Below are 71,754 nucleotides of genomic sequence, written 5' to 3'. Positions count from 1 at the left end.
TTTCAGGGCTATTATTGAGCCGGTCCGCAACAAAAAACGTGGCCTTTGAGATGGCAGGGATCAAATGTCGTATTGTAGGGAGGGCACGGACCAATGGTGTTGCTCCAAACCGCCGTTTGATTAAGAGAAGTTAAGCTTTTGCAAAGGTTGTTGCCTTTGCCCAACTGCACCCAGTCATCAGTGGCATTACTGTACGAAAACGTTGTATTTTCAGCAGTGTACAGAGAAACTATCTAAGTAACACAATAATGTATTAAATCACAGCCTGAACAAAGAAAGATTCAGAATAGTTTCGGCTTTAGATGGTTTTTACACAACAATAAGTAAATAGTCTTTTACATTTCAAAATCCTAATTTCATCTCTTGCATAATCCAACACCATAACAACATTATAACGTACCTGATGGGCGCCCAATGGGATCCGTACGTGAATAGCATTATTCTAACTCTCTTGTATTTGGTGCAAATTTACGTTCTTGAACAGATGTCGCCATTTGGTAAAGCGGTATTACAAAATGTCCGTGCCGAAGCCCAAGTCAGATTAGCAGAATTCCGGTAGAAATAGAGGAAGTTGTTGCTACCTTGTATTACGTTAAATGTTAATTATTCTGAATTATTCTGCTACTCTACTTTGGCGAAACAGTTTTTGAGGGGTCATTTGAGGTCCAAGCCAAATTCAAACTTCAACAAGTTATTTCATTGTTTATTTCTTCACGCCTATAAACTTGCGTAATCCATCAATTTATTGTTCTAACAAAACTGTAAAAGGTACATTAATGCACACCTGACAGGAAAAAAGCCTTCCATGAAACGGCAACAGTTGTAAAATTCCATCCGGTCGCTTGATCAGTTCTTATAAGTTCACCTTCAAACGAGAGAGCCTTGATTTTGTAAACATCCAACTCAAACGTAAGTGATGAACTTGCGGCTGGAACCGCCTGAAATTTAAAACCCCCGTGTTAATTTTGCCTGGTTGATATTTGTCACTCAAAATGTATCACAATTGTTTTAGATTAATTATATCTGTTTTTAACCACATCGGGATTTGAACCCACGCTATCTTGCTCACAAATCTTGATTTCCTATCAAGCATTGTAAGCTTCCATTAGTTCCATCGTTGTGCCGAAATATGCCAGAGACCTAAAAAGCAAAGCCTATAAACATATTCCTACAGTGAGACAAATGTCCCTTACTTAAAAATTCCAAACTCTCAGTTTAGTGCAGAGGTATAAAAATTAACTTCAGTTTAATTTGCATACAGTGTGTTTTATTTTGTAAAGTTTCTAAATTTCCTCGAAAAAAGGATTTGCGTTAGAGTTGACAAAAACAAACATAATAAAACGTCGCAAATTGTAAGCGGAAATTAAATCAAAATTCATTTTATCTTTCCAAAATCATGAATTAATACATGAAAGTTCACCTCAACGTCAATGGTAGAGGCGGAATGCTGAAACACATTTCGTACACAACTGTTATGTTGAGTTTGGAGGTCGAAGAAAACGTGTCCAACGTGAAAGCTCCATGGTAAATTCTTGCTGTGAAACATTAAAGATGTTACATCGTGATCTTATTTTTGCAATCTCGCCCACAGAGCTATTGGACCCAATCTGTGACGTACTCAATAAAATGGAATTTTAATGCAATGCAATCAGTACAAACAACGTTCGTGGCCCCCGAAAAAAACCCCGCTGGGCATTTTATCCTTGAGAAACTCTTTTTTACATAAGTAGCCGAATTTGACCAATCACAAAATATGAGTACATTTAGTGCCAAGTTTGCCAACTGTGACTACACACAATATTAAACAATGACCTAATTCCTATAATGCTCCTCATATTTAGTGCAAACGTTTTTGTAAGTTAAACTACGGTTATAGATCATGCATATTTTACCTTGGCTGAAAAGCAAGAAAGAAGAAAGTGCCAGCAATAGCATTGGTGCAATATTTTTCATCTTTCTTCTTTCACCTTAGTCACTATCTTTAAAGTTAGTGAAAGCTGTTGGAAATATTGGCAACGTTGACAGTATCAGCTGAAGTCCCCAAGCTTAAATTTCCTGACATTAGGATAGTTGATAATACAGATCGGTGTTTCAACAAAAAGCTACAAATCTGCAACTGTCCACATCCTTGTCCATTTTATCAGTTCTTTACAATTTAAGCAGATACATGAATCGTGCGGTATAGCATCGACAAACTATAGGCAAACTTCATTACCCCAACAAATCATGTGTCTTATGGCCAACAAAAATCCACGCCACCTTCACAGCTATGAGGTAAATGTTCTTTAGTGTTTTTACCCTTATTCTTGGTAGCCCCAATACATGTGTATTTTCATGCCGTGTGCCAGAATTTGCCTTAGAGACAGCAGAGCCTCAATCCAACACTGGGTTTATTTTACTTCAACCTCGTCACATGTATAAATTCCTAATGAAATACATCATCCGCAGCCATCAACTATACGCACTTAATTATTGCGACATGGTCTATATAGCCTACTTTTCGTTATTATTCATTCTTCTAAGCTGTTAATTGTCAACATAACATATTCCCTGTTGATTGTTTGTCACTTAACACAATATTGTATATAATGCCTACAGATGGTTATGAAACAAAAATGGAAGTAGTTATTATGGATTTCCGTCATGTCGCTTATTACAATCAATCTTCATCCTGTACCAACTGAAGTTTTGACGTTTGTGTTAAATCTCTGTTCCGTTTGGTTTAGTCCCAAAGCAAGCAGCACTTATTAGTCAATGGTTCTAAACCTTTTTGCTACTACGGACCCTATCAAGTTTCAAAACAACTAACAGCTGGCAACCCTTTCAATCTGAGCTAAAATGTTATAAATAGAAAACAATGAAATGCAAACTACTATTTATTAAGGAGAAAGAAGGCACCTCGGGCCAGCGTTTAAATACACGGGGTTTTGAGCGTTGTATAAGATAGCAGGGAATTTGCGTAGATTATTTACACCACTTCAAACACAGAAGGACAGGACATTGCTCATACGGCCAAACAGGGTAGACTCTACTTAAAGACAACACTAATATAGAGGATGTAGAAACAGTTACGCCGAAAACGAACATGTCCTAATACTTTTCATCAATTTATGCAATTAGAATAATTGGCCTGTACATATTTATACGTAACATGTGAGTACATAATTGTCAATAATTTAGGCCTGCAAAATTTCATGCAATTTAAAGTTACAGAACACAAACAAAAAATGGGCGTTAAATGCGAAACATTCTTCATTTTTACAAAAACTAACAAAAAACAGTAAAATCATTTTCAGCACAGGGGTAATTGAAGTACTATGTACATTCAGGGTTTAGCTTATAGTCCACAGGAATGTTCGTTTTAAATAACATTTTGTCTTGTAGAAGAATTTTCGTTCATTTCTTCCCCTCCTGCCTTCTGCTCTTCGTCACTGTTGTGTTTAGGGTAAAATTCCGCCATTCTTTCATGACCACGAAGGAAATCGTAGCAATGAATAAGAATCTGAGGAATGGGTTCAATGAATAGGTTGAAAAACTCTTGCTTGTCTGCCATCTTTAAAATTTCTTGTTCTTTTACCGAAAGCTTCTTTTCGTGAGTAAGCTGTACGAACAAAGAAATAATGATGAGCTGCACGGGAGACAAAATAGAGAGTTTACCACGTGGAGCAGGGGTTCTTAAACTGGGTATATTTTGTCGTGTTAATTTTTTGTTACTGTTTTTTTTGGAAAAAAAAAAGTTCAATAAACAGAGGCCACCGGTCCTAATTGCCAAGATTGTACTACAAACAATTTTTTTAAATAACCATAAGGGCGACACGAATTCGAATATTCGGAAATATCAAACTATTGTGTAAAAAACGTGTTTTTAGTTTCGCCTTGAATCTTTGAAGCATTCAACAGAAAGTAAATGAAAATAATCTAACAAATTTTCAATGATGTTTTTTATTGCATTTTGTCTCAATTTTTTGACGATTCGTGATTTGTTGGATTCTAGAATGTTTTTGTACTTGGTAATACTCCAGTTCACACCTTATTACGCATTTTGCGAATGATGTCTTCGATTCCGCGGCAAGTTTTGTCACCCCAACTTTTGGTTAACTTTGTCGGTAATTCGTAATTTTCCATGTCGAACTTTGCTTTCTGAGGTTCGTCAGAATATTGTTTGTCCTCCAGGTATTCTTTGTTATATTCATTGAAAGCTTCCTTGGTTATTTTGCCAGATTTTATATCTTTGTCAACAACTTCATGAACTTCCTGAAAACGACAGCTAATTTATATGAGATATCCCTCAATATTAGTCCATCAATGAGTTGATTACACTTGTTAGTAATGTTCGTATCACTTTTCCTGGCAGTAATGTTCAACCTCAGCTTTGTAGCAATTTTTAGTGTGTTCACAAACGATGCCTCAGTGGAGTTAATGGTACTTTACAACTGTTTATTATTGACCATAAGCCAGTTAACGATAAACGGGTATTTCTGTCTCCGCCTATGCCACACGCAGTTTACCTCAAAAAAATTGTTTTTTCTTTGAATTTCCCACAGTGCTGGATGTTTTTCAGCTTCCTCCAAAGTTGGTCGTTTTTCCACATCATAAGATACCATTTTTTTGACCAAGTCGCAGGCTGTAATTCTTTGTTCCGCTGTAATATGTACAGTCTGTGTGTTTTCAGAACCAAGTAAATACTTGAAAGTTGGTGGTTCCTTGGTTCGAATATTTGCCTCGTGTAGGAAAGGTTCATCTCCAAACATATATTTACCAGGAGTGAAAACATAATGAATGTAACCACCCAGTGCAAATATATCGCTCCAAAATTTCTGAAAAAACTTAGAATTTATAAATTACGTTTTCATGAAAAGTTTGAACATACGGGCTCGATGTTGTCGCCGTAACATTCCGGGGCCATGTAAGACGCGGTTCCCGCCGCTTTCGTACAATTCTTCGATTGATCGTGACTCCGTTTTCGACTCAACCCAAAATCTGTGACCTTGATCCAAACTTTTCCTCTTATATCCTTTTTAAGGAGGAAATTTCCTGGTTTGATATCACGATGGACTGTAATGTTTTAATACAGTTACATATGTAACGCAGGTAAAAATGATCATCAGAAAATCAGAAATACAACCTATGCCCATTCCGTGAAGATGCTTTAAACCAGTAATCGACTGTCGAATAATTTCGTGTGCAGTGACATCAAAATACTCCAAGTAATTGACTTCCATTTTTAAACCATTCTCCACATTTATCGGGTTTTCTGTTTTTCCACATTGGCAGGACACCCACTAAATAAATTTTAATTTAAGGAACAATACACACACATTTTAACAAATAGAAAATACTTTTTCAACATCTCCCTCGCATAGTTCTATGACAAAATACAGACAAATACCCTGAAAAAAAGAATATGGTTTACAACGAACGCTAATTGTTAACTTTTAACTTTTTTTACCTTTTCAAAGGAACCAAAATATCTAACAATGTTTTGATTGTCGCACATGTTCAGAACTTTTTGTTCTTCATACGGTTTTCCACATATGTTTCGATCAACGCATTTTGCGGCACAATATTTGTTGTCCTTTGTTCGAATGCATCTACAAAAATAATGCTTGACGCAAGGTCAACGTTTTACTAATCCACTTGAAGAACAAGTCATTAACTTATTTGCCGTTTTGTGTTTTTAAGTTGAAAATACTATGACATGTTTTTTGATGTTTTCAGGCTAAGTTTACCCCGAAAATTCTACAATGTTTTCAGAAACATTAGACTCTTTGGCAATTCATACGTTTTCATATTGCAATATGGATCGCGTCAATTAAATTGTTCTTTTTAATAAAAACAATCCAAATAAATATCCATACAAAAATATTTTGGACCCATCTGCTCCTTCTCCGATCACTGCTGTATCTTTCAATGTATATTCCACAGCCGTTTTACTTTCTGCAATCATGTAAGTTTATTTTGTTAAAACAAAATGTAAATGGTAAAAAACACATACCTCCGTAATTATAAATGTTGAAAGTAGGCTGAAAGACATAAAATATTAGTAATGTTTCAAAAGCTGTACATTTTGGGGCAAGTGAAACGCAGTTGTAGCAATGTTATGTAGTCCGTATTGCCAAAACAGGCACCTTAACTCAAGAATACCAAACATTGCCACAACAAGAAAGCTTGCAAATCTCGTATTTGATTTGAGCTCACACAAAAAAGTATGAACAATAGAGCCAATTATGTATCAGGATTGTTAAAATGCACAACCTTACGTGATAAATAGGGGAGTCATTAATAAAAACACCATCAACATTCGTAAGTCTACTTTCACTTTCGTCCATGATAGAAATTTCTTGGGGGTTGCTCTACAAAAAAATAATTGTCAGGCTACCTCACGATTTCTCTATGAAACGACCACATGAATGAGCCTGTGCAGTTCAGTGTTGACCATGGGCTTTTACTTTTCAGCTACTACGTCACTGCCCTTACTTCCTTCTTCATCTCTTTTGCGTGTTAAACACAGTGTTTTTACGCAGTTGTAAGTTTGCCCTCGGTCCGTGAATATTTTGTCGTTGTTTCTATCACCCTATTTACTTTGAATGTCTGGCAAGAAACTAACGGTGGCCATAGGCAAAATTGTCATTGAAAGGATCATACACTGGCGCTGATTGTCTGTTACTCTTTTTTATTTTTGTATAAAAAAAAAGTTGCACTGATGGGATTTTACAAGATGTAGACAAGATTTTGCTTCGGCAAAGATACATTTTGCTGCTTACATTGCAAATGCATAGGTTATTGGCTGATTTTGTTTATGTTTAACTGATTATGTTTAATAGGACTTTAACAATCAATCACTGCGAAAAACACGCGAATAGTTTTTTTTTTGCTTTTTGTCAGTATATTTTAATTGTCATGGATAACGATATTAATGCCATGTCTGTTTTTAAGTATTTGTATTTAAATACATTCAAATATTTGGCCTTGCTGGGCTAAAAACTGTTAGAAATACTGTTCAAAATAATACTTCGAAATGTTTGCAAATATCAAATGTCAAAAAATGCATTTCATGGTCTATATTTCCTAAAGGTTTTGAAGTAGCTTTAGTTGACAACTTATATCACTTTTGCTATAGATGCAAAAAAAATAACGGTTTGTAAATTGTTATAAACAAGTCCAGAAACACTTACCATCAAATCTTTTATGCTTTTTGTGAGTTGTGCAGTTGAAGTTGCAACAGAAAAAAGGCCAACGGCATCCGATTCAGCTGATGACGATCCTGTGCATTCTTCCATGTCTAACTATTTTTCAGTAGATTAAATTTGACAAACGTCTTTCACAAGAATATTTCTTTATCTTTTCGTTAATTTTGTTATAACACTATCCGTTATATTTAAAAATTTTCTGCGGAGTACGTAGGCAGAAAACTGAAGGGGTCTGGCCAATTTATCAGTTACAGATATTACAACAGATATTACTCTGTTTGTTTGCGTAAATAAGAAACCCAAGAAATTTTAGTTACATCATTTGTGTCGGTGCATTGGTTAATGGCCAAAAAGCCGCAGTTTAAATACAGCCATGTGGAATTTGAACAGCTTATAGCATGGTTTTACCTACATCAGAACACAAACCTTTTTTTGCGATATCATTGAAGTTACTTTTGATTCACATTTATATTATAACAAAAGCTTGCCCGGCTATTATATTAATATACGTAATGACACTATTTACTCTCGCATACAAGTTCTACGGGAAATTAAATTGGGCCTGAATTCACTGTGCTGTCACAATAGCAATGGAGTTTTGTTGTGTATATTTTAAACATAGTGTACGGTACTTACTGATTCACTGGAATCGTTGTCTAACTCTTCGTTTTTCAGTGGTTGGGCGACCTATTTTCAACAAAAATTTTGTAAAAATTTCTCTTCGACTTCATGAAATCACAAAAACCAGAGTTTTTGCATAATAGGTTATTGAGCATTCAGGCTTCGCAACTCAGGCATTGCAGCCTAGCTGGATCTGTTACTTTTCCTTACACGCCGGAGCGAGATATGAAACATCAAATTCCTATAGCTCAGTCGATAGAGAGTTGGACCAAGTCGACCTAGGATTGTGAGTTCAAACTTCACCGGTAGCTTGATTTATTCTGATCGCGTTCCGACTTGTCAGGAAATAGCGGTTGATTCAGCTAGGCTGCAATGCTCACGACCCTGGGCAAACCAGGCCCAACGTTCTACCAACTGAGCTACAGGAGCTCAGTGGTTTCGCGGGATATATTGTGGTCACGATGCAATGGTGCGCAAGCGCACAACTTGACAACCTTATGTACGTAGAGGGTTCTCTACCCCTATAATCAGCTCCAAAATGTCAGGAAAAAGTGTCAAATCCAGGTAGGCTGCAATGCCTGGGCTGCAAAGAGCCTAGTGATCTCGATACGATAGCTGTGAACGCAAGCATGGACCTTCGCATTGTGGCGATCCTGCCTATCATGCAATATAATGAAATATTGCTGTGTTGACCATTCCTGTTTGACTTAATTTTGCCTGTTCTTTAGTGACTGCGATTTCATGGGAAACGAGAGAAACTATTTCTAGAGTAAGGTCAGGCAAGAAACTAGTTGAAATTCCTGTTGCTGCCAGGCATATTGCAATTTAAAAATGTATTTCAGCACGTATAATTTATGTCAGAAGAGCAGTACATTTTGAAAAAACTAGTTATTCTAAAGCTGCAGACAGGGTGTGTACACGCACTGTTTCGACCTGTAATGTCTCATCAGTGCAGCTGTGGAGTGACACTGTGCTAGCTTTCACACTAGCAGGCACACTAGTCTCCACTTTGTGGTACCTTGTGGTATGAGACCTTGCAGGTCGAAACAGTGCGTGTACACACCCTGTCTGCAGCTTTGCAATATTATGGCTTTTTTTGCACATATAGTTATTCTAAATTCGAAAAACAAGATATTTTTTGTGGCGTAAACATTTAATAGGCGGCGAGATGAAGTTGTTATCTTCAAGAATAATAGGATTTATTTTTGTCTATTCCTGTTTAAGCTTTCAATCTTTTGTATGGCGAAGTTACTTTTCATGTAATGATAAAATATTTTCCGAATTGGCGTTTTTAATCTTTGTTTCGTGTTTTTTTTTACAAAAATAATGGTTTTGCAAAACTGAATTGCAAAATCATGTGGTAAGTCTGAATGGAGTTGTGATCAGTATTTGGTCGAAACATGTCACATACCTTAGGAGGGAAATCATTCTTAACACAAAAGTGACTGTCTTATTGTAACTCGCTTACTTTAGTGCCCTCACCGAAGCTGATAGCTGATGAAGGGCAAAATTAAAATAAATCTCCTTTACACAACATTGCTCCCAACATTTGACCAAAATAACGGTTTGTGAATTGTCATGAACAAGTCAAGAAATACTTACCATATCTATTGGTTGCGGTGCAGTTGAAGGTAAAACGGGTAAAACGCCATCTGCATCCGGTTCAACTGGTGACAATCTTGTGTTTTCTTCCATATATTTTTCAGTTTAACTGTTTTTCAGTAGATTAAATGACAAACGTCTTTTACACCTTTCTCTGTGGAGCATAAAGGTAGGAAATACTTTAGGGGTCTTGCCAATAATCAGTTTTTCAAACAAACCGAACTGTTACTACACTCCGTGTGTGCCTAAATTCAGTGGTAACATACAAACAATCTTCGACGTAAACCAGCACCTTCACGCGCATGCACCAGACTTTGGCTTTCAAGTGTAACATAACATCAATTGTCCCAAAGCATTGTACAGAATAATTACGTCATCTACAGGATTTTTCAGGCGTAAAAAAACAACCTTCACCCTGAACTAAAGCAAACGTAACTCATGTATCAGTCTTTCTCAATATGTAGCAAGACATGTCACACAATTGTGCATTTATTAGTGGCAATTTTAGAGGTACCGTAGCGCCCAGTTTATGTTAAGGCGCTACAAGCTCCAGTAGGACATAATTATTATCATATAAACCATTGTGTAAACTTAATACAGCCATGCTACTATTGTCTTTCATGTAAATAAAATTAAGATTCATAACAAATATATATATATGACCGTCTTAAACCAAATCAAAAGTCACCGCGCTATTCCAGGCAAGGGCGGTTAAGTGCATAAAGCAAGATCAAGATTTGTTTCAACAAAACCAAACTACCATCACCGTTTTGCCACAGAATTCATGTTTTGAATTTACTTGCGCTGTTGTAACATAGCAATTCCGACCATTTTTTTTATTTTAGAATATCTTCCTCACAACAAAATCACAAATATGCTATCAGTACTTTTTGACTCTGTACTTTTTATCTAGGCCCACCTCACCAGGCAACAACCATGCTGTCGCGGCACCTTAAGCATCACTAACAATAGTTCAGGTCTCGTGATCGCGAGAACTTACGCTCCAATGAGCATCAAACGTTTAGTCAACTGTCAATGTTTTTTAGCGCATACGAAAAATATACGAGTAAGATTTTTATGTTCGTTGATGAAACATTATGCCTACAGCAAACATTAATACTATTTCTGCACAAATAAATAAACATGTTGCTATATCGGTTGAGCAGTGAGGCAGTGGTTCTCATATATATAGTGCCACGGTATTCTTGGATCCGGATTGGTTTGCACCTATTTTTCAGCCAGTGAAATAACAGTGGGGTCGATGTTCTTCTCAATTTTATTTCAGTATGGCAATAAATTGCGATGATTCGGTGCTGAAGGTGTAATAAGGGCATCCTTTATTTTTCCTTGTCTAACACTGACAGTCCCGAATGTTGTTTGTTTTTAAACTATAAAAAAAACCTCGATTATGGAAATGTTTGCAGTGATAACCTACAATACCTATATCGTGCTTACGTTTGTTTAAAAACACTTGTCGTGAACCTCACTTTATAGAGTTCAATTTTATTCTTACCAGGCGTCAATATTAGGTCATAAGTCGAATTGCACACTGGCATACCACGCCACCTAGTGACTTGATCAAATATGCTGAGGTTTTTGTAGAGGTTGCCTGAATGCGTAAAGGGATGCAACATCGTTTAACTGCCTACTCATTTGCATTTTTGTGTAAGTCCCAACTCTTCTCTGGTAATGGCATCAAATTTAGTTGCTGAAAAAGTGTCAAAGCACCACCCAGGGCTGGGTATACCCCCCTGTTGGTCATAAAATCTTTCAAGGGGCTGTATTACCGTGCATAAAATAAAAACCTGACCCGAAATCGAGACAATAGATGATGCACGTATTATTTCTAGTATCATGTGATGCTGTTATGTAATAATATTCATAAAAAAGCTTAAAACCATGATTCACAAAATTTCATCGTACTTGTCACCAATGCCCTCTATGTCCCATACACAACCCCATGAAATTATAAGGTGTGCCGTTTCTTAAAAATACGTGCTACGAATACCTAACTTTTTTATAGATACTATACAAGGCCTTAGCTAAAGGATTACCAATTTTATTTGCAAATTGTTCACCAAATGAATGGTATTTTTTACATATTTAGATGTAGCTTATCAAGCACTTTTACGTTTCCTTCCGGTGTGCTTGCTGTGTCAATCAAAAAATTGCTATAGCGACATCTACCGGCTTTAAAATTTTATGTAGATCAGGGCAAAGGGGGACTTTGGGCTTTAAAGGTAAAAAAAAATTGAAAAAGCAGAAACCTTTCTTGTATGGGTCTTTAAAGTCATGGGGTCACCGGTGACCCCTGGGGCTCTAAAGGGTTAAATCAAAAGTGAGGCTTGTTTAGTTTGCTGGATTCCTACTAAATTTAAGGTAATCAAAAGTAAATGCGCAGCGATAATTCAGAGTCGTGCACTTGGCACATCTACCAAAGCTGAACTTGCGCGTCACGTTTTGATAGTACGGGCCCAGTAACTGTAAGGTTGTTTCCTGGTTGGCGGTACGCCATCGGTTCTATTTGTATCACGCATATTTCTCTGCATTCATGTTTGAAGTTACACTGGGCTTGGTAGTTAACTGGCCTCTTTCTAACAGACCGAAGGCAGAGTTTTTGTTTTAAACCACACAAACGTAAAAGCTACCAACAAAAAGCACATTGGACAACGAGGAAGGAATCAAACCGGATATAAAACGTCGTGTAGTGATGTATTTGGAAAAATTCATGCAAAGAGTTGCTTCAATCACAGTATATGGAACATGTTTCTTATTACATATTATTATCACAGAATTTGCCTATTATTTCAACGCAAAATTTCTTGTCTTGTTCGTATGTACAGTTGCATCATTAAAAGGTGAAAAGTATTTTAAGTTATATAAACACTGGCACAAAAAAATATTCTCTTCTACTTGCTGGTATAATACCGACGGCACAGAATTAAAGAAATTTGTACTTTTTACAGTAAGCAATTTATTACGTCAATGTTTATTTCGGATTCTGTTTTTGAAATAATATTAACATTGAATAAGGCAGTTTTGGTAAATGGAGAAACTGATGATGCCGTTTTTAGGCGAAATATATTTTTCTCTAAATAAATCGATCTGAGCTGTCTGAAGATCGCTGTGTTTGGATTTTAATACATTATTATTGATACGGTGTGCGATCGACAGCCTGCCAGGGGCCTTTGGTTTTTTTGATCCAGATTTGATTTACTAATCACATTAATATTAACATTATATATAATGTATTACAATAATTTCCCATGTAACTCCTCCATTGTTAGGTCTGCATTAAACGAAAGCACATGTTATATCCAATGTGACGATGTGGTAGAGTTAAAGTAAACTGCTCTTAAAGTAAATTGTTCCTTGCAGAAGAGTTTACAGAATATCGTATTCTTTTTCATATGTTTGAAAATTAAGTTCCTCTTAAAAACCATCTAATAAAATTTATACAGTATAATGTGGCCTTTCAGGGCTATTATTGAGCCGGTCCGCAACAAAAAACGTGGCCTTTGAGATGGCAGGGATTAAATGTTGTATTGTAGGGAGGGCACGGACCAGTGGTGTTGCTCCAAATCGCCGTTTGATTAAGAGATGTTAAGTTTTTGCAGAGGTTGTTGCCTTTGCCCAACTGCACCCAGTCATCAGTGGCATTACTGTACGAAAACGTTGTATTTTCAGCAGTGTACAAAGAAACTAACTAAGTTACACAATAATGCATTACATCACAGCCTGAACAAAGAAAGATTCAGAATAGTTTAGGCTTTAGATGGTTTTTACACAACAATAAGTAAATAGTCGTTTTTAGGAACACACAACTCACGGGTTTTCTCATAATTCAGAGTATAAAGAGACTGACCCATATTGTTATTAACACTGTCATGTTAAACGTCGTTTTTACATTTCAAAGACCTAATTTCATATCTTGCATAATCCAACACCATAACAACATTATAACGTACCTAATGGGCGCCCAATGGGATCCGTACGTGAATAGCATTATTCTGACTCTGTTGTATTTGGTGCAAATTTGCGTGCTCGAGCAGATGTCGGCATTTGTTACAGTGGTATTGCAGAATTTCCGTGCCGAAGCCCAAGTCAGATTAGCAGAATTCCTGTAGAAATAAAGGAAGTTGTTGCTACCTTGTAATACGTTAAATGTGTAAATTATTCTGAATTATAGGCTACTCTACGTTGGCGAAACAGTTTTTAAGGGATTGTTTGAGTTCCAAGCTAAATTCAAACTTCAACAAGTTATTTCATTTATTATATTTTCATAAACTTGCGTAATCCATAAACTTATTGTTATGACAACATTGTAAAAGTACATTAATGCACACCTGACAGGAAAAAGCGTTCCATGAAACGGTAACAGTTGTGAAATTCCATCCGGTCGATTGATCAGTTCTTATAAGTTCACCTTCAAACGAGAGAGCCTTGATTTTGTAAACATCCAACTCAAACGTAAGTGATGAACTTGCGACTGGAACCGCCTGAAATTTAAAACCCCTGTGTTAATTTCGGCCGGTTGATATTTGTCACTCAAAATGTATCACAACTGTTTTGGATTGATTATGTCTGTTTTTAAACACACCGGGACTTGAACCTGCGCTATCTTGCTCACAAATCTTGATTTCCTATCAAACGTTATAAGCTTCTATTAGTTCCATCGTTGTGCCGAATTATGCCAGAGACCTAAATAGCAAAGCCCAAACATTTCCCTACAGTGAGACAAACGTCCCTTACTTAAAAATCCCTATCTCTCAGTTTAGTGCAGAGGTATAAAAAATAACTGCAGTTTAATTTGCATACTGTGTGTTTTATTTTGTAGTTTCTAAATTTCCTAGAAAATAGGATTTGCGCAAGAGTTGACAAAAAAACATAATAAAACGTCGCAAATTGTAAGCGGAAATTAAATCAAAATTCATTTTATCTTCCCAAATTCATGAATTAATAAATATAAGTTTTACCTCAACGTCAACGTGAAGAGGCGGAATGCTGAAACACATTTCGTACACAACTGTTATGTTAAGTTTGGAGGTCGAAGAAAACGTGTCCAGCGTGAAAGCTCCATGGTAAATTCTTGCTGTGAAACATTAAAGATGTTACATCGCGGTATTATTTTTGCAATGTCGCCCACAGAGCTATTGGCCCGATCTGTGTGTATTCAATAGAAACGAATTTTAATTCAATGCAGTCAGTACAAACAACGTTCGTGGCCCCCGAAAAACCCCGCTGGGCATTTTATCCTTGAGAAACTCTGGGTTACATATAGTAGCCGAATTTGACCAATCACAAAATATGAGTATATTTAGTGCCAAGTTTGCCCACTGTGACTACACTCACTATTAAACAATGACCTAATTCCTATAATGCTCCTCATATTTAGTGCAAACGTTTTTGTAATTTAAACTAAGAAAAAGTGACTAAAAGCAGGTATCAATTTTACCTTGGCTGAAAAGCAAGAAAGAATAAAGTGCCAGCAATAGCATTGGTGCAATATTTTTCATCTTTATTCTCTCACCTTAGTCACTATCTTTAAAGTTAGTGAAAGCTATTGGAAATATTGGCAACGTTGACAGTATCAGCTTAAGTAACCAAGGTTAAATTTCCTGACATCACAGGATAGTTGATAATACAGATCGGTGTTTCAACAAAACGCTACAAATCTGCAACTGTCCACACCCTTGTCTATTTTTATCAGTTCTTTACAATTTAAGCAGATACATGAATCGGTTGGTATAGCATCGGCAAACTGGGCAAACTTCTTTACGCAAACAAAGCATGTGTCTCATGGCCAACCAAAATCCACGCCACCTTCACAGCTTTATGAGGTAAATGTTCTGTAGTGTTTTTACCCTTATTCTTGGTAGCCGCAATACATGTGTATTTCTATGCCGCGTGTCAGAATTTGCTTTAGAGACAGCAGAGCCTTAATCTAACACTGGGTTTATTTTCACTTCAACCGCGTCACATGTATAAATTCCTAATCAAAACATCATCCGCAGCCATCAACTACGCACTTAATTATAGGGACGTGGTCTATTTGTAGTAAATTATGAAATAAGCAGCCTACTTTTTGTTATTATTCATTCTTCTATAAGCTGTTGATTGCCAACATAACATATTCCCTGTTGATTGATTGTCGCTTAACACAATATAGTATATAACGCCTACAGATAGTTATAAAACAAACGTGGAAGTTGTTGTGGATTTCCGTCATGTCGCTTACAACAATCAACCTTCATCCGCTACCAACTGAAGGTTTGACGTTTGTGTTGAATCTCTGTTCCGTTTGGTTTAATCCCAAAGCAAGCAGCACTTACTCGTCAATGGTTCTAAGCCTTTTTGCTACTACGGACCATATCAAGTTTCAAAACAACTAACAGCTTGCAACCCTTTAAATCTGAGCTAAAATGTTATAAACAGAAAACATAAAATGCAAACTACTATTTATTAAGGAGAAAGAAGGCACATTGGGCCAGCGTTTAAAAACACGGGGTTTTGAGCGTTGTATAAGATAGCAGGGAATTTGCGTAGCTTATTTACATCGATTCAAACACAGGACAGAAAACAGTTACGCCGAAAACGAACATGTCCTTATACTTTTTGTCAGTTTGTGCAATTAGAATAATGGGCCTGCACAAATTTATACGTAACAAATGTGAGTAAATAATTGCCAATAATTTAAGCTCTGTTTACAAGTAATTAAACTTCATGCAATTAAAGGTTACAGAACACAAACAGAAAATTGGGCGTTACACGCGAAACATTCTTCATTTCTACCAAAACTAACAAAAAGCAGTAAAATCATTTTCAGCAAGGGGTAATTGAAGTACTATATACATTTAGGGTTTAGCTTATAGTCCCCAGGAATGTTCGTTTTAAATAACATTTTGTGTTGTAGAAGAATTTTCGTTCATTTCTGCCCCTCCTGCCTTCTGCTCTTCGTCACTGTTGTGTTTTGGGTAAAATTCCGCCATTCTTTCATTACCACGAAGGAAATCGTAGCAATGGATAAGAACCTGGGGAATGGGTTCAATGAACAGGTTGAAAAACTCTTGCTTGTCTGCCATCTTTAAAATTTCTTGTTCTTTTACCGAAAGCTTCTTTTCGTGAGTAAGCTGTACGAACAAAGAAATAATGATAAGCTGCACGGGAGACAAAATAGAGAGTTTACCACGTGGAGCAGAGGTTCTTAAACTAGGTATATTTTGTCGTGTTAATTTTTTGTTTCTGTTTTTTTTGTGAAAAAAAAACGTTCAATAAACAGAGGCCACCGGTCCTAATTGCCAAGATTGTACTACAAACAATTTTTTTAAATAGCCATAAGGACGACACGAATTCGAATATTCGGAAATATCAAACTATTGTGTAAAAAACGTGTTGTTAGTTTCGCCTTGGAACTTTGAAACATTCAACAGAAAGTAAATGAAAATAATCTAACAAATTTTCAGTGAAGTTTTAATTGCATTTTGTCTCAATTTTTTGACGATTCGTGATTTGTTGGATTCTAGAATGTTTTTGTACTTAGTAATACTCCAGTTCACACCTTATTACGCATTTTGCGAATGATGTCTTCGATTCCGCGGCAAGTTTTGTCACCCCAACTTTTGGTTAACTTTGTCGGTAATTCGTAATTTTCCATGTCGAACTTTGCTTTCTTAGGTTCGTCAGAATATTGTTTATCCTCCAGGTATTCTTTGTTATATTCATTGAAAGCTTCCTTGGTTATTTTGCCAGATTTTATATCTTTGTCAACAACTTCATGAACTTCCTGAAAACGACGGCTAATTTATATGAGATATCCCTCAATATTAGTCCATCAATGAGTTGATTACACTTGTTAGTAATGTTCGTATCACTTGTCCTGGCAGTAATGTTCAACCTCAGCTTTGTAGCAATTTTTAGTGTGTTTACAAACGATGCCTCAGTGGAGTTAATGGTACTTTACACCTGTTTATTATTGACCATAAGCCAGTTAACGATAAACGGGTATTTCTGTCTCCGCCTATGCCACACGCAGTTTACCTCAAAAAAATTGTTTTTTCTTTGAATTTCCCACAGTGCTGGATGTTTTTCAGCTTCCTCCAAAGTTGGTCGTTTTTCCACATCATAAGATACCATTTTTTTGACCAAGTCGCAGGCTGTAATTCTTTGTTCCGCTGTAATATGTACAGTCTGTGTGCTTTGCTGGGAACCAAGTAAATACTTGAAAGTTGGTGGATGCTTCTTTCGAATATTTGTCTCGTGCTCGAAAGGTTCATCTCCAAACATATATTTGCCATGAGTGAAAACATAATGAATGTAACCACCCAGTGCAAATATATCGCTGCTAAATTTCTGAAAAAACTTAGAATTTATAAATTACGTTTTCATGAAAAGTTTGAACATACGGGCTCAATGTTGTCGCCGTAACATTCCGGGGCCATGTAAGACGCGGTTCCCGCCGCTTTCGTAAAATTCTTCGATTGATCGTGACTCTGTTTTCGACTCAACCCAAAATCTGCGACCTTTATCCAAACTTTTCCTGTATTTTCCTTTTTAAGGAGGAAATTTCCTGGTTTGATATCACGATGGACTGTAATGTTTTAATACAGTTACATATGTAACGCAGGTAAAAATGATCATCAGAAAATCAGAAATACAACCTATGCCCATTCCGTGAAGATGCTTTAAACCAGTAATCGACTGTCGAATAATTTCGTGTGCAGTGACATCAAAATACTCCAAGTACTTGACTTCCATTTTTGAACCATTCTCCACATATATCGGTTTTTCTGTTTTTCCACATTGGCTGGACACCCACTAAATAAATGTTAATTTAGGTAACAATACACACACATTTTAACAAACAGAAAATACTTTTTCAACATCTCCCCCGCATAGTTCCATGACAAAATACAGACAAATACCCTGGAAAAAAAGTTGCTTTACAGCGAACGCTAATTGTTAACTTTTAACTTTTTTTACCTTTTCAAAGGAACCAAAATATCTAACAATGTTTTGATTGTCGCACATGTTCAGAACTTTTTGTTCCTCACCCGGTTTTCTACATATGTTTCGATCAACGCATTTTGCGGCACAATATTTGTTGTCCTTTGTTCGAATGCATCTACAAAAATAATGCTTGACGCAAGGTCAACGTTTTACTAATCCACAAGACCAAGTCATTAACTTATTTGCCGTTTTGTGTTTTTAAGTTGAAAATACTATGACATGTTTTTTGATGTTTTCAGGCTTAGTTTACCCCGAAAATTCTACAATGTTTTCAGAAACATTAGACTCTTTGGCAATTCATACGTTTTCATATTGCAATATGGATCGCGTCAATTAAATTGTTCTTTTTAATAAAAACAATCCAAACAAATATCCATACAAAAATATTTTGGACCCATCTGCTCCTTCTCCGATCACTGCTGTTTCTTTCAATGTATATTCCACAGCCGTTTTACTTTCTGCAATCATGTAAGTTTATTTTGTTCAAACAAAATGTAAATGGTAAAAAACACATACCTCCGTAATTATAAATGTTGAAAGTAGGCTGAAAGACATAAAATATTAGTAATGTTTCAAAAGCTGTACATTTTGGGGCAAGTGAAACGCAGTTGTAGCAATGTTATGTAGTCCGTATTGCCAAAACAGGCACCTTAACTCAAGAATACCAAACATTGCCACAACAAGAAAGCTTGCAAATCTCGTATTTGATTTGAGCTCACACAAAAAAGTATGAACAATAGAGCCAATTATGTATCAGGATTGTTAAAATGCACAACCTTACGTGATAAATAGGGGAGTCATTAATAAAAACACCATCAACATTCGTAAGTCTACTTTCACTTTCGTCCATGATAGAAATTTCTTGGGGGAAGCTCTACAAAAAAATAATTGTCAGGCTACCTCACGATTTCTCTATGAAACGACCACATGAATGAGCCTGTGCAGTTCAGTGTTGACCATGGGCTTTTACTTTTCAGCTACTACGTCACTGCCCTTACTTCCTTCTTCATCTCTTTTGCGTGTTAAACACAGTGTTTTTACGCAGTTGTAAGTTTGCCCTCGGTCCGTGAATATTTTGTCTTTTTTTCTATCACCCTATTTACTTTGAACGTCTGGCAAGAAACCAACGATGGCCATAGGCAAAATTGTCATTGAAAGGATCATACACTGGCGCTGATTGTCTGTTACTCTTTTTTATTTTTGTATAAAAAAAAAGTTGCACTGATGGGATTTTACAAGATGTAGACAAGATTTTGCTTCGGCAAAGAGACATTTTGCTGCTTACATTGCAAATGCATAGGTTATTGGCTGATTTTGTTTATGTTTAACTGATTATGTTTAATAGGACTTTAACAATCAATCACTGCGAAAAACACGCAAATATATTTTTTTTTGCTTTTTTTCAGTATATTTTAATTGTCATGAATAACAATATTAATACCATGTCTGTTTTTAAGTATTTGTGTTTAAATACATTCAAATATTTGGCCTTGCTGGGCTTAAAACTGTTAGAAATACTGTTTAAAATAATACTTCGAAATGTTTGCAAATACCAAATGTCAAAAAATGCATTTCATGGTCTATATTTCCTAAAGGTTTTGAAGTAGCTTTAGTTGACAACGTATATCACTTTTGCTATAGATGTAAAAAAACAAAATAACGGTTTGTGAATTGTTATAAACAAGTCAAGAAACACTTACCATCAAATCTTGTGTGCTTTTTGTGATTTGTGTAGTTGAAGCTGCAACAGAATAAAAACCAACGACACCCGATTCAGCTGATGACGATCCTGTGCTTACTTCCATGTTTAACTATTTTTCAGTAGATTAAATTTGAAAAACGTCTTTCACAACTTTATCTTTTCGTTAATTTTGTTATAACACTATCCGTTACATTTAAAAATTTTCTGCGAAGTACGTAGGCAAAAAACTGAAGGGGTCTGGCCAATTTATCAGTTTTTCAAACAAACCGAACAGATATTACTATGTTTTTTGGCGTAAATAAGAAACCCAAGAAATTTTAGTTACATCATTTTTGTCGGTGCATTGGTTAATGGCCAAAAAGCCGTGGTTTAAATACAGCCATGTGGAATTTGCACAGCTTATAGTATGGTTTTACCTACATCAGAACACAAACCTTTTTGCCGATATCATTGAAGTTACTTTTGATTCACATTTATATTATAACAAAAGCTTGCCCGGCTATTATATTAATATACGTAATGACACTATTTACTCTCGCATACAAGTTCTACGGGAAATTAAATTGGGCCTAAATTCACTGTGCTGTCACAATAGCAATGGAATTTTGTTGTGTATATTTTAAACATAGTGTACGGTACTTACTGATTCCCTGGAATCGTTGTCTGACTCTTCGTTTTTCAGTGGTTGGGCGACCTATTTTCAACAAAAATTTTGTAAAAAGTTCTCTTCGACTTCATGAAATCACAAAAACCAGAGTTTTTGCATAATAGGTTATTGAGTATTCAGGCTTCGCGACTCAGGCATTGCAGCCTAGCTGGATCTGTTACTTTTCCTTACACGCCGGAGCGAGATATGAAACATCAAATTCCTATAGCTCAGTCGATAGAGAGTTGGACCAGGTCGACCAAGGATTGTGAGTTCAAACTTCACCGGTAGCTTGATTTATTCTGATCGCGTTCCGACTTGTCAGGAAATAGCGGCTGATTCAGCTAGGCTGCAATGCTCACGACCCTGGGCAAACCAGGCCCAACGTTCTACCAACTGAGCTACAGGAGCTCAGTGGTTTCGCGGGATATATTGTGGTCACGATGCAATGGTGCGCAAGCGCACAACTTAACAACCTTATGTACGTAGAGGGTTCTCTACCCCTATAATCAGCTCCAAAATGTCAGGAAAAAGTGTCGAATCCAGCTAGGCTGCAATGCCTGGGCTGCAAAGAGCCTAATGATCTCGATACGATAGCTGTGAACGCAAGCAAAGACCTTCGCATTGTGGCGATCCTGCCTATCATGCAATATAATGAAATATTGCTGTGTTGACCATTCCTGTTTGACTTAATTATGCCTGTTCTTTAGTGACTGCGATTTCATGGGAAACGAGAGAAACTATTTCTAGAGTAAGGTCAGGCAAGAAACTAGTTGAAATTCCTGTTGCTGCCAGGCATATTGCAATTTAAAGATGTATTTCAGCACGTATATTTTATGTCAGAAGAGCAGTACATTTTTAAAAAAACTAGTTATTCTAAATTCAAAAAACAAGATATTTTTTGTGGCGTAAACATTTTGTAGGCGGCGAGATGAAGTTGTTATCTTCAAGAATAATAAGATTTATTTTTGTCTATTCCTATTTAAGCTTTCAATCTTTTGTATGGCGAAGTTACTTTTCATGTAATGATAAAATTATTTCAGAATTGGCGTTTTTAATCTTTGTTTCGTGTTTGTTTTTCCAAACATAATGGTTTTGCAAAACTGAATTGCAAAAACATGTGGTAGGTCTGAATGCAGTTGTGATCAGTATTTGGTCGAAACATGTCACATACCTTAGGAAGGAAATCATTGTCAACACAAAAGTGACTGTCTTATTGTAACTCGCGCATACTTTAGTGCCCTCACCGAAGCTGATACTGATCAAGGGCAAAATTAAAATTAATCTCCTTTGCACAACATTGCTCCCAACATTTGACCAAAATAACGGTTTGTGAATTTTTTTTAACAAGTCAAGGAACACTTACCATCAAATCTTGTAGGCGTTTTGTGAGTTGTGCATTTGAAGTCAATAATTGATCATTAGAAGGTGCTGCAACAGAAAAAAAGCCAACGGCATCCGATTCAGCTGATGACGATCCTGTGCTTTCTTCCATGTTGAACTATTTTTCAGTAGATTAAATTTGACAAACGTCCTTCACAAGAATCTTTCTTTATCTTTTCGTTAATTTTGTTTTTACACTATCCGTTATATTTAAAAATTTTCTGCGGAGTACGTAGGCAGAAAACTGAAGGGGTCTGGCCAATTTATCAGTTTTTCAAACAAACCGAACAGATATTACTCTGTTTGTTTGCGTAAATAAGAAACCCAAGAAATTTTAGTTACATCATTTTTGTCGGTGCATTGGTTAATGGCCAAAAAGCCGTGGTTTAAATACAGCCATGTGGAATTTGCACAGCTTATAGCATGGTTTTACCTACATCAGAACACAAACCTTTTTGCCGATATCATTGAAGTTACTTTTGATTCACATTTATATTATGACAAAAGCTTCCCCGGCTATTATATTAATATACGTAATGACACTATTTACTCTCGCATACAAGTTCTACGGGAAATTAAATTGGGCCTAAATTCACTGTGCTGTCACAATAGTAATGGAGTTTTGTTGTGTATATTTTAAACATAGTGTACGGTACTTACTGATTCCCTGGAATCGTTGTCTGACTCTTCGTTTTTCAGTGGTTGGGCGACCTATTTTCAACAAAAATTTTGTAAAAAGTTCTCTTCGACTTCATGAAATCACAAAAACCAGAGTTTTTGCATAATAGGTTATTGAGTATTCAGGCTTCGCGACTCAGGCATTGCAGCCTAGCTGGATCTGTTACTTTTCCTTACACGCCGGAGCGAGATATGAAACATCAAATTCCTATAGCTCAGTCGATAGAGAGTTGGACCAGGTCGACCTAGGATTGTGAGTTCAAACTTCACCGGTAGCTTGATTTATTCAATTCAATTCAATTCAGTTTATTTACATCATAATCCGCGAAAATAAAATGCGGAACAGTAAAACACAATGAATGATCCAGTTGGGATTAGATGAAGGGACGGTAGAAACCTCAATTGGTTATTTGAAACCGCCCCTGGGTTGTTTCGAGGTTGCAAAAGATTTACGCGGTTGTACGCAATGACATTGATGAGGCAAGGAACATTTAATCAACAATCATTCTGCATTACAATAAACAAAGAAGTACAAAAATAACACGAAACAGAGAAAAGACAATCAGTAAGTATTGCGCATGTTACAAAACTAAAAGATACAATATAAATAAGAATGAATCGTTGTGAATTTTACCATTTGCATATGTCAAGGGCAATTACCAATTAGGCCGGCGGTGAAGTGACGTTGTGATTTTATGCTAAATTGCGCCCTATCGCATCAAAACATTCCTGCGGGTGTTTACATCGCACGTGGTCATCTCTACAGCTGTGCAGCATTGGCATATAAGTGAAGAAAGTGTAATTTTAATGCTTTAAGAAACCCTTTTAAGCTAAAGCTTTTAATGTTTCGCGGGATGTTATTCCATATTTCTGCGCCTTGGTATTTTATAGTTTTTTTACCTAGTTCAGTGAAAACACGTGGGAGATAATATTGATGTGTGGTTTGACATCGTGTTATGTGGGTGTGAATGTTTGCTAATGGGGTAAAGTAGTCCTTAAAGGCTGCGGGTAGACGATGATTTTTGTAATTGTAAGCAAATTTACCAAGTTGCAGCTTGTGCTGTAGATTGACTGGAAGAATTTGTGCTTTAATGTACAGTTGATAGGTGTGGGTGCGAAAGGGACTGTTTGTTATTATGCGAAGCGCTCTATTTTGCAGGACCACCACTGGATGTAACAATGATGGGCAAACAAAACCCCACGCCAAAAGGCCATTTATTCTGATCGCGTTCCGACTTGTCAGGAAATAGCGGTTGATTCAGCTAGGCTGCAATGCTCACGACCCTGGGCAAACCAGGCCCAACGTTCTACCAACTGAGCTACAGGAGCTCAGTGGTTTCGCGGGATATATTGTGGTCACGATGCAATGGTGCGCAAACGCACAACTTAACAACCTTATGTACGTAGAGGGTTCTCTACCGCTATAATCAGCTCCAATATGTCAGGAAATAGTGTTGAATCCAGCTAGGCTGGAATGCCTGGGCTGCAAAGAGCCTAATGATCTCGATACGATAGCTGTGAACGCAAGCAAGGACCTGCGCATTGTGGCGATCCTGCCTATGATGCAATATAATGAAATATTGCTGTGTTGACCATTATAAAGGGTCCTGTTTGACTTAATTATGCCTGTTCTTTAGTGACTGCGATTTCATGGGAAACGAGAGAAACTATTTCTAGAGTAAGGTCAGGCAAGAAACTAGTTGAAATTCCTGTTGCTGCCAGGCATATTGCAATTTAAAAATGTATTTCAGCACGTATAATTTATGTCAGAAGAGCAGTACATTTTGAAAAAACTAGTTATTCTAAAGCTGCAGACAGGGTGTGTACACGCACTGTTTCGACCTGTAATGTCTCATCAGTGCAGCTGTGGAGTGACACTGTGCTAGCTTTCACACTAGCAGGCACACTAGTCTCCGCTTTGTGCCTTGTGGTATGAGACCTTGCAGGTCGAAACAGTGCGTGCACACACCCTGTCTTCAGCTTTGCAATATTATGGCTTTTTTTGCACATATAGTTATTCTAAATTCGAAAAACAAGATATTTTTTGTGGCGTAAACATTTAATAGGCGGCGAGATGAAGTTGTTATCTTCAAGAATAATAAGATTTATTTTTGTCTATTCCTATTTAAGCTTTCAATCTTTTGTATGGCGAAGTTACTTTTCATGTAATGATAAAATCTTTTCAGAATTGGCGTTTTTAATCTTTGTTTCGTGTTTGTTTTTCCAAAAATAATGGTTTTACAAAACTGAATTGCAAAAACATGTGATAGGTCTGAATGCAGTTGTGATCAGTATTTGGTCGAAACATGTCACATACCTTGGGAGGGAAATCATTCTTAACACAAAAGTGACTGTCTTATTGTAACTCGCGCATACTTTAGTGCCCTCATCGAAGCTGATAGTTGATGAAAGGCAAAATTAAAATAAATCCCCTTTGCACAACATTGCTCCCAACATTTGACCAAAATAACGGTTTGTGAATTGTCATGAACAAGTCAAGAAACACTTACCATATCTATTGGTTGCGGTGCAGTTTGAGGTAAAACGGGTAAAACGCCATCTGCATCCGGTTCAACTGGTGACAATCCTGTGTTTTCTTCCATATATTTTTCAGTTTAACTGTTTTTCAGTAGATTAAATGACAAACGTCTTTTACACCTTTCTCTGCGGGGCATAAAGGTAGGAAATACTCTAGGGGTCTGGACAATAATCAGTTTTTCAAACAAACCGAACTGTTACAACACTTCGTGTATGCGTAAATTCAGTGGTAAGAAAACCAAGTTTTAGTTCTGCAGTTGCACAATTAGATCATTTTCCCAGTGCATCGGCCACACATGAAAAAGCGGTTCATTTAAATGTAATAAAATATAAGGTTCTTTTTCCGCTAACACTTGGTACACTTCCTAGTTGTCATTTGAATTAGATTTGGAAAATTAACAAAAGAATGAAAGCAGAAATGAGGCGATAACGTTCTTACACTCGTGTAAAGATAGGATTCTGATCTGAGTACAGCTATTGATCTACTAGGCACGCAATTGACCCAAGAACTGCAGATGTATCAGTAGTTTTCTGACAAGGCCGTAAACTGCATACCACCTCTCTTAGAGTGGAGAAAACAATCTTCGGCGTAAACCAGCACCTTCACGCACATGCACCAGACTTTGGCTTTCAAGTGTAACATAACATCAATTATCCCAAAGCATTGTACAGAACAATTACGTCATCTACAGGATTTTTCAGGCGTAAACACACAACCTTCACCCTGGAATAAAGCGAACGTAACTCATGAATCAGTTTTCCTAATATGTAGAAAGACATGTCACACAATTGTGCATCTATTAGTGGTAATTTTAGAGGTACCGTAGCGCCCAGTTCATACAAAGGCGCTACAAGCTCCGGTAGCACATATAATAAACCATTGTGTAAAGCCATGCTACTATTGTCTTTCATGTAAATTAAGATTTATAAGAAATATGTAATAAGACTGTCTTAAACCAAATCAAAAGTCACCGCGCTATTCCAGGCAAGGGCGGTTAAGTGCATAAAGCAAGATCAAGCTTTGTTTCAACAAAACCAAATTACCATCACCGTTTTGGCTCAGAATTCATGTTTTGAATTTACTTGCGCCGTTGTAACATAGCAATTCCGACCATTTTCTTCTATTTTAGAATATCTTCCTCACAACAAAATCCTTCACAAATATGCTATCAGTCTCGGTACTTTATATCTAGGCCCACCTCACCAGGCAGCAACCATGCTGTCGAGGCACCTTACGCATCACTAACAATAGTGCAGGTCTCGTGATCGAGAACTTACGCTCCAATGAGCATCAAACGTTTCGTCCACTGTCAATGTTTTTTAGCGCATACGAGAAATATACGAGTAAGATTTTTATGTTCGGTTATAAAACATTATGCCTAAAGCAAACATTATTACTTTCCTGGGAAAATAAATAAGCATGTTGCTATATCGGTTGGGCAGTGAAGCAGTGGTTCTCAAACATATAGTGCCACGGTATTCTGTTTGCAGTGATAGCCTACAATACCTATATCTTGGTTACGTTTGTTTAACAACACTTGTCGTGAACCTCACTTTATAGAATTCAATTTTATTCTTACCAGGCGTCAATATCAGGTCATAAGTCGAATTGCATACCACGCATACCACGCCACCTAGTGACTTGATCAAATACGCTGAGGTTTTTTGTAGAGGTTGCCTGAATGCGTAAATGGGTGCAACATAAAATGACTAATGAACATAAATTCTGTGGTTCAATTTTCAGCAAAATCCCTCTAAACAGTTTGATGCCTATTTAAGGACGCATATTGGTATTTCTATGAAAATAAGTTTTAGTGCTGGGAAATGCCCATCGTTCCGTAGACCTCTGTCGCAATTGAAATTTTACATCACAAAGCAAACCAGTAATGCATATAAGTCAATTTTTCGGTTGTGTGCTATTGTCTTGGAGAATTTTAGGGTGTTTTTGGCAATTTTAGTGGGGTTTTGGGCTATTTCAATCAGGTAGTTACTTGATGGTGGGTGCTGCTGAAAATTATGGTGAAAATGGAGCACAAAATTCAGGCTGTATTTGTGGAAAAATGAATCGTTTTTGTGTTCAATCATTTGTAATTTTACGAAAGATCCATCCCATATCTACAAATGTTGATCAAAATTAGTCTCTGAAAAAATAGTTTAGCCACCCCCTAGTGGCATTTTCTCTCCTGGTCAGTCAATATTTTGGAACCGGATTGTGCAGAGAAATGAATCGTTTAACTGCCCACTCATTTGCATTTTTGTGTAAGTCCCAACTCTTTTCTATGCAATGGCATCAAATTTAGTTGCTGAAAAAGTGCCAAAGCACCACCCAGGGCTGTTCATACCCCCCTGTTGGTCATAAAATCTTCCAAGGGGCTCAACAAGTCCTTGCTCTGTACAGTTTCATCCAGGAGCAAAAAATTTTCTTTTTTTAAAGAATACTAGGTCCCCATGTAAGTCACAAGACCCATCAACGGCCATTGTGAAACTAGCGTAACAGTCGCTAGATGCATTACAGCAGAAGGCCTTGAAAACAGGATTTCGCCAATTTAACACCCATATAGGTCCTTAACTAACACTTTAACAACACCCATCAGCAAATGACCAGTTGACTTAAACAGTTAACCTCGCTGAAAATCGCCCTGGCAACAGCACAAGCACCCGTGCCCATTCAACCAGAAATTTGACTTTCATGCTTCACTGGTTGCTTTGTTACGTGACGCCATTCTTTATAAAAGAGAAAAAAATTTCAAAAGAAGTACTGATATGCGATCTAAAATAATTTCATTTGCCGGATTCCTGCTAAATTTAATGTAATCAAAAGTAAATGCACAACGATAATGCAGAGCCAGACACTTGACACGTCTACCAAAGCTGAACTTGCGCGTCACGTGTTGACAGTACGGGTCCAGTAACTGTGAGGTTGTTTCCTGGTTGGCTGTACGTCATCGGTTCTATTTGTATCACGCATATTTCTCTGCATTCATGTTTAAAGTTACACTGGGCTTGGTAGTTAACTGGCCTCTTTCTAACAGACCGAAGGCAAAGGTTTGTATTAAACCACACAAACGTAAAAAAGCTACCAACAAAAAGATCATTGGACAACGAGGAAGGAATCAAACCGGATATAAAACGCCATGTATAGTGATGTATTTGGAAAACTAAATGCAAAGAGTTGCTCCAATCACAGCATATGGAACTTATGAACAACTCGGGCTTTCTTATTACATATAATCACCACAGGCGAACATTCCAACATGAAAATTTTTATTTGGCCATTACTTGAATGGAAATCAAATCATGTTTATTTTGCGAAAAAAGCAACTGCGCAAGGAACAATATACAAGGAAATGAAATGGCATGGGCACCGATAAAACCATTAAGGTTATCGAGTCAGGCGCCCATGTAAAGGTGATTTCCTCACGGAGAATCACCGTCTGTCGTAGACAAGCTGCATGTGACGAAAGGTGGCCACCCGGCCGTGCTGGCCAAAGCGAAACCCATCGAAACGCAAACGCAAACTCGGTTCTCAGAACGTTTCCTTTGATCCACATCGACAGACCTTAACGTCCCGAGGACAGTCCAAACGTGGTGGTTTTGGTTGGAGATGGTCGGGATCGTATGAAGGTTGCGCTTGTTGAATCATTGTAGGTCTTGCTAATGTTCAATTGCACGTTGTGATGTTGGTGTGCAGCGCTCCTAGGTCTGAAACAACAACGGATCCTACGGCAGTAAATTGTTCATTTAGGTGTAGAGTGTACAGTGGAGTATAAATAAAAACACAAGAAAACATCATAAAAAAAGGACAAGAAAAACGCAAATATCTTGTCTTCTTCGTATGTAAAGAGTTCAAATCAAATAAAAGTCGGAGTCAACGAATATTTCGTTGAGTCTACAACCCTGCTATTAGCGAATGTAGTAACCATTGTATGAATGTAATAACCATTGTATTGATTGTAGATCTTGCGTCAAACCAGTCATGCATTTAAATCGAAGAGACGTTAAGGATTGGAGCTGTTTACTCGGCGCGCTGTCTTCAAAATTTGTTGTTAACTCATGTTTCGTTTTCAGGCGAAGCAAGAAAGTTTTAAGCGGAAACTCCTATACTTTGCTGCATTACAGAAACTTTGCAGGTTTAGGAAGAACCGGTTGCATGTGGCCGTGAGGCTGACGACAGGAGGTGATTCTCAGCGAGGAAAACATCTTTACATGGGCGCCTGACTGGATAACCCTTAACGACTTTTTTAGGTTTGACTTCCGATGCATAAATGTGTACCGGATATCATGCATTTATTAAGCTTCCACCATGGGAAATGCCCCATGACCATGGGTGATGGTTACTCTCTGCGAATCTATCGTCACTAGAGGAATAAGAAGACCAGAGTTAGTTGACAAAAAAAAAATCGCCAGTTAACAAAAGTTTGAACGCGCGTTACCCGGCCACCTTACGAGGTAGCGACATGATATTTGTACACGATATAGTTCATAGGCTGAAGTTTCTAACAATACCAAAGTTATTAAAAAAAACATATTCATATTCGGGTATGAATATGATTTGCGTATTATGACATAAGTTGCGAAAACAAGATTCGCTGGCAAAAATTTTGAAGCAGAGCATTCTACGAGCTTAAACCTTTCAAACGATATTAAAATATTTGAAAATTCGATGAAAAAACAATCTTATACCCTCCTGCTATCGAGTGTATGGCGCGTATGCGTATGGCTTGGTGGCTTGAACGAGCGGCGGGCGACGGTCGGTTGGAGTAAGTTATCGTTGAATTTCGTATAGCCACCCTGGCTTAATATGTTAAATTTTGATTTCATTCGATAGCAGGAGGATATAAGATTGTTTTTGCAAAAGAACAGCTTGGGCCAAAGTTTGTGCAAGGTTTTATCGACGAGTGTACATCGTACCACCGTTTTTTCATGTTTGTAAAATATGAATTCATATTTTTACACTTCCCCTATCGAATTTTTCAAATATTTTAATATCGTTTGAAAGGTTTAAGCGCGTAGAATGCTCTGCTTCAAAATTTTTGCCAGCGAATCTTGTTTTCGCAACTTATGTCATAATACGCAAATCATATTCATAACCGAATATGAATATGTTATTTTTTAATAACTTTGGTACTGTTAGAAACTTCAGCCTATGAACTATATCGTGTACAAATATCATGTCGCTACCTCGTAAGGTGGCCGGGTAACGCGCGTTCAAACTTTTGTTAACTGGCGATTTTTTTTTGTCAACTAACATCCCTCTGGTAAGTTTGCCCACTGTGACTACACACAATATTAAACAATGACCTAATTCCTATAATGCTCCTCATATTTAGTGCAAACGTTTTTCCAATCTGTCTTTGAAGTTAGTGAAAGCTATTGGGAATATTGGCAACGTTGACAGTATCAGCTTAAGTCACCAAGCTTAAATTTCCTGACATTAGGATAGTTGATAATACAGATCGGTGTTTCAACAAAAAGCTACAAATCTGCAACTGTCCACACCCTTGTTTTTACCCTTATTCTTGGTAGCCGCAATACATGTGTATTTTCATGCCGTGTGCCAGAATTTGCCTTAGAGACAGCAAAGCCTCAATCTAACACTGGGTTTATTTTCACTGCAACCGCGTCACAAGTATAAATTCCTAATCAAATGCATCATCCGCAGCCATCAACTGTGCACTTAATTATTGGGACTTGGTCTATTTAAAGAAAGTTATGAAATAAGCAGCCTATTTTTCGTTATTATTCATTCTTCTAAGCTGTTAATTGTCAACATAACATATTCCCTGTTGATTGATCGTAGCTTAACATATTATAGTATATAATGCTTCCAGATGGTTATGAAACAAACGTGGAAGTTGTTGTGGATTTCCGTCATGTCGCTTATAACAATCAACCTACGTCCTCTACCAAAGTTTTGACGTTTTATGTTTTTGTTCACATTTACCGACGGTATTACAGGCGAGTCCACATTGCTGTTCTTTCTTTTTATCTGCATGTTTCAAAAGTTTGAAAAAGTTATATTGGCAACAATTGAAAAAAACGACTTGTTGACTGAAAAGGCAGTCGGTGATTAAATATGGCGGTGCAAGAAAACAAATTACAAGGCAATACACTGCAGGTTGCGCTAACGCAAGGGTCCCAATAATAATTAACCAGAAGGCTATGGTGCTGTGTCTGCCTGACTCCGTAGACAAATCGCACAATTGTTATCTCTTGAGTACTAATGTATTTAAATTCACAAATCGTTACGATTACCAGAGCTTGGGAAACATAAGAAAATTGTGGAATCTTAGTTATAGATTCGTTAATGACAGCCAGAGTAAATCGGTGAGTGTAGAATATCTTATTCAAATGGAACGGAATGTATCCAGTACAATAGAAAAGAGTTCACCTCCATCCCTGGCTATTTATAGTCAGGCTTTTAACGGAACAAAGCCGGGCATAATTTGTTCAGCAAAGAATGAATAAAAGGCACAGTTAGGCTCATGAAAGCATATACATACATACGTTTGTGGCATGAACAACACACAACAATGCGCACAGAAAAATACAAGCATAACAAATTTAAGCGTATTTTTATGGGTTTAAAGTTTTATAATTTTGTTTAGATTTTATTTTAAGCGTTTGAAACACAATTTGATACAAGCGAGAATTTACAAGCATAAATTACAGCATACAACTTTTATAGTAAATAAAGTGGCGATACGTTTCTGAACACCCTCTGACTACAACGTTTGGTCAGCTTCGGACGTGTTATTATAATGTTAGGCCACTGCTGCTTCATATCACAAGCCTAGCAAAGCGAAAGACAGAAAGGAAATGACATAGCCAGCGGAGCGGGTGAACAGAATCCAAAAACACAAACTGTGTTTACGCTAGCGTTAGCAAGGTCGTAGCTAGTGACGTAACATTATGGTTGTTTTGCACATTTATGATAATAATTATCTAATCCTTGCATTTTTACCCGCCAAGTGTTAGTCGGATACAAAACAGGCTTTTAAAGGGCCAAAGCCGGACACAATATACTTGTTCTGCGAAGAGTGGATTAAACAAAGCACAAAACATATACATACATCAGTTGTGGGATGAACAACACACATTAATGCACACAGGAAATATACAAGCATGCAATATTTGGGGAGAAACTATAATAGTTCATATCTTTCATAGGAATTTGTGTCAATCATTAAAATAGAGCACAAGAAACGAAGAAATGCGTTCCTTTTTTTAGGTTTTTGCAACGGCTTGGTTTTTAGGCGCTTCAATAGAGATATTGTTTTACCAACTTCCATATTAGTGTTAAATCGAGCAAAATCACTGCTCAAAAATTTCCTTATATCTTTGTTTGCAATTTCCATGTAGAATTGAAAAAAATGTATGTCGTTAGCATGTGTCGCTGAAATCATGTTTTGAAGTAACCCTTGAAGTAAGTAAAACTATGACACGAACATTGTCTTCAATACCGGTTTGAATTGTTTTGAAAACTTTTACATTTCTCGTTTCTCCGCTCTTCTCATAAAGTCAGAGAAGAAACCTGATTTCGGATATGCCTTTTTGAAACCACATTTCAACCAGAGACACCAGAGAGAAATATGCTTGAATGAACATTAAACATGCATATGTAGCGACAAACATAGTTGTTGTTGCGAAAGAATGGTAGATACATGTGTAGGAGTTGTTGCATATGAACTCTGCAGCATCGGTTTGAAATAAAAATTTTGAGAAATAACTAAAACCAGCCAAAGAAATAACTAAACAATAAAAATTTCTTGCAAAGTACATGATTTTTAAGTTTAACTTTGATAAACGGTTTGATGAAATAGCATGGGCTTTTTTATTTTGATAATTAGTTTGGTCCAGCTCCTTTGCAAGCTGGTCAGCTATGACAATCTGTTGCAGTGCAAGAAGCTGTTTGCAGCCATCCACAATTCGAATGTTGTCTATCAAATTTAAATTGTCACTTGATGGACCTGGTGTTTCACTGTATTTAAAAAGTTGATTCAGCTGTTCTTGGGGTGGCAAAATTCAAGAAGACTTAAAACCCGATTCCTCGTAACAGAGTATATAAGATTAGACAGTTTTTCTTGGTGGTCTTGGTGTTGTCCAATGAGAAAGTTATCCCTTGGAGGAACTTGCAACTGAAATACAAGGCGTAGTTTTCCTGCTTCCACATTTTTGCGATTTTCTGTGTAATCTCTGACTGCGTTCTTCCGGTGTTGCGATATTTCGTGAGAACCAATATCAAAACATCGAATTTTTTGTAAACTTTCTCTCTCCTCTTTATTTCGCAACAGAAGTAATTTTGACATTGCGTCGGCTTGGATGTCTTTAAGAATTCTTTTGCATTCTGTATGTAGGTTCATGCTTCCCTCTTTTAGTTTACGTAGATTCTCAATTTGTCGAAGTGAAAATAATTGACATAAAGTGTCACACCTATTTGCAGGCATGTGGGTAAATTCAGTTGACCATTCGTCATTAAGTCTACGCAAAATGTCAGAAGGTGTTGAGTCCAGTTTCAAAATGTCTGGAATTTTACTTCCAAGAAGTATTTTTGATGTTAGAATTCCCAGCTTTAGAGACATATCTTCTTCCCAAACTTCCAAATGCTTCTTGTCTTGTAATGGGAGATAAGCAAAAAGATTATTTATGTCCATGATTTCATTTAACGTGACATTTTGCCCGTTTTTTTACATATGTCAATTGAAAGTCTTCATCCGTCCCGTTTGTCGCACTGATATCAAGGGAAGGAAATGCATAGAATTCTTGCACAATATTCTTGTGGATATTTTCTATCAAGATTTCCTGTTCAGGTTCCCAAAAACTATTTTGTTCTGGTTGTTTAAACAAAGCTTTCACAATCTTTCGACCCTCGGTTCTTCTATTCCCCTCCATTTCTGATGTGTCTGACGTATTAGGAGTTGTAACCAGCATGACCAGATCATCAACTGAATCTCCAAAATTAGACACAATGTCAAACACTTTTCTGAATTTGGCGACTTTATTTTTGACTACAGGAAGATGCTCCCAAACGTGCATTATTCCAAAAAGGTAGACAGATATAAGCATTATTATCCACCACAAGTTAAGTAGAAAAAAGTTGCCGTACTCTTTACATTTTTTATTTACAAACAACATTTCGGCTTTTGTAAACGATGGAATATCATTGCTGTTGAGAGGAAGACACCTCAATGCCTCATTGCCAGATTTGCAGAGTAAAAATACACTTGATGCTAGCATTGCTCTATTGACAAAAGCTCGAGTAGTTTCCCACAATGGCGTAATATTGTGACGTGACCAAAGATCCTCTTTGGAGAAAATATCGCTTAGTGACATGACGATAAACAAAGCAAACTGACCTACGAACAACAAGTCGACCTGAAATTTAACGTGAAAACTTATATTGTTAAGTTTTCTTTTTTAAGACTGTGGCCAATAAGGCATAAGATTTTTTCGATGATTTTAATATAATCTTTTTTGTGAAACCACCATAAAATTAGTAAAGGTAAAATTAGTAATAAGGAACTCAAAAATTTAAGCCAGTACGTATATCGGCAAATCACTCATTAATAACATCATTACACAAAAAAACACTTCAGTTCGCCGTCGCACTGCTAAACAAAACCGTCTAAGCTCTTGGCTTGTAAATAAAATATAGTTTTCAGGCCTCCTTATTTTAAAGCAATATATTTTGTTCTGCTTGTAGCATAGATCGTGGGCACCTGACTCGATAACCTCTGAGGTTTTATCGGTGTCCATGCCATTGTAACTTTTGACAGTAGAGTTCATTTACGTTGCAGTGTTTTTGCGCAAAATAAACATGGCTTCATTATTATCTTGAGCTTAATTCGAGGGTGTTTATTCCGTACATCACTGTGCATTCCTGTAGTCCTAGAGTAAAACCAGACTTTTGAAAAAGAGTCATTATCTCTTGGTTTGCTAAATGGCCATCTATATTATCAACTAAATGTTCGACTTCATGAAATCATAGTCTACAAATAAACTTTCGCATTTACGTGAACATAAACCATAGGTTTTACTGCAGACGGCACACATTATTTCAACGTACAAGGTCTTTACCAGTCAACTGGCAACTGTCGCTCTGAACTAGCAGGTTGACTAGCTATAAGGCCTACATTTTTCTACCTTGTGATACTTAACAGTTACCGTCGTCCGTTGGGTACCAATTTTAGGTACCAACCAGCTTTTATGAGATCCTAAATTTTACGAAGCTCAATAGTTAAGAAGACAATGTGTGCTCAAGTCGACGCTCAGAGTTTCGCAGCTTGCCATATTTGTTCGGGCGTTGTCGTGATCATTACTATAGTTGCCCACCATAATAAAGTAATATAATCTTTAATATAAACAAGATAGCCCATAAAATGCTAGAGAACTTCATCCTTTTATTTGTTTTTACCCTTCCTTTTATCACTACCACAGGCAACTCCGACCGGCTCTAATCTTAACAATTGCGCTCATTTAATTCCCCGCCTTTCTCTATAACTTCGCAACTTCACCGTACCGTTTTGCCGGTTCGCCTTCATTTGCATTGAAAATGATTGTAGAAAACAATCGAAACGTTTGCATGAAGTTCTCTAGCATTGTACGGGCTATCTTGTTTTTTTTCATGGAAAAGGAAAAACTTTTAGCAACTAACACATGTGAACCATATTTGCATTACCTTGTTGTGTTGAAAACTCTTGTGTTATCGCAATTTTTAAATTTTCACGAAAGTGGAATGGAAATGTTTCGTAGCACCACAGTGTACCTCTTGTGAAAAAAAAACTTGTTACAAAAACTTCTGTCCTATTAGTTTCGCTTTTGTGGTAAATATGTATCCCTTCAGCTGGAGAAAAGGTTAAAGACTACAGGATTAAACAACAATCGAAAAATTACGTTGTTGAGATTACCAGAATATTGATGTTTTTCATGTATTTTTTTGGCAGTGTTATTTTTTAAATTAATCGTGCAATGGCTCCCAAAATAACTACGTTTCTCTGCGTTAGTGTTTGTGTTCCGTAAAAGTAAGTTTTGTAGGAATGTTTTGGTTGCCAGTTGCCACAAGCTGAACTTAAACGTGCAGAAAACGAGTAAAGTTTCTTGTAGTTATTAATGTTTATGCACTGACAGCTAGAAAATCTGTGACTTTATAATACTTTATTTTAACATTATATACATTGCGTATCGTTATGTAGATGTGATTACATAATGTTAAGAAAATGTGGGTTTTGAAATCTGTCTTGACTGAAAAAAGCGTGAATCTTATTGCCAGCAAGGTTTATACTTGTGGACGAAAAGGAGCAGATATCAACGTTGAAAACGATTCCTCAGTAAGCAGAAAACATTGTACAATAGAAATTACCGGAAATGCACAAGGTTTGTGCATTAAGGATTTTTCCAAGTATGGAACATTTTATGCCAAGAATATAAGTGAAAGTGCTGATATTTCGAGCATTGATTTCACTAGACTGCAAGGTGAAGTGGTTTTAAACAGCAAGGATGTTGTAAGAATTGGTGTTTTAAAATCTCTGTTTCGTGTTTCTTGCACAAAAATAATGGTCTTGCACTCAAAACTTGACAGAGCAGAGAAAACTGAATTGCAACAACATGTGGCAAGTCTGAATGGAGTTGTGATCAGTAACTGGTCAAAGGACGTCACCCACCTTGCTATGAAGGAAATAGTTCTCAACATAAAAGTGACACAAGCTCTTGCATGTAACTGCCCTATTGTCACCTGTGCATATTTTAGGGCTTTTACCGAAGCTATTAAAGTAAATTCAACTGCACCATTATGCAAGGACTACATTCCTAATATAGCTGATGAAGGACTGAATAAAAATGAATGCTCCTTTGCCCAAGACAAGAAAAGAGTTACTTTGTTTTCTGGGAAAACCTTTGTGTTTTTGAGTAAAAAGCAATTCACTCGACTCAGTAATACTTGTAGTCTTGCTGGGGCCACAACGAAACTTACTCAAGTTTCTAATCTTAACCTGAAAATGATGCCCATAAAAGATACTTTAGTGGTATGTGGTGCTGAGGCTCAGGATTCCATGGGAGATACACTATACGGGCAATTACAGGAAAAGATGATTGAAGTTGGTTTGAGGTTCATTCAGGAGTTTGAAGTTGGCCTTGCATTGCTCTACTGCTCCACAGAAATGTATTGCAACCCTAAATTTGACCTTCCTCCTGATGGGACATTCACAAGCTCTAGTTTATCACAATTTAATGCGCAAACAATTGAGATGGGAAAAAGCTTAAAGGCTGATGAAATGCCTTGCACGTCCAGCAGTCTTGTTCCAGAAACAGTAGATGTAGACTCGACTGAGGTTATTGAAATACCAGCGACAAATGTTGAAAAACGAGGCCCAAGGAAGAGACATTTGGATATAGAGCAAGAAAGTGATGCTGCACCAAGAAAACTGGCTAAAACAAGCAGTGATGAAGAAGGTCTCTTCGATTTAAACCTTAAAAGTAAGAAGCCTAAACCTGCTCCCAAGAAGAAGAAAGCTGTAGAAAAGATCCCTATAGCGGAAAATAAAAGTAAGCCTATTGTGGTTGAGGCACCTAAGGAAGATGTTGTTAATGTTGTGGAAGAGTCAGATGATAACATGGATGATCTTCCTGATAGCTGTATAGCTGATGACAGTTTGTGGACAAACACAAATACTATTGAGGAAACTAATGTAAGTCGTGCTGCTGACACTGAAAAACAGCCTTTGGCAGATAAAGCGTCGACGACAAGAAATATCAAGGAATCTCCCAGCACAGCAAAACATCTTAGAGAACCACAGATTCCTGTTCAGGATTCAATAACTGTAGTACCTCCTACGCCAATGGAAATGGAAGGTATTGTCAAAAACTCCGTAAAATCTGAGCCAATTGATGATATCCAAAGTTCGGTTTCTAGGAGCCAACCTGTCGACACACAAACATCACAACATTGGGTAAATTCACAAGACCATCATGTAAAAAGTGAGACTGCAAATTTGGATCCAGAGTTGCCATTTAAAGATCTCACAAAAATTAATTATGTGTCGCTTGTCGTTAAAAAACAAAAAAACAAACAACAGTTACTGCCAGGTGATGCCACTGGCATAAAGAACTTCAAAAAGTTTAGGAAAGTGTTTCCTCTGTATTATAATAGTGGTTCACAGACTAACACAGCGGAGTCAGTTCAGCCCCCGAAGATTATTGGTGGAAATGATCTTTATAGACATGACAATCGTATTGAAAATGATTACGTAATTGATGACTGGGCGTTTGGGCAGTCCCAGGAAGAGTCCCAACAAAGTCAGGATTCAAATCCATTTAGACGTTTAAGAAGATGAATATGGAAAAAACAAAATTATAATTGACTTGCTGATCATGCAAAAATCTTAAACAATGCAATAGTTGTTAATTAACAATTATTTTTCTGTCTTGCAGTAATTTCTTGCCAACAAAATAAGTAATGTGTTATGTTTTTTTTTGTATGATTCCCTGTCATTGCCATAGCTTTTGACATAAAACATAAAACTGCTTTTTCAATTGAATCATTTTGACATGCTTAAAGACTGTTCTACATATTTCATTACTGTACCACAAAACAAAAGTGTTTCATTATGCGTAAGTTCCATGTTAACACGATTCCTTGCTTTTTATGCAATAATTGGTTATTTTGTATTGAAAAACTGTTCCACACTTTTGCAGGTTTATAATAGGTTAGAACTGTTGTGGTCCACAAACTCGTGGAGTGATTGCTTTGTTTTGTGATGGAATAATCCATTCAGATGCAAAACCATGTCCTTGTTCCAAACTAACGAATGGTGGACTGACAAACAGACATTTGGAGAAGAATGCGGTCATGGATGCCTTTGTGTAGAAAACATTGACAATTCTTCTGACAAACTCAGTAAGATACTGTTTATTGTTTTGCTGTAAAGTTTTATTCGAGCCAGGTGTTAGAAAGTCTCAAAATGAAGTAATTTTTGAATCAAATTTAAAATTTACAGGTAAAGTAATAACAGGATCCTACCAAGGAACCCTGCACATTTATGCTCCCTCTGGTGGCTCGGCTCATCAAGCACATGATGTGTTGCTGGAGATGAATCTACAGTTGCCAATTCTGCAATTGGCCGCTGGTCGTTTTATGTCGTAAGTGACCTTACAGAGACCTATTTTAAGTATAACATTTAGCTTTAAATGTTATTGATCATAAGGCAAAATTGTACATGCCAAAGATACATATGACACCAAAGCATAAAATTTATTCATTGCTATGTTATTTTAGTGTGCTGATTCCTGTTGTCGAAATGACATTTTTCGCTTACAGTGTGTCATCAGATCTGCATTTAGCAGTTCTTCATCCTCGACTTCTAGTTGTGTATAAAGTTTCTATGGCAGAAGGAGCAATCGACCACGGACACCAATACAAGATGGAGAAGGTTTATCAGCACAAGCTTGATCGTACGGCAGCAAATATGACTTACGGTCCCTTTGGTGGCGTCCAAAGTGAGTTTAAACCTCGAGCAAAATCAGTAATGCCAGGGTTATCATCAGCCATCAGGCCATAAAAATCAAGCTGATATTTGGTGATGTTGCAGATCAAAATTATGGTTTCTTTCAGTCTAATTTCCCAGTTTTGAAGGCTCATTTAAATTATATTGAAAAGGAAATACATCTTAAAACGTTAATAACAGTGTGCTATGTGATAACCAAAAATCTGCAAAATAATAGAAAAAAACATTTCAAGAAATAAGCAATTTGGTATTTTCTAGGACAACTCTGATTATTAAAGGGTTTTTAAAGTATTATAATGAAAAAAAAACAGTAAGAAAATATTAAACTCAAGCATTCAATCTTGACTTCAACAAGAAATTCCCAATATACTTATTTGTACTTGTTTGTAGACCAGGATTTCATATGTGTTCAGTCTATTGATGGAGCCCTGTCGATATTTGAACACGAAACATTTACTTTCACTCGATTTCTGCCTGGATTTTTGCTGCCTGGACCTCTTGCATATAATCCAAGAACTGATTCCTTCTTAACTGCTTCCTCAAGTCTATTTCTTGAGTCATATAGGTGAGATTTTGTCAGTATACAACCTTGTGGATTTTTTAAAAAGTTATTATGTTATGTGAAAAATCTGAAGTAGCATGGAAATGTACATATACAGGAGCTCCTGCTAGGTTAGTTATATTTGACAGGCTTTCAGGTGTGTGCAGGGCATGCTAAAGGTATCAGTTTAGCCTGCAGAAAAAAAACATTTCCATGCTGCTTGTGTTATAAACTATATAAGATGGAAACCACCACAGTAAATGTAACAAAATAGGGAATGATTCCCATGACCAAAATACAAATACTATGTCAAAGTGCACACGAAATGCCTTTTGAAAAAGAGTCTTTGAAAAAAGTATGTTTGTATTTTACTTATTCCAATAGGGGATTTAATGATATGTCACAAAAGATTTAGGATGTTTTACAAATACTGTACAATATTTTGTACACAGTTACCAAGTTCTGGCGGTTGCTACAGATTCGGGGAAAAAAGAAGAAAGTCAAACCATGAGCAGCGGAAAAAAAATAAATGTAAGTTTGTGTGTGATAATGAACTTTGTATAGAAGGGTAATTCTTGTGCTTGTAGGTTGATTGGAAATTTAATTTGGGAGAAACTGTTCTGGATATTGTTGTGTTGCAACTTGCCTCGGGAACATCTGTTATAGTTGTACTCGGTAAGTTGATTTTTTTGGTCGATTTTGTTGTTAAATTTATATTTTCTGAAGAAAAGTGTTGGTGAGAAATAACTTCAGTAACTACTTGAAATAGAAAAGCCGAAGCTAACATGTTATCAATAGCATATTAGCTTTGCCTTTTCTATTTCAAGTTATCAACTTTGTATTTTGCACCCAACTTAAGTAATGTTATTGCATATTATTGGCTCCACTTTGCTTATCATGTTAATTAAATTGTTTGCAACAAGATGTTCCAGATTGGGATCAGCTAGTTTATTGCAAACAATAGAAAAATTGATTGCCCTAAAATACTGTTTATGTGATGTTATATTATGCTTACTTAAAAAGTTTTAAGATTTTGTTAGAGATGTAAGACAGGTCTAACATTCCTCTTGTTGAAGTTTTTTAACTCTTCTTAGGTGAACGGGCCTTGTTCTGTTTGGAAGAGTCTGGAAAACTACAGTTCATGAAGAAGTTTGAATACAACGTTGCCTGTTTCAAAACCCAAACTGTCGACGAAGAAACTTTGGTGCGAACCGTTATCTGCACTCATTCTCAACAACTGCTGGTTTATGATGGTGTAACACTAAAATGGGCTGCAAAATTGAGAATGTTACCAGTGTGCATGGACGTAGGAGATTTTAAGTAAGGTTTTCTGTTGATTGTGTTTGCTTTTTTCCATTTGTATAATTTGGGTATTTTTTTGGTGATTTGACTCGGCATTTTGTGTAGAACAAGTCATATAAATGTACTCCAGGTATCATATTAGGGGACAGTAAAGTTGTATAATACATGAGCATAAAGCTTATTTTTATGTTGTTATCTTTTTGGCCAACGAAGACTCTGTTGAACTCTGAAAATTTTTTGAACAAGTCCTGTAAATCGTCCTAAGTCGCTTGTTTATCATTTTTCCTGGATGTATATATATGTGCATATATTTCACCATGCTTGCAGACATCATCGGTATTACTAAAAACACAAATAACGCAGTTTAATAACCAACTCAAATGTAAGAATGTACGTAAAATAAACTACAAACTGCCCCTTCTAAAAGGCACCATACAAAATCTTGAAATTTGGAATTTTAGGGATGTACATGGTATGCTCGTATTGATGAATGACTGCTGTCAAGTCTCGTGTTTTTACCTTGGCACGGCACCCACCATGTTCAGTTTACCGAGATCCAAACAACGTGAAGTTGACATCAACACCCTCGATGAGAAGCTAAACAAACTTAACCGGAAAATACTGGAGGTGCAATCTACACAGGGTAAGGAAGTGATTAGTTCATGGACATTTACACCAGAAACAAATTGTAAATTTGAAAAATATTTTTTTTTATTTACAAAAATGTTTATTATAAGTTTCTATCCAGTAAATTTTACAAAAGGGTCACCAAGTTTAACATGGTTATGGTTAATAACCAGGTCAGTACGCATGGAAATGCTTATTTCCTGTTAAAATCAGCTGGCTTTTGGGAAATATATTTGTCTCTTAAAAAGACCAACAGATTTAATACTTGGAAATACACATTTGTGCAAAAAAGTTTGACAATAACACAAAATATTGTTAAAATGAGTAGGTTTATTTGTTTGTTTGTAACAGGTGATAACATAATATCTCAAAAAGAAACAGATGACCTGCAAGTTTCTGTCCAAGTTCCGAAAAACCTGGACAAAAAATCTGTAGGTTTTGGTTGCATAACATTACAAGGTATTTGGTTTGGTCTGATTTGTCTTTATTGTAATTTAGGCAGCGTCAAAGTACTCGGGACCTGAAATTCCTTCGATATCAGTTCAGGTAATTTCTTTTCCAACGTGTAGATTGTGAGCATAGTTGCTAAATTATGATTATGTTATCTGGTGTGTATTGTGTGGAATAATAAAATTTTTTGTCTAAAAAACTATTCCTTTAAAAACTGGATTGCAGCCCAAATTTGGTCTTAAAAAAATTGTTAAGATGTTTATTTATTACTTTACATGCTTTAGGTCAATTAATTATAAACCAGTTCCAGTTTGTTTTCAACTCTCAGCATTATTGTATTTTTAGGTTTCATTAAAAGTCGCTCGACGTGTCACCAATGTTCAATTGTCGATTGAGAGAAACCCAGCAATCCAATGCACTCTTCACCAACTTTCGCTTCAAGCACTTTGTAAGTGGATTTGTCGTCGAGTTCTATGGGTTATTGGTTCCTATAAGCCCCACTCATTTTTTAAAATACCACAGTTTACGGAGAGATTTGTTGGTGAAGTAGTCTCAAGTGTGGCTTTTATGTGTATTTGTCATTTATATTCTTAGTGTTAAGTTAATTATATTTCTTTTTTAAGCGACCTACTCCTAAAGTCAAAGGACGCGTGAAACTCTTATGTGTGAACTGTTTGAGATAATCCATTCACAATTTCACATCGCAGTCTTTATAACAAAGTAGACACTACTTGTGTGAGAAGTTCTTTTGAAATTTGACTTGCGATAATCATGTAATTGAAGTCACTAAAACTTACTTTTATGTTGGATCACTTTGAGTTTTTTTCATTCAAGCTTCGATGTTCAATTTGTACAATGAACTTGTGACATGTTTGGTACAAAAATATTAAATTTATTTCTGTGTATGTTTATAAAAGAGGGCCCTAAATTTCCACAAGATGCAAATATTCTACAAGTCATACACACTTGTACATGATGTTTTATTCCACTTAGAGATTAATCTTTCATATCTTCCACAACTGGATATTTAATTACAAATGATTGATTGTTGAAAAATGACGCAGTAATATTTCATGCAATGGCATGATAGGCAGGATCGCCCCACTGCGCAGGTCCTTGCTTGGCGATCACAGCTAACGTATCGCGATCATGAGGTTTTCAGGCTTGGCTGCCCAGGCAATGCAGCCCAGCTGGATCAGCCACTTTTTCCTGACAAGTCGGAACAAGATTTGAAAAATCAATCGCCCCACTGCGTATCATGATCGCGATACGTTAGCTGTGATCGCCAAGCAAGGACCTGCGCAGTGGGGCGATCCTGCCTATCATGCCATTGCATGAAATATTACTGCGTCATCTGATACGGTGGTAGAGATCCCCTACGTATATGTGAAGGTTGCCTGGCAAGTTGTGCGCTTGCGCACCAGTGTACCTTGGCCACAATATACCCCGTGAAACCACTGAGCTCCTGTAGCTCAGTTGGTAGAGCGTTGGGCCTGGTTAGCCCAGGGTCGTGAGTTCAAACCTCACCGGGAGCTTGATTGTTCAAATCTTGTTCCGACTTGTCAGGAAAAAGTGGCTGATCCAGCTGGGCTGCATTGCCTGGGCTGCCAAGCCTGAAAACCTCATGGTTGTTGAAAAATGTTAAGTTTGTTTTATTTTAATGTTTTAAGCTGACAGTGAGCATCCGCCATCAGTAAGGCCGTCGTTTTTCCTCCAACAGGATTTTGTGCCTTCTCGTCTCACGCAGAATGTCACCGTTCATTACCAACAAGCGTCAGGTACAAAAAAAACATTTAAAATTCGTCGCGCACTGTCATTGATTTTTCATTGTATTCACGCTAGAGTCAAAAAGAATGCATATGCTCATTGTTAACGTTATTATATGAGTCGTTGTATTTCTCTTTATCTTGAGTTGTTTTGCAGGCGTTCCTAAAGTCGCCATGACAACGATTGAACTTCCTTTAACTCTCGTGGCGAAAAATTCAGCACCGGTAAAAAAATTGGACCACAGGGTGACGCTGGAGAGCAATATTGCCTGCGTGAATTTGATGGAAATTTTTAGCGGTTAGTTTTTTTCTGATACTCTTGCTATAATCAAACTGCAGTTAAATAAAGACTCTATATTTGGTAAGTTAGTACAGCTTTATGTTGTATTTGGTGATTTAGGTTGTTGTAAAGTTGTAAGAATAAACTATGTTTTTAAATATATAGCTAGCTACTAAAACAGAAGTGATGGCGGCCAAATAATTCCGATAATCAAAATTCATGTTTTTTTTCAAAATTCACGTATAGTATTGACTACTGCGTGTTCAGCAAACCGTGACATGTGCCTATATTTTTACATACATCTCGTTTTTATGCTGCTCGTTAAACTGCCAATGGAGTTGTATTTATTGGCGCCTCAATGAACATCGCCACAGTACAGTATTCAGTTCGAATAACTTTTCCATTTTGCCCAGATTTTTCGTGCGATTCCAGCGGTCCACATTGCATTGGGTTCGAATACTACAGCGGCCCTACAGCTACGATTCTAACGTCGAAATCATCAAGTACGTCGAAAAATCACCCGAATTGTCAAAGCACATAACCACTTTTTTTCTTCCACAGACCGTTATCGTATACAGTGTGATTCGTATGACGGATTATGGTTGATTACGTCAGAGTTGGTTTCGCGGTTGAAATTGATGCGACCTGATATACACATTACAATACAGGATCAGCCGGCATTGGATGAATACATGCACCTAATTGACCTTCATTATCAGGTAATGAACATCTCTTCTACATTGTTTCGTGCTGTGAGTTCCACTTGGGAGTATGTTACAGGTTACATCCCTATGTAATATTACCTACACATGTTTGTTTAACGTTTAAGGATGAAACTGTCCGTAAATATCTTAGGATGGAAATTGGTTTGGTGAAGTCCACGTCCATTATGAATGGCATACTCAACTAAAACGTATAGAACCAGTGATATTTGCAGTAGATTGGTCTGTGGGTGTTTCTAAAATCCTCTACTGTCACAGTTTCATGTAAAGTGTATAAGAACTGTGGCAACGAAGGTATCAAAAATACTTCTGTACTTAACGTACGAATATTACAGTTGTCAAGTTTGAAAAAAAAAACGAAAAAACAGCAAATTGTCAATATTTCACAGCGATGGAATTGTTTTTAAGTATGAACACATAAAATATTCGCCCAGAGTGCATACATCGACTTGACGTAATCGTATCTAACCCTAAAATATAGTACATACATCGGTATAAAACTCACAATTGATGTTTTTCAGCTTCGGGTGACGAGAGAGGAGATTCGCCTTGTATTGGAGCAACGCGCTCTGCAATACCGAGCTATACAACGTCGCCTGCTGTCAAGATTTAAAGACAAGACGCCCGCTCCACTTAACTGCCTTGATACTTTACTTGAGGGAACGCACACCCAGGTACAGTAAGGAAATGAATAAATGCAAAGTATTCAAGATCTCGAGGTTTTCCTGGAGATATTAGTGTCCAACTGGATATAAAGGATTGTTTTTTTGTAGTTAAATGATTTCGATCATCCGGATTTCTGCTGCTTTTGTAGCTTGCTGTGTTATTATGGAGAAATTATTACCCAAAATACCACTTTTTGCACTTACTAAAAAAGCATAACTTGTACTTATAATACTTAATATTTTTGAGGTTTTTCTGCAATTAATCTGTGTTAAGATTTTGGCGGTGGCCGACGCACTCACCGAGAACGAGGAAGCTTTGAAGAAATGTTCGTGTAGTTTGAGTTCAGGTACCAGACTTTTAATACTGCTTTGTACGGTGTGGAGGGAATTGAGCGAAGCGGAACAAGACACTTTATCATCGGTTTTGTGTGTCGACCATACCTACAATAAGAACAATATGGTGAGGCAATAACTCTGACAATTGCATTTTTTGCACCAACAAGGTTTGGAATAAGTGGCAGGCAAATTTTTACTTCAAACAAAATGTAGTTTTTTGTGTAAGCGGAAAAATATTTTGTATGGTTTTCTGCAATGTATGTGTGACCACCTGGTGTCGCTGCACGGTCACGGCCACAGTGTATATAACAGTATAAAGGCGTACACTGGGACGGGCAATTGAAAAAAGGCCATTGAAAGAAATCCTGGCTTTGAATTCCTGCGTGAACAAAAAAATAGCGTGCACAACCTTTGGGCTTGTTTTTGCTTGGTTTAATACTAGGGCAGTTTTGAAAAAAAATTGAATTTGGATTGAAGTATGAATTATTAATTTATTTGTGTTTCAGCAACAACTCATGTCGTCATCAGTTTGGTTTAAATACAAAATTACTTGAAATTCACATTGGCAAATAAACTTTAAGTGACAAAATAGGGTTTTACAACTTAACTAAATCTAGTAATCCTCCACCAGTGCTTTGATCCTCATCTTTTATCGATTCAGGGATGGGAAGAAATGGTGGACGCAGGGATCACTTCTCTCCTCCGGACTTCTATGTCATCCAAGACAGGAGTCAGGGAACCAAACTTCAGTTACGGTCAACATGGATTGGAACTCCCCCAAGACACAAATAAGGTTAGAACCTGATCCCCTTCTACTGCTTTTCACTTCTGTTAACTGTGTAAGCTGTAGACAGATGGCCACTGTTTCGTCCTATGCGGTCTCATCAGTGCAGCTGGTGTGACTATCTGACGACTTTGCTGACCAAACGGCCAAGCAAAGACTTGTTTTCTGTTAAGTCTGATTTAAACTTAATTAAGTGAAAGAAATTAACAGGGCCATTTTCTGGGTGATTTGTTTAAAATATATTGTAGGTAAAATGCATATTGAGCCACTGTTGTGAGCTATTAGGTCTCACCAATGCAGTTTTGCGGTGACAATACGACAGTCTTGCCGACCAAACGGTCATGCGAAGACTTAATGGGTCGAAATTAGGTCGAAACAGAGGCTCAGTTGCAGCTCCTAGAAAACATATTATCGCTTTTGTGTACAACCAGAAATACGCAGATTAGCGAGAAATTTGTTTTTTGATGTTGTAAGTCACTATAGATTTAGTCACACCAGTGTCGATTACCATGTGAATATTAGATTTGGTTGCCCAGTGGAACAAATTATTGAAACAGTTTTTTTGCCGCACTGGGATTCGAACCCGGTTACCCTGGGTAAGAAATCCCGATCAGATTTTGTGCATTGTGTAGCGGACGTTGACTTCAACCGGTGTTATTGGAAATAAACTCGCGTTAATATTGCAATACCTGAAAACAAAACTCCATCTAGAGGACCGCGATTTGCCAAAACAATGTATGTTGTATTTGAGCACTGATGTATATCGGAATAAGGTTCGTTGATCTGTTAAACATATGTGTGTGTGCAGTTAAAGAAACACCTGATGAGTTTATTGGACAAACTTGCCAAGGGAGCTCGTCTGCCAACTTCTACAACCTCAAAACCCCCAAACCGGAAAATAAAGGAGAAACACAAAGAATGTGAGTGCACTTAATTGTGGACGGTTGGAATTTGTCAAAAATAAATTCTTTAAAATGCGAAAATCAATTTTAAAACAAATTAAACTGTGCCACAGTCGTATACGTACAACTGCAACAAGAATGTTCATTGCAATACTATACCATTTCTCAGTGCTTTTCTCGCGTCACAATGGAATTTCGTGGTCATATAAATGCTGTCTATCCATACCGTCTGGACTGGCTGTAGCGAATATTTAACTGTATTAACATAAAAAATAACAACTTATTCAGGTTTTTAAAAACTAGTCGGTTTGTGGTCGTACCGCGGTACGCCATGGCTCGTTGTCTGTGCTACAAACATGTCAATAACGCAGAGTTTTGTGTGAAACATAAAAATTAATTGCAAGCGCTTGTATGTTATACAGCTGCAATTGTTGTTGTAATCAGGCCTTTCCTTTATGACACTAGCGAAGAAATGGTGCAGGGCCATACCGGTACTTGGAATTAAGATATTACATCAATATATAGATTCACTTACACTGACTTAAAAACCTGGCGTATCGTGAACAAATTAAGACGATAAAACTGCACCGTGACCCGAAAAGTTTAAGAAGTCTTGCATTAAAGAACCATCCATTAAATTTTATGAAACCTCAGCAAGCAATTGGACATCTGCAACGACATCTTTATGCATTATACAATACAGTAGCAAAATCTCTCCAATCTGATTGATATGATACAAGTGCAGTTATTGGATGTGCAACGATTTATCCGTTGTTTTTATCGTGGTTCCATTGAACTTTGCAGTTCCATCGAAACCAACCAGCGAGAAGAATTCGTTTTTCGACGACGGTTTTGACGCCGAATTGGAATCGTCGGAACCACTTTACGCGAAGTAGGCCCAACTAATTGCTGTAATTCTCGCTGCTATGCAACTCCACACACGAAAGGAGTTTTTTAAAACTGTTTTGTTCGTTGAAAGGGACCACGCGAATACGCATAAGTTTAATTTGGCTCTTCTTCTAGAAGTGCACCCCTTCTAAAAAATATTAAATAACAAATGCTTGTATTAGCGAAGTCAGTATGCTTTGAACCTCATTTTTGTGAATTGTGTAAGCTGCAGACAGATTGCCACTGTTTCGACCTAAAAAGGTCTCATCAGTGCAGCTGGTGTGACTTTCAGAGGACTTTGCTGACCAAACGGCCAAGCAAAGACTTCCACTTTGTGGTGACTATACAATCACCGTAATCCGTTGGGCACCAAACTAGGTGCAACCTTACGGAAAAAACAAGGTGGAAACACTATGGCCAAGCAAAGCTCAACCATTACCGTCAGGCCCCGTTTTGGCTCCACTTTGCTTATCCCATTTTTTTGGTTTTGTAATCTTACAACGATCTTTGGCTGATATTCTAGGCCTAGGACAACAATATAGAAAGTGCAACTACTTAATAAGGATTTGTTGTAATCAGTTTTTTTATCTACTGAAAAATCATTTTCAGCCTCGAAGATATGTTGCCACCTGACACGTACGTAAAAGAACCTCCCGTGTACAATCCACCGACCTCATACAACGGTAACTTCGGTTTCTGTCATCGTAGCCACCTATATCTGATGTGTTATAATTTTTTAGACACAAAATACAACCAAAATTACTCCACTATTCCCAACGGTAACATGGAAGAAGAAGACGAAGGTAAAATAAATACGAATGTGTTTATTCGTTAAACGTTGTTAAAAGAACTTAAAACAAAGTGATCAAGTGAAAATAAAAATTAAGCTCCCGGTGAGATTTGAACTCGCGACCCCAGGCATATATCGGGCCACTGTTCCACCGACAAACTAAGTTGCCATTATACGGCAAATGTTAAAAAGAAACTAGATAATATTTATCACATAGTGAAATGTTATGACCGCGCTGCTTACAAACGTATGGATGCAATGTTTATTTACAAATTTATTGCAGGAGCCACGTTGTTTAACGGAGGTCACATTGACTATGAAACTCCGTTGGACGTTCGGCTTCCCCGCATTTCAATGGCGGACGATATCGAATCTCCCATGTACCAAGAAGAAACCGACATATTTTCGTAACACACGGAAAATGACTGAAGCTAAACTGTTTGCAGGGGACCAACGACAGTTTTGAAGAAGATGCAGTTTGTCTCGTGCCTGCAATTAGAACGTTTCCACTCTAAAACTGTTTGTAAACTACTTGGTTCTACGTGTAGGTACACTAATAACCGAAAATGAAGAAGTTTCTGGCGTGTCAAAAGGAATATGCAGCCTTTAGAATGTGTCGGAAACTCGCAGCCTGCGTTTTGTTTCCTGTCGGCAAAATGACCTCACTTTAGCAATGCTGTTAATCCTTTTTATTGAACAAGCGTTCCTGGTTCGATCTTCCAGTAGAACTGGAATTGATAACATCCTCTTAACCCATTCCTTCGCAGAATATCACGAGTTGCAATTTATCAAGGCGAATGGTTGGTATTTTGGTATTGCCCCGAAGTTCAGTGTCTTGAAAGCTGGTGCATATTGACAATGGAGTTTGAAAACCCATTCTTGTTGTTACCAACACCTTGCGTGAGTATTCAATTGGTGCTAATCCTTTGATTTTCGGTTTTTACTATTGTAGCTTGATACATTTCTTGTGTTTCTGCAAAAAAAATACTTGGATCTCGTCACTCAAGTTTAGGAATTGCTAGAAGTCCATGAATCCTGTCGGAAAATTTTCTGTTGTGTGCAGCAACCCAAGAGCAATTGATTGTCTGTGTGTTGCAAGCCCTAATGCTTTACTGTGCTTTCCTTGTGTTTGAAACGAGATTGCTTTTATTTTTCCACTGTCGTTGTGCGTTTCGTTCCGTACCTACGCAAAGTAACATTTAGAAGTAGTTTATTTTGAACTCGTGTAAATAAACGCAAAAAAACATTTTTTTCAATTAGCAGCCATTTGTTGTTATTTGACAAACTTGACGCACCATGATCCGCAACACATGTGCCAAGTTGGCGATTATGAGGTAAGAATACATGTTGTTTGATTACAGTAAGTTTCTGGGCTTGAAATTGTCTTTTTGGAATTCGAACGCAAAAGAAGCCAAAACGTTTCAAAATGCCCCTTTATTTCCAAAAATACTGCTTGTGACTCGGGTCATGATATATTTTTGTCCGTTTGGCAGAAATAATGTCAAACAGGGTGCCACCACAAAGATAGCTGAAGCAATTGTCCCAGGACTATATTTTGACCTAAACTCGTAGACGAGATGCCGGCTTGTTTAATTTAACTTTCGCAAAATTATCACAGAACTCTCTGCCGCTTTTTATGAAATGAAAAACTTTTAAATAGCCAACCCTAAACCAATGCCTTTTTTTGGGATTATTGGAAGCAATTTTGTTTTGTCACTGCTATTTTTTTGGTGCTGAACGGTGTTTGGAAATTTGGCTCGGGCAGGCTCAGAAAAAATAATCACGAAAGCGCATACCGTGCTCAATTTTGTATTTGTAGATGATATGCACCTAATTTCAATTCACAGCGATACCCACAAGCCGAATAGCCGTATATGCATGTATCATGTGTCTAAGTAGGAATCAATGCAAGAGCCTTTGGGTTGCTGAGCATTTTCACCCGATGGACTACTGGACTGGAAATCAAATTTTTTAATAACGTTTCCGACACCACGAGTTAAATTCTAAAAGTTCAACGTCATGAGTCGCTCATGGGATTTTTTCAAATCCTGTAAAGGATCGTGTGCAACATCAGCAAGGTTGCTTTGTGGCCTAAGTAAATGTTAGGAGTTGCTGGACCTGTTTGGTGTGGATTTTTACCATAGTTTAGCATTTTGTTTGTAAAATTTGCAGGTTGCATGCTAGTAACAATTTCCACGCGTTATTACTAAATCGTAACATGGGTACACACAAATTTGAGTTTATGACAAAACGACTGCTTTAAAGCGAAAATAACCAAAAAAGTATAAGATATAATACAGTATGGAAAGCTGCTGAAAGGCGTAAATACTGTTAGGACGTGTAAGTTCTCATCAGTGCAGCTGGTGACTGTGGCACTGGACTGGTGTTTAAACTAGCAGGCACACATATTTCGACTAGTGGTACTTTTCGGTCAACGTGGAACCGTTGGGTATCAAATAACAGAGACGAACCACGGTGAAGCGTACAATCCCAGATAACATTTTTTGATCGGCATTACGTTGGTCTTACGGTTGGTTTTAATCGGCCCAACTTCATCGGTACAACGTTGGAGTAATGTGTTTTTGCTCATCGGCCCATGGTAGGCTGCCAGTTGGCGCAAACCTTGGACCAACCTCGGCCCAACTATTCTTTGAACATCAATTGGAACAACCAACGTGCCCCCAACTATCAACAGTAATGCCTCAAACTTTCGCCATCGTCGAACCAACATTAGCAAACAATCATAATTGCCTACAACGGGCCAACAACAGCACACAACGTATTGTTGCAACAAAATTTATTAAAAACGAATAATCCCAGTCTCTTTGGGGATCACGGCAAAGATGTGTCTGTAATAAAATGCAAAAAATAACAAGACTTATCCATTGACAATCAAAAAGTTTAATTTACTTACTTAGAGTAATAGTTACATTTGAGTGTACTTATTTTACTGAAATCAGAGAGATTACATTTAAATTATTCAAGATGAAACATAACTTCAAATCCAATGCACACAATATTAGGCAGACAGGCAAGTTGAAAGTGACAAATTGTATTACATAGTTTTTTACAAACTGGTAATGACCTGCACTTTCATTGAGCTCGTTAATCAACTTTTTTCTTTCTCTCTCTTTCCGCCCCCCACCTCTGTCTTTAGCGAAGCGCAGCCAATCTTTAATAATATCATCAATCTCAGCACCTGTTGCTGTAGCTGTTCGGTGATTTTTCCGAACAGCATCTACAAAAAATAATTATTGGTAATATTAGGTGAACATTTAACAAAGCAGTCTCTGTAGATTTCGGTCCACTATGTTTTGCTATGTTCTTACTTTGGACAACTCTATGCAGCTTCAGAAGTAAGAAGGGTCGCTTTGAACCTTTACCCTTCATATTAAATTGTTGTGCTACAGTATTCGCCAAAAGGTGGCACATGATATTTCTGGTTGTGTTTGCCACATCTTTTCCGCCTATGCTGCCGAGGAATGATGTCTAAATTTGTACAAGCAACAAATACATCATTTAATAACAGAAGTGCCACTGTAAAAGTAGAGTTGGATATTTGAATACACAATTGCCCTCTACTAACAATTTTATGTCTAGCATGCACACAACATTATGGATGATGAGAGTTTAGCATTGTTTTTATTTGCCGCTAAACCATTATAAACTATATGATAAACTTACCAGCTGTTTTTCTGTTTTACTGTCACATAAAAGTTCTTCAACAGTGTTTACAGTTTCCATTTTGTCCAAAGGAAGTTCAATTCCAGGCGGCAGTAATACCTCCGACAGTGAATTGGCATTGGTTAATGATCGAATAAGAGATGTGTTATTTGAAATTTGTAACTTTATTTGCTCCAAACTGGCAAGAATCTTTTTTTCAACAGCTGTAAACATGTCAAGGTACCAATTATAAACACTTTTTTAAAAAAATTTAAATCGCTTACTTGTGGGTGTTGTGTAATTAGGCCTACCAGCATTTCTGTGTGTGGGGGCAGTTTTGCTTTTCAAGTGCCTTCTTGTCGATTCAATTGATGATGATGGGGATAGTTTCATCAGATGAGCTTAAAATTCGGTGTCTCTCTGAGGTAACTACTTCATTGTTAAGCAGTTGCTCTCTTAATTGACTTTCTGTAACAGCACTGCTTGTCCTTAACAGCGGAATAACTGGTGCAGAACGCTTTTTAGGGTGGGGCAATTCATCTTCAGAGTCTTCATCATCATATCGGATGACTGGTCTAAATAAACAATTTAAAGTGATGACAGATATGTGGGTGTGATATATAGTATCCGCATACACACACTGCAGCAGTTTATCTTTTAATACAAACTATGCCAACATCCTCTTGCCTCTTTTTACGCTTTGCTCTTGGAGTGTGGTCTGTATCCGTTTGAAGATCAGAGAAGTCTTCAGCCAACTTTAATTTCTCACGTGCTTTTAAATACGAATCTGCGCATAAATAACATTAAAATGGGCTAAATGTAAAAAAAAACTTTATGACTAACCAGTTTGGTACATTATTCTTTCGATGCCATACTTGGGCCAGGATGGAAGTGCATGTATTTGATTTTTTACAGCTTTGGTAATTTTTGCATTATCTTGAAATGGAGGCCAGCGGCAGCACTGACCCTCATTTTCCAACCATAATTGTGGAATTATTTCCACACCATCATGCTGGGAGAATTCAACCACAGCATACATTTCAGTTGCTCTCTCAAGAAATCTGCAACAATAAAAAAAATGGTATCAACATGCATAGTTAATAAGCAGCTATGACCTATTATGTAAATATTTACATAGTTAAACACAGGTACCATAGTATTTTAGGGGGGGTTTATGGCATTATCCCCACATATGTATAGTTTTGATAAGACTTTAAAAAAGTCAAAAACAGCCGGGACTATAAAGTCTAATGAAACAATAGAAACACCATGGTGACCCAAAACACAATCTCAAAATCAAATTCTCAAGAGTAATAAAGCATTAAATGAGTGGAAATAATATACTGCAATAATACTTTGAACAGTGTATTTAGACTTCAAAATCAATTTTGCAAGTAAAAGCAATTTGCATCCAAAAATTTAAACTAATACAAAAAGAAACCTAAATCCAGCAGCAAAATGTCACTAAAGCTCTGGAAGAACAAAATATCCATTGTTGCAGGGAAGACGAACAAACTTGTGCTCAATTTCAGATAGCAGGGCAGTTTGCCATTTTCCAGACATACAGCAAACATAATAAGCTCCAAAATTAGCTGAAGTTGCAGGATAAGAATAAAAATGTTTAGGATCAATAAAATTTTCATACACAAACACCAAATTTTTACTGTCATGTGGTGACACCAGTATATTACGGATTAGGGAAACTTGACCATTAATTCTAAAACAATTATCTCTTTCATGCAGACCAATCGTGTACTGAGGAAATTGCAGTTTTTTGTATTGTAGCATATTACAATCACATTCGGCGGGCAAAGGACCATTGCTATGTTGGTGAAGAAATTTTACTGGTTTTTCGCTGCTTGGTGGAGTTAAACTGTGCTCAGAAAGGCGTCGTAGAACTTGTTGCAGTGGAGACTGTGGTTTACGAACCATTTTCTTTAAGGATTGTAAATAGTTTTCAAAAGGAAATGATGAGAATGTATCAAGAGGACCATGAATTCTAGCATCTTCACTGATGTGTATTAAACTGTGTACATTATACACAATGCTGTCAGCTCCATATAAGGCAGAATAGTGCTGAACAAAAGCTGTTAGCAATTTGTGTGTGTAATCACGTAGTGTAAGTAAATTTTGACTTGCAAGTATCAATATTCCGACATGTAAAAGCATGAAGTTTTTGTACACATCAGGATCCAAAATATCAATTAACACAACTGGGCCAGTATACAGCAAAAACTGACGAAATTCTTTTGCCTTCCATCTTTCAAACTCATTTAAACCTCTGGGTCGCCGGGCAAATTCACTGGGTATATACTGCCGTAAAGACACCAAGGACTCAGATATACTTTTTATATGTCGACTACTGACTCGCATTGGCAATGGGCCTTTTGACCATAAAAATATTAAGCGCTTCATTACACCCAAGCACACTGAATGCATATAATCCAAAGGAAAGTTGGAGACCATTCCGATATCAAGTGACAAAAGCGGTGACTTGGACATATGGTGTTCTTCATCTATCATATCTTTAAAAGAAGAATCTGTTCTCAGTTCTGCATGCTGTTGAAAGGTCATTCTATGATTTATCCAAGTGCCATGATCCGTGCACTTGTTACAACCTGCATATCCATTGTGTTGCTTAACACATTTGACCAGTGACCGAGCCGGGGCATCACATATAACTGCTGATAAAATAACACTGTACTGCCTGTTGCTAAACAGTAGACCATCTTTCTGAATGGATGTCATATCATTGATAAAGTCCTCAAGATAGGCACTAATTGGTTTTGGTTTTGTCAGGCCATGGTAAATGCCAATAAGAAATGTTTTTTTGTTTGAAAAATCCATTAACATTCCCAAAATGGGCCAAAATTGATCATTGGTACTTTTAAACAGTGGAAGCCCGTCAATATTTATTTGCAGTCTTAAAGTGCTGCCACATTCAGGCAAAAAAGAAACCTGTTTTAACTCTTCACAAATACGTGTACCAATTCCAAAGTGGTAATATTCCCCATTTGAAATTTTTTTTGTTTTGTATGATGTACATGTGCCCAGCAATGTGCGCGGATCTTTGGGAAGGTCGGGAAGTTTTACTCTTAAAATACTCAACAAAGAATGTAATGCACATTGGGTAATTTTGCAGGAAGTTGCCCACAAAGCAATTTCAGCCTGCAAGTTGAAATTATCAGCATCATTTTTAAAACCCAGGTCTATAGAAAGCATATTATCATCTGAATGTTTCTCTTCAACTGACTCATTGTCACTTGAACTTGCACTAACATCATAAGTAGAATGGTTTGAACTACTACCACTACTTTCCAAACAACAATCATCATTTTCATTAGAATCCAAAATTTGAGGATGGAGATTTGGGGAAGCTTCGTTTTGTGAAGCAATTTCCATACAGCACTCTTGAACTTTTTGCTTAACTTTACGTCGAATTGTCCAATATGATTTTTCTCTTGGAACCATTATCAGTACAAAATAACACACTTAGTTTTTTATTGCAGTTGTACAACCACATATAACAATTATTGAATTTTACTAAATCTGAATACATGCAGCTTTGTTTAAAAAAGCATACAAAATAAGACCAACCAAAAAGAACCTGGTAAATTTAAACTTTGACATACAATTTTTAATGGCCAATGTTTCTAAGAGAACAAGGCAAATGCACCAACAGTAGCACAGCACAAAATTTGCTACAATATATAATAGCTAGAAGAAAGTGTAGCCAAGATTGGTTCCAATGTATAGCATAGCAAATATTTTGTTGGCTTTTCTGTACCATGTGCATCTTTTTGTCACCTTCTTTTTACATTAATTGGTCATCATTAATATACACAAATATATTACAAAACGGCAGAGTATAGCACATTTATACATTAATTAAAAACTTCCATTTACATGAAGTTAACAAAAATTTAACATAGTTTTAATGCCAACCTTCGTCGTTGCTTTTGTCCACCGAAAGGAAAGAAAGGGCGCGAAATCGAATGACGAGGCGTGCAACTCATAGAAATCATAAATTGTCTAAATGCTTTGAAAAATTCATTGCCGCAAAGCATTTTTTAATCGAAAAAAACGCTATTTACGGCGCCTAAACAAAATTTGTTGCTAGTTTTACTTTGTAGTAACTATTTCCAAAATGAAAAAAGTCAAACCACTAAAAACCAAACTGTTTGGTCGGAAAAAAACCTTACGTCTAAAAATTTATACTTCATTGTGTTAAAAGACTTTGTAGTAAATATTGTACACAACTGCGTATATCACATCAAGTCGCACAAACATTTTAACAACAAAATGTGATACATATAGTGCCAACATTGGCGCGCTGCAACAGAAAATCTACGACAAAGCGCCATCGTTGGGGAAATGCTAGTGAGTTTGTGTATAGACTTCAAACAGTTCGACCAAATAAACACCCATGGATTTCTAATTCCTTTACATATCAACCAAGTTTACGAAATTCAAGGAAATTTTGACTTTGAATACTAACAGTTTACCAACGTTTGTCCAATTATATATTTAGACGATTAGCCAACGCCAACCAAAAAGGTGTTGGCCAACGGTTACCCAACTAAGCCTTGCTATCTGGGAATGGTCTAACGGCTGTTTGGCAACTGATAGCGCTACCGTCTCAGGTCTCACACAAACCATGTGATCAGTGTGTACACCTGTCTGCAATGATTATTATGGCTCTGTTTTGCACATAATACAATATGTTTTTCAACCCAATAAGTTACAAAACAGTTGGGCAAAGGAAAAGGCACGTGTTTTTGATGACGTAATTTTAGGTTTGTCGCTTTTATATCATGTAGTTTCGTTGGCGATATGTACAAAAAACTATAGGACGAAAAAAACGCTACATCATTTATTTGATTTGCAGAAGCATTTATGCTGAATTAGAGAAATTTGAAAGGAAAGGTTATAAGTAAATTTGTGACACAGTTGTTTATCTGTTTTAAACTATTTGAGCAACCGCAAGTTTTACTCGTTATGTCACTGAGTGATATTTGCCTTACAAGCAACTTGTTGTCAACTTATGGCTTGACGCCATGGTGGGAAACCATGCGTAAGTACTTTATGTTGGCAATAGTCGCTTCCAATATATTTTTGCTGTACAAAACTGATAGCAACTCATTGCATTGTTTTCCTTGCAACGAAAGTGATGTTGAATCATTCACAAACCCCAAAATGTTGTTTGTAAATGAACAATGTAATGCAGAGGCAAATTTCTTTCAGTCGAACTCCTGGTGGATCTCGGTGTTGCTCACCACTTGCTTGTACATAGCAATGAGCATATGGCAACATATTTCCAGTGTAAGAAATGAAATTGCCCAGTTACATAAGGTATTTGAACTTGTTTCAAATTTCGAGAAGTCGGTTGATGAGTTTATCACTATAGTTACATCCCCTGACTTACCCGACATCTCAACATCGCTGGAAAAGCAGAGATGTAGAAGCTTTGTGAGAGAGTTTGTTAAAGCGGATAACACTGGCATTTCTCAGACAAAAGAGCCCACTGACACTTCTCTTCAGGAGCAACTGCTGAAGGATGCTGTAAGCCTTTATGTTACCTCACCTTTTCTTGATTTTGGCACTAACTTTGTTTCCAAAAAGATATGCTTAGAGATCCCTGCGGAGAAAATCTGAAATTACTAGATGTATCAGAGAAAGACATGTCTTTTGAATTGGAGACGTTCATAACAAAGGCTTGTAGAGAACACCAGCATCCTGCCATTGAGATATTGAGACCACCACCATATAGAGCACTGCAGGACATGGCGAAGCCAGACAACAAAACATGTGTTAAGCGTGATGAGTTAGTTTACAGTTTGAAACAACTTTTAGCATTATATGAAATTGAGAACATCCGCAAACTAACGCAGGGAATCAGTTACTCAGTTGAGATGAAGCTTCACATTCTGAAGAGGATTCAAGCTGCTGCGATTTTTCTGTTAAAGTTGCTGAAAAACGGGGAAGAACTAAAGGCTTTAGAGGATTTGCGTCGTGTTGAATCTTTACACAAGGAGAGTGCTGCAAATCCTGAAGTAGCAAACCTGGTAGATGGTTACAGAAAGTGTCAAGATGCCCAAACTAAGCAAAAATTAAGGATTGTAGATTTATCAAAACTTGAAAAATCATACCGTGAATTTTGTGGTGAAAGTCTACCAGATTTTGAGTTCCTTTTAGATGATATCGATAAACTTAACATTTTAGAACATCTTGAATCTTTGAGAAATGAATCAGTGGAAATTCAGTTGGTGAATCTTGATAAAAAAACTATAGGCAGAAAGGAAAGAGTAGAATCGGACTTAGTGGAGGGTACCCGAATGGTTGAAGCGTACAAGCAACTTCTCTCACTGCGTCAGATAGTAACAGTCAGCCAAATTGCTGATAATTTACGCAGGAGTAATCAAAACTCCGAGCGCAAGGTTGCCGCCGAACACCAAGAAAACAGCCTGTCCCAACTTTGGTTATTCAAAACTGCCTACTTTTGGAGAAACATAGAAAGTTTTATCGTTGCATTGCTTGCTCTTATTACATACGGAGCTTTGCTTAACCCAAGTGCAGAATTTGTGTGCGATGGAGCCTACAAGTGTGTCAACAACTCATTCAACACACTGTTTGTCATAACTATCGTACAAGTCATGTTGTTGTTTTGTATCCTGTGTCTGATGTTAGTTATCCTTTGCACAATTTTCGGTCCTTGTGCAATAACTTGTAGCTTGGATTTATTTTTGTTGCTTTGCGAACAGAGTGGAAAAAGCAAGGGCGTGAAATCGTTTACAAAACTGTACAAGGGTGTTGAAGAAGAAAATCAAGATATACAAGACAAGTTACAAAAAAATATGCCTAAGGCTGCATCATTGGGTGATGTTGATTTTTTCCATTTTTACTTAGATATCACAAATAAAGATTTGACTGAAATTTTGAACAGTAATTTTGTCAAGACCAACACAGATGAAAAGATTGCAAAATTCCTTCCTGGACTCGAAACGTTAAGAAACAGAAGTGTTCATCGAGAAACTGCCCAGTCCACAAATAATGGACGTGGTGCTTGGAAAGGAGACCAGTCCTCAAGTGGTGGAGGATCTACATCTGGTGTTGACCATACGGAAGTGGGAGTAAGTGAAACGGAACGTTTGGCTTCTAATGTTCGGAATTTCGAGTCCGAATCCCAAAAATTTCAAGAGAAGAAATATATATCTGTTGTTATCCTTGAAGAAGAGGAAGCTAGTGAAGAACAACCACTAATATCCGAAAGAAATGTTGACAGTTCCGAATTACCCGGTCCGTCCGGATCTCGATGATCATCATACAAATCCGGTAATTTGGACCAGGACGTTATATAACCGCATATATTGCGTGCCAGAAGAGTGTGTTGGTTCATCATGCATCCAACAAATGGGATTTAGATAAGATTCTGCAAAAAATCGGTAATTACGATCTTAAACGTATGGTTACGTCACCAGCGATAAACGCAGTGTATACTGTTTTCAAAATGTGTCCACACGCTCCGCTGGCTTTGTTATTTCCTTTTGCTTTTTTCGAGTTCTGTGCGCCTGGTATTCTATTATACACGCTTGTTTGTAACAAGAAAGTTTTACCGTACCTGACTTGTGTCCCGTCAAACGGCACTCGGTAAGAATAAAATTGTACATATAATTTGGAAGACTATAATGACTTGTAAATGGAAATAGTTTTTCTTTAACCCCACAGTTTTATGGTACAGCCATTTTATCCACAATATTCGCATGTAGAATCTTGTCCATTGTAAGTTACATAAAACTAAAAACCATCGATATTAATGTGGCTTGGCATAGGTAACTGGTAACGGAAGTCAGACTTTACGACTAACAATTGGCACAAAAGAAAGTGAAGCACCACCTACTGTGCTGATTAAAGAAACGAGAACAATAAAATCTTCGCAGTCTCTTTAACTACAAATCTGAAGTAAACACAAAAGTGTTTAATTATCATCCTAGCGCAATCGGGGCTTGCTTATATGGTTTCATAGATAGTATATAGGCTATAATACAGGTGTTCGACCGTATGCACGTTTCACCATCTTTTCGCAACTTAGCATGATACCGGCATGCCAAAATACATGCGTAATTCAAACAATTCTGCCCAACGTTGTGGTAATAGTTGCCGATATTGACCAATATCAAGAGAACGGAAATTTAATGCTATGTCGTAGATGGACTAATCATGGAAATGAACCATAAAATAATGGAAATGAAACTTATCACAGGCATTCAATGATGTAAGTTACAACCTGTGGAGGATTAGCAACCATACAAATCCTGCTTTAAGTTAGGTAATTTGCAAATTTAGAAACAGTCAAAACACGACACTTCAAATCCAAGGTTCTTCTGGCGTTTCTCTAGGACTACGTCTTATATGTATTTTGTCTACACACAGGCATCGTAAGTCTCGCTGAAAAACTACGTAGTTCAAAAATGTAACTATGTAAAAGATACACACAATCTGTAAAATGTGCTCATCGGTATAAATCAGCTGCTACAGACTGTCAAAAAAGTTTCAAACACCAACAATCCTGACGTAATGAGATACCAGCAATAAAAGAGATATCGAGTCAGAAGCGAAATAAGCAAAATCTTTAAATTTTTATATCTACAAAATTTACCACGTTGGCATGGATTTTACTAGTTGACACAGTGTGCAGGGTTAAACCTCCAGCCCTTCTTTAATCTAATCCTTACAATGATTCTTAGCTGAACCTTAACCCTTAACGAACCGCTTCCTCACCATATGATGTGTTACCGATGCACTAAGAAGTTTAATGTATTAATAAATAGCAACCCTAAACACAGATTAATGCTAAATATGCTATTCAGCTGGACTGAGACTTCTTAGGAGGATTGTCACCAGCTAAACTGGATGCAGTTGGCATTTTACCTGTTGCACATTCTAATGAGACATTATATTGGCAGCCTTAACTGCACAAGTTTTTTCCAAACTTGATCCACATATAAGCCTATGTAACATAGAAATCTGTGCGATTAACGCTACGATTTCGTGTAGTATTTCAACTTAAATATGTAACCAAAAATAACAGGCGGTGGCCCTGTTCACACATAATCATTAAAGTTCGCACAGATTTCTGTTTTACACAGACTTATATGTGGTTCAAGTTTGGAAAAAACTTTGTGACCCTGTGTAGTAGTATTTTCCCCACGCAACACCAGCAAAAGAGAAACTCTGCGAAAAAAGGCAATTAATCCGCTTCGTTACAATGCGGTCAAGTGAGCGCTACAAAACACCAGACACGGACAACAAAATTAGAGCGCGTTCGTTGAATAGAGGCATTTTTTTGGTTTTGTAATCTTTCAACGACCTTTGGCTGATATTGTAGGCCTGGGACAACAATACAGAAAGTGCAACTATCTAATGAGGATTTATTGCAATCAGTTTTTATATCTACTGAAAAATCTTTTTCAGCCTCGAAGATATGTTGCCACCTGACATGTACGGAAAAGAACCTCCCGTGTAAAATCCACCGACCTCATACAACGGTAACTTCGGTTTCTGTCATCGTAGCCACCCATAACTGATGTGTTATCATATATTAGACACAAAATACAACCAAAATTACTCCACTATTCCCAACGGTAACATGGAAGAAGAAGACGAAGGTAAAAAAATACGAATGTTTCCACTCTAAAACTGTTTGTAAACTACTTGGTTCTGCGTGTAGGTACACTAACAACCAAAAAATGAAGAAGTTTCTGGCGTGTCAAAAAGAATATGCAGCCTTTAGTTTCAGAATGGGTCGGAAACTCTCAGCCTGCGTTTTGTTTCCTGTCGGCAAAATGACCTCACTTCAGCAATGCTGTTTACCCTTTTCATTGAACAAATATCGAAACAAACTCCTGTTGTTTGCAAGACCAACACCTTGCGTGAGTATTCATTTGTTGCTAGTAAGTTTCAAATCAATAAGACAGGACCAATAAGTCAATAGGCCCAATATTTCCACAAAATAGGGCTTACGGCGAACGTGACGTAATGTGTGAGTGCCCATGGAGCCAATAAGCTCACGACTAATTTGGGAACACAAATGCGTAAACGAGATGCTGGCAATTGTGCAATTTTGTAAGTGATGTTTTCAGTTACAAATCCGGATAGTTATCAATCAAATCCGACAGAAGCTTTACCGCCGCATCACATCGCCAGATTCAACTTTCGCAAAATGAAAACACGAGTCTCTGCTGCTGTTTGTTTAAATCATCTTTTTGAATAAATCACACTAAAGCGTTTTCAAATCGACATTGGCAACTGCGCTCATTCAACCGTAATACTGACACGTGGAACACCGGTTGCTCCATGACGTGGACTGAATCATTTTGTGACATAGGACAAAAACGTCGAAAATTTGCTTTAACAAAAATTCTAAAATGCGATCTGTAACGTAATTTTACTTTACATGACATTTGCATTGATAGAAATATGGCCTAGGTTGCACGGCTAGTTTTGTCATTGTACAGAATCACTCTCTTTCTATTGGGTTTTTGGGTTAAGGCATTCTTAGGTAGGGTCTTGTCCAGCGTGTCATTTCAAAAATGTAACGGTATAGCAACGGTTGTTCTCTCACACGATCCGACTTCGTATCCTGTGTGACATTTATTTCCGAGTGTTTCTTGAGTGATATTAAGTTCCAAACGTTATCAGTTTCCACGCAACATCTGTGTGCACAACATCTGTGTACTCGATTTTATTGGCCAGCTTAAACGTGTTTGTTTTGGTCGCCGTAGAAACGCTAGATGTGTGAAAAGTCCTTTATTGTATCTCTTTTGTTAACTGTTCGCTAACCGTTGGTACCTCTTTTCAGATCTCTTCAATTTGCTTTGTTTCACTTTAGTTTAAATAATGGAACTTTCCTTGTGCGTCAGATCAGCTCGCAGCTTACTTCTGTGCTGTAGTTCTATGGTTTGGTTTGGTTCAGTTCTGCGCTACTGTGCGTCTTAAAATTCACTTAGTTTCACGTTTGGCCCTGTAAACTCATGATCGTAAAAGTCTAAAACTTATCTTGATACAGTAAATTTGGAGTAGTGTTTGCATCGGGTTACCAATTAGTTTGTTCAGTTTGTTACATAACTAGGTACATCGAAGGTTTGTTTTAGGGCAAAATTCTGTCACTTTGCGCTTTGTATTTGCAGAAGCAGTGTTGCTAAATCAGAAATAAAAAAGAAACCAGCCTGGCAAGTTATCAGTGTCCGTTTGTTCTATTCTGTGGATATGTCGTTGAGTGATATTTATACAAGAAAAAGCTTGCTGTCATCCTATAACTTGACGCCATGGTGGGAAACCGTACGCTCATATACTATGATAGCAATAGTCACTTCAAACATATTTTTGCTGTACAAAACGGACAACAGTGTTATGCATTGTTTTCCCCTCAACGAAAGTGACGTTGAATCATTTACAAATTCCAAAATGTTATTTGTAAACGTACAATGCAAAAACGAGGCAAATATTCTGCTGCTGAATTTTTGGTGGATTTGTGTACTGTTCACCACTTGCTTGTATATAGCAATGAACTTTTGGGAACACATTCCTGGTGTAAGAAATGAGATTGCCAAGCTGCATAAACTGTTACAACTTGTTTCTAGTTTCGACTGTTCGGTAAATGAATTTATCACTGTCGTTACATCTCCTGACTCGTCCGACATACCAGAATTAGCATTCCAAGAGAAAAAAGGGTGTAGAAGTTTTTTAAAGGCATTTTTCGAACCGCAGAAAACTGATCTTGTTTGGCAGAAAGACCTTCAGAAGTTGCTCAAGGATGTTGTGCGCCATTATGGTGCGTTTCCTGGATTCGACTTGAATTGTCCATTTATGTTACTTGAATCAAACCGGAACGAATTTACCTCAGTGAATAATTTAGTTGGAGAACCTCATGAAGAACATTTGGAATTGCTGGATGTGTTGGAAGGAGATATGTCATTTGAGTTGGACGCGTTGATAACAAACGTTTGCAATCACCAAAACGAGCCACCTGATAAAGGTGAGACATCAACATCAACGCAAAGAAAGAGTACAACACAATTTAATGACGAAAACGAACCAACTCTTGATATTAGGACATTAACATTACCACCTCATAGAGCATTGCGCAATCTTAATGAACTACACAGAATCTCTCGTAGTCGTGAGTCATGTTCAATCTTGAGGCAGCTTCTGGCTTTGCGCCAGATTGAGAATATTCGCAAGCTACATGAGGGAATGGTTGAATCAGTAGAAAAAAAGCTTCACATTCTTGATATGATACAAGCTGATGCAATTTGCTTAATAAAGTTATGTAAAAACAGTAAAGAACTTCAAAGTTTAGAATCATTGCGTGGTTTTCCTAAAACTTTTTCACCAAATATTAATGTGATATATAAAGGAACGGGAGAACAGTTGCGCAACTACTTCGAACAACGAAAAAATGAAACCAAGAAGAAACTGGAACAAATTAGTCAGAAAAGAAATGGATTTGGTTGGCTTGGTACAAATAAAGACCAAACAGTAAATTTCGTTGATATAATGCAAAAATTGGATAAACACCTTACTTATCTTGAAACAATAAGAGATCTTATCCCAGAAGACCAACTCAAAAAGCTAAGTAAAATTTATGACCCTGGAGTTTTTACAGACACTGAAGATTTTACAAACACAGATCAGGATTTAGTGGATCGTGTCCGAATGGTTGAAGCATATAAACAACTTCTTGCACTGCAACAGATTGTAACAGTTAGAAAATTAGTTCATACTTTTCAAGAACCTGAGAGTAATGTAGTCGTTGACCAGAGCAAAAGACAGCTCCAACATGTCTTTCTAAATGCTTACTTTATTAGAAACGCGATCAGTCTTGCAAATGCACTCATAATAGCTGGTGTATACATCTCATTATTAACATACCAAAGCACAAGTGAGGCACTTACTTGCAACAAGACATACACGTGCATATACAGCTCCTTTAACATAATGTATGTTATTGCTGTTGTCCAGGTTTGTTTGTCACTTGTGATATGTCTGATTTGCGGTGTCCTTTCTGCAAAATTCGGTCCTTGTTTGAGCACAATAACTTGTAGCTTGGAATTGTTTTTGTTGCTTTGCGAACAAAGCGGAAAGACTAAGGAAGCAGAAATTTTTAGAACACTTCGTAAAAGTATTGAAGAAAGAGCACAAGAGATAAGCATAAAATTAAAAAAAGGTATGATTTCTGCTGCATCAATGAAAGATTTGGGTTTTTTCCATTTTTACCTTGATATCACCAATGAAGATATCAGCGAATTTTTGAACAGTAAATTTGTCAAGAATAACAAGGATGAAAAGATTGCAAAGTTCCTACCAGCACTGGAAAGGTTAGGAAATAAAAAAACACCCCAAGCGAGCGACCAGTTAAAGGATACAACTCACAAGCACGATAAGAAAACTAGATCAAAAAACGTGAAAGGATTCGAACCTGTTGCTATGGAAATAGAAGAGCCTGAACGAGATCCATTGGTCAGGAATACATAAAGTATTTTTTGCTATCATGTGCGGCAATTATGGATTGTGTTGTATGTTTAGCCTAGTTTGCGTGTCTGTCATTTAATTACATGTATATTTGTGGATGTAGTTTTGCACGATATTTGTACATAACGATTGTGTCCTTGAAAATCTGCTTTGTTTCTCTCCAGATCTGTTTAGAGGTTAAAATGATAGAAAAGTAATGAAAGGAGTAACTTTATGTAAAATTCAACATTATAATCGTGGCATAGCATACATAGTAGGCCAAAAGGTTTACTACAGGCTGGTGATTCACATTCCCAAATATGTGTTTTAGTCATATATTTTATGTCATTGCACAATCAAAGGATTCAGGGCCTTCTCGAATTGTTGTCCTCAGAATCGCAATAAAAAGCAGCAAAACTACTTTATGATGTTCTGTGAAATTGTGTAACGAAGGACTTAGCTTCAGGAAGGTGGTACCCTGCTTTGGATTGTAGTAGTGGATAGTTTAACGAAGATTGATGTCCGTGTGATGGCTTCAGAAAATAAAATTTCCGTTAGAGGGGGTTAGATAGTTGAAAATTTCTGATAATTTAAGAAAATAAGTTGCGTTAACTGTGTGTCATCTTTTTTGTTTGTGCCCCATTGTCATTGTGTACTGGGAAGATGTTATTTCATGTTTAAGCGCTAGAATTCGACAAAATCTAAATTTAACAGATTCAGAAAAATTATTTGCAATTCATTTTGATATACCAAGTAACCTTTTCTTAAATTGTGCGATGTTATGTGCAAGATATGTTATTTGCATGAGCAAGTATGCGGAAACGAACTCGACCTTAACGAAATTTGTGATTTTTTTTACAATGTTCGTAAATGTGAATTTTACTTATCGCAACAAAAAGAAATACTGTATGAAAGCGGTTGATGCTTTATTGCGAAAGTTAGAAAGGGGCGAGCAACACAATAAACATGAGTATATAAGGCGGCAATCGCGACACGGGAAAAAGGCAATAGCACGCTTCAATGCACAGGCGTACACTACAGTTCGGTCGCCACAGGACCCCCTCCAGAAGCGGGCAAGTGTCACGCTGAATAGCGTTGCGGTGGTCGTACATTGCGCCGCGGTCTGCCTCTCGCTGCGGGTACGGCAACTGGAAATGGTACCGTAATGTCGACGTGAGTCGGCTTAAGACGGTCGATCGAAATCGTTTGTGAACGACCTCCAATGTCCAAAGTGAAAGTTTTGTCCGACGCTAGCAACACCTTGTACGGGCCATCGTATGGTCTGGTCAGCGAAGGTCTAAAAACGTCGCGACGAACGAACACATATGGGCTGGTCCTCAACGAGGAAGGGACGGACGGCCGAAGGTTGGCGTGACGTGACATCGGCTGCGGCAAAATTCGTTGCAATGTGTCCCGCAATGACGGCAAAAACTTGACGGTGGAGTCGCCTGCAGGGGCAATAAAATCACCAGGAACGGTCAAAGTAGTACCGTAATCAAGCTCCGCGGAAGAGGCCTGCAGGTCATCTTTGGGTGCGGTACGAACACCAAGTAACACCCACGGTAACTCGTCCAACCAATTGGAGTCAGTTAGACGCGCCATCAACGCGCTCTTTAAATGGCGATGAAATCCCTCCACCAAGCCGTTCGCTTGTGGGTGAAAAGCTGTCGCGGCAATAAGGCGGCAATCGCGACACGGGGAAAAAAATAGCACGCTTTAATGCACAGGCGAACACTACAGTTCGGTCGCCACAGTATCTTGCATAAAACTAAATGGAAAAATCCAACGTAATTTGTCATGTTTGTTTTACCTTTTCGCAGCAATGAAATGGAAAAATGATGGCCAGGCACCACACGAAAGTCGGGTAGAGTATTTTCCATCGCTAAGCTACCGCGCGTTCCGAAACCAAGGGCCAAAGGGGCCAAAGGGGCCACAGACCCCGCCGTTAAGCGCGTTAAATCATTCTGCTTCGTAAAGCAATGTTTTGAACCAAAAACGTCAACTCTCTTTAAACCCATCTAAGATTTGCCTCCCACCAAACTTTTCGGCCTGGCTACGTCACTGCACTCGACCATTTCAGCTATTGCTGTCATAAAAGAGAAATAACAGTTTTTCTCGGCACGCAGATGCACTTAAAAAACCGAAAAGTTTATCTGACTTACTCAGAAAACCAAAAACTGAAAAAATGAATAATACTAATACAGCATCTTTCATCACCAAAAATGACTGCTTTTTGAAACCGACACTTACAGCAAGAATTCGCCCCCTAAAATACCTAACCGAACAAATCCTAACCGAGCAAGACGTGTTTGTACCTTCAAACGATCTACCAATGCGGAACACTGGTTGGAGTGCAATCCTTGCCCTGACAATCGACAGACAGTTTTTCACGATACAGTTGTCATAGGTTTTAACAAGCTAACTAGATTGTAATAGTTTCAGTATGTGTCGGAAACTTACAGCTTGTGTATTGTTTCATGTCGGAAAAATGACCTTATTTCCATCTTCCAATAGAATGGGTTTATAACTCCCTCTAAACCCATTCTTTCGCAGAGTAACACGAGTTGCAATTTATCAAGGCGCATGGTTGGTATTTTGTTATTGCCCCGAAGTTATATTTGGACTTAAATGTGCAGACGAGATGCCGGCTTGTTCAACTTTCGCAAACTTAAAACTTTCAAATAGCTTTACTCAAAATCACACTAAAGCATGCCTAAATTGGCACTAGTAACACTGATTCCACCGTAATGACACTTGTGCATTACCGGTTGCTCTGTGACCAGCTATGAAACAGGACAAAAGAAAGGCATTTCCCGTTGGAAACTTAAATAGAAATTCTGATATGCGATCTTCTACCAAACAATCTAAAGCAGCCTGACGTGCAGGTATCACGCTTTTATAACGGATGAATGCACACAAAAGCGTCGGCAGTTGCTAATGCTTTTTGGGGAATTTTGGAAGCAATTTTGTTTTGTCACTATTGGTGCTGAACGGTGTTTGGGAATTCAGCTCAGGTTTGGATGGGTTTGCAGAAAAATAATCACGCAAGCGTATACATAATTTTATATTTGGATCTTCTACTCTTGTATCAATGTCGACCATAAATTTGTCAACAAACGCAGGGTGAGGCGAATTTATTCTTTTGTTCAATTGATACTTAAAAGATATGCATCTCATTTTAATTCACAGCGACACTCAAGCCTAATAGCGATTTGTCAAAAACATGTGTGTACGAAGTACATTCAATGCCATATGCCTTTAGGTTGCTGAGCATACAACTTTTCACCCGCTGGACCACTGGGCTGGGAAATCAAATTCTTCAATAACGTTTCAGACACAGCGAGTTAAATTCCTCAAGCTCAACGAGACTTGTCGACTTGACAGGAAGAAGTTCTTTGAATGCTAGTGAAGCGCGATGTGCTGTATCAGCAAGAGTGTTAGCTTCGTGGCCGATTCAAATAGCAGCATGAGTTAGTAGTAGTAGTTTGTTCTCACCCGTTTGTATTTGGCAAGGGTTTCTGGTGAGGATTGTTACCGGGGTTAGGTAATTGGTTTGTCAAGGTTTGCAGGCCACAATAACGCAAGTAACAATGCCTACACTTTATTACTGAATTGTAAATACAGGTACACACAAATTTGTGTTAATGACAAAATGAAACGGACTGAAAAGGGGGATATATGCACAACGCGTTTTTTTATATGAGTTTCAAAACAGTTGAGCCAAAGAAAAAGTACACAAAGAAAAACTTGCATACGATTGGACGTTTCTGAATGACGTGATTTTAGGTTTGTTGTCTTTACATTATGTAATCAAGATTGTTATGTATGTTGGTTTATCTGTGATGTGTATAAAAATCTATTGGACGAAACAAACACTAAACCATTTGTTTGATTTGCAGCATTGATGCTGAATTAGAGAAATTTGAAAGAAAAGATCATTATATTTAGATAACAAAGTAATTTTGTGACACAGTTGTTTATCTGTTTTAAACTATTTGAGCAACCACAAGTTTTACTCGTTATGTCAATGAGTGATATTTACCTTACAAGCAACTTGTTGCCAACTTGTGGCTTGACGCCATGGTGGGAAACCATGCGTAAGTACTTTATGTTTGCAATAGTCGCTTCCAATATATTTTTGCTGTACAAAACTGATAGCAACTCATTGCATTGTTTTCCTTGTAAAGAAAGTGGTGTTACCCTATCGCACTGTTTACTTGCCAATGGAAGCAATGTTGAATCATTCACAAACCCCAAAATGTTGTTTGTAAATGAACAATGTAAAGCAAAGGCAAATTTCTTTCAGTCGAACTCCTGGTGGATCTCGGTGCTGCTCACCACTTGCTTGTACATAGCAATGAACCTATGGGAACATATTTCCACTGCAAGAAATGAGATTGCCCAGTTACATAAGCTGTTTGAACTTGTTTCAAATTTCGGGAAGTCTGTTGATGAGTTTATCACTATAGTTACATCTCCTGACTCATCCGACGTATCAGACTTAACTACGCAGGAAAAACAAAGATGTAGACGCTTTGCAAGAGAGTTTGGTAAATGGAAAAACACTGGCATTCCTTCGACACCAGAGTTTCCAACACAACTGCTAAATGACGTTGTGAGCCATTATGTCTTAAATTTTTATGATTTTGAATTAAAAACGATATT

At 37.3% G+C, this 71,754-nt stretch overlaps 6 protein-coding genes and 1 pseudogene across 7 annotated transcripts; 2 read left to right on the top strand and 5 right to left on the bottom strand.

Moving 5' to 3' along the window:
• Positions 1–3,252: 3,252 nt before the first annotated feature.
• On the bottom strand, positions 3,253–4,750 carry LOC145914233 (serine/threonine-protein kinase/endoribonuclease IRE1-like). The gene is made up of 3 exons (XM_083002029.1): positions 4,509–4,750; positions 4,030–4,254; positions 3,253–3,601 (listed from the first exon to the last, which is right to left on the bottom strand). The coding sequence occupies exons 1-3, from the start codon at positions 4,602–4,604 to the stop codon at positions 3,362–3,364; spliced, it is 561 nt and encodes a 186-aa protein (XP_082858155.1). The 5' UTR covers positions 4,605–4,750; the 3' UTR covers positions 3,253–3,361.
• An 11,104-nt stretch (positions 4,751–15,854) lies between these two features.
• LOC145913828 (serine/threonine-protein kinase/endoribonuclease IRE1-like) lies at positions 15,855–25,413 on the bottom strand. Its single transcript, XM_083001586.1, has 15 exons — positions 25,339–25,413; positions 22,811–22,861; positions 22,134–22,268; positions 20,765–20,815; positions 20,120–20,230; positions 19,201–19,293; positions 18,936–18,963; positions 18,799–18,877; positions 18,393–18,534; positions 18,285–18,335; positions 18,071–18,227; positions 17,816–18,000; positions 17,451–17,762; positions 16,972–17,196; positions 15,855–16,543 (listed from the first exon to the last, which is right to left on the bottom strand). Exons 1-15 carry the CDS (start codon positions 25,339–25,341, stop codon positions 16,304–16,306), a joined length of 1,863 nt encoding a protein of 620 aa, XP_082857712.1. The 5' UTR covers positions 25,342–25,413; the 3' UTR covers positions 15,855–16,303.
• An 11,151-nt stretch (positions 25,414–36,564) lies between these two features.
• On the top strand, positions 36,565–39,055 carry LOC145914325 (nibrin-like). Of its 2 annotated transcripts, XM_083002136.1 has the most exons (2): positions 36,565–38,212; positions 38,274–38,446. In XM_083002136.1, the coding sequence occupies exons 1-2, from the start codon at positions 36,583–36,585 to the stop codon at positions 38,312–38,314; spliced, it is 1,671 nt and encodes a 556-aa protein (XP_082858262.1). In that variant the 5' UTR covers positions 36,565–36,582; the 3' UTR covers positions 38,315–38,446. The 2 variants fall into 2 exon arrangements, with proteins under 2 accessions (XP_082858262.1, XP_082858261.1); XM_083002135.1 differs by having other exon boundaries at positions 36,565–39,055.
• Positions 39,056–39,060: 5 nt separating this feature from the next.
• Positions 39,061–51,171, top strand: LOC145914324 (protein PTHB1-like). Its single transcript, XM_083002133.1, has 23 exons — positions 39,061–39,257; positions 39,358–39,499; positions 39,678–39,856; positions 40,255–40,429; positions 40,858–40,936; positions 40,993–41,080; positions 41,500–41,725; positions 42,169–42,350; positions 42,686–42,765; positions 42,833–42,880; positions 43,130–43,232; positions 44,455–44,562; positions 44,708–44,848; positions 45,244–45,333; positions 45,392–45,549; positions 46,074–46,226; positions 46,492–46,677; positions 47,215–47,346; positions 48,146–48,257; positions 49,044–49,131; positions 49,737–49,810; positions 49,868–49,930; positions 50,201–51,171. Exons 1-23 carry the CDS (start codon positions 39,146–39,148, stop codon positions 50,326–50,328), a joined length of 2,847 nt encoding a protein of 948 aa, XP_082858259.1. The 5' UTR covers positions 39,061–39,145; the 3' UTR covers positions 50,329–51,171.
• A 1,578-nt stretch (positions 51,172–52,749) lies between these two features.
• On the bottom strand, positions 52,750–54,619 carry LOC145913812 (uncharacterized; annotated as a pseudogene).
• Positions 54,620–55,044: 425 nt separating this feature from the next.
• On the bottom strand, positions 55,045–57,051 carry LOC145913811 (uncharacterized). Its single transcript, XM_083001573.1, has one exon. It carries the CDS (start codon positions 57,049–57,051, stop codon positions 55,045–55,047), a length of 2,007 nt encoding a protein of 668 aa, XP_082857699.1.
• Positions 57,052–68,169: 11,118 nt separating this feature from the next.
• LOC145913806 (uncharacterized) lies at positions 68,170–68,691 on the bottom strand. Its single transcript, XM_083001566.1, has one exon. The coding sequence runs from the start codon at positions 68,689–68,691 to the stop codon at positions 68,170–68,172; it is 522 nt and encodes a 173-aa protein (XP_082857692.1).
• Between the last annotated feature and the right edge of the window lie 3,063 nt (positions 68,692–71,754).

Source organism: Ascidia mentula, chromosome 9, assembly GCF_947561715.1.
Source record: "Ascidia mentula chromosome 9, kaAscMent1.1, whole genome shotgun sequence".
Classification (NCBI taxonomy): Eukaryota; Metazoa; Chordata; class Ascidiacea; order Phlebobranchia; family Ascidiidae; genus Ascidia; species Ascidia mentula.
Note: the sequence above shows the minus strand (reverse complement) of the source record. Positions and strands in the feature narration are given on the sequence as shown.

Coding starts and splice junctions, on each gene's coding strand:
- LOC145913811 (XM_083001573.1), bottom strand. CDS start 57,051: ATGGTTCCAAGAGAAAAATCATATTGGACAATTCGACGTAAAGTTAAG.
- LOC145913828 (XM_083001586.1), bottom strand. Junction 19,294..20,119: donor AAAGCACACAAGATTTGATG/GTAAGTGTTTCT, acceptor ATTTTTTTGTAG/AGCTTCCCCCAAGAAATTTC. Junction 17,763..17,815: donor ACGGCGACAACATTGAGCCC/GTATGTTCAAAC, acceptor AAGTTTTTTCAG/AAATTTAGCAGCGATATATT.
- LOC145914325 (XM_083002135.1), top strand. CDS start 36,583: ATGTGGGTTTTGAAATCTGTCTTGACTGAAAAAAGCGTGAATCTTATT.
- LOC145914324 (XM_083002133.1), top strand. CDS start 39,146: ATGTCCTTGTTCCAAACTAACGAATGGTGGACTGACAAACAGACATTT. Junction 39,857..40,254: donor TCCCTTTGGTGGCGTCCAAA/GTGAGTTTAAAC, acceptor ACTTGTTTGTAG/ACCAGGATTTCATATGTGTT. Junction 40,430..40,857: donor CTATTTCTTGAGTCATATAG/GTGAGATTTTGT, acceptor TTTTGTACACAG/TTACCAAGTTCTGGCGGTTG.
- LOC145914233 (XM_083002029.1), bottom strand. CDS start 4,604: ATGGTATCTTATGATGTGGAAAAACGACCAACTTTGGAGGAAGCTGAA. Junction 4,255..4,508: donor GAAAAAACAATTTTTTTGAG/GTAAACTGCGTG, acceptor TGTCGTTTTCAG/GAAGTTCATGAAGTTGTTGA. Junction 3,602..4,029: donor TTCGCAAAATGCGTAATAAG/GTGTGAACTGGA, acceptor TTGTTCGTACAG/CTTACTCACGAAAAGAAGCT.
- LOC145913806 (XM_083001566.1), bottom strand. CDS start 68,691: ATGGCGCGTCTAACTGACTCCAATTGGTTGGACGAGTTACCGTGGGTG.